Consider the following 69,943-nt stretch of genomic DNA (forward strand, 5'->3'; position numbering starts at 1 on the left):
AATTTATGCAAACAAAATTTTAGTATCTTTTCCCTGAGATTCAGCATATTTTATGAAAAATAACCTATCCTGATGTACAAAAAGTCCTAAAATCAAAAGGCGGTTTATGATTTCTATCATGATAAAGAAATAATTGCATTCTTTTTCAACACAAACAAAAGTTAAAGTATCTTTATCCTGATGTTATTCACATCTGATATAAAATAATTATCTAAATGCATTTATAATGACTGATTGCCAACGACATTGTATTATTTATGATATGAAAGAAGAAATATTTGCATTTAAAGCAATGCGAACATAATGACGAATTGTTCATCAGATCGCGAAAAAGCGGATTTGAAAAAGAAAGATATACGGTGGTGGTACTAAGTTACAAAAATGAATGATAAATCTTTTTTTTTATAAGCATTATGGTGCATTGTATTTGATTTAGATGCTATGCATTCGCTTGTGAACTGTTTCACTGAAATGATTTATTATCATTTCGGTAATCCGTAACTTGTAACGCACAGACAAGATTATAATTATCCTTTAGATTGGTATCTACAAACAACTGTTTCTTATTCATTATAATGATAGTACGTTTAACAAATTTCACATTTGGAGGTCTCACTTTTCGAGTTGAGAGACCTTTTAATTTTGTGCGGGTTATTGTTTATTTTCGTCTGCCATGTTTATTATTTTCCGGGTATTTGTGTTTCACAATATGTCGATAAGATATTCGGTATTTCATATCGATCATGTTATACGCTTTTGAAACTTACAGCGTTTAACCGTACACTTTTCTATATAGGACTTACCTCCCCGAACACATTTTTCTTGTGATCCTTTATCTTTTGCAACCGTTTAAGAAAACGATAAAACGATGCTTCCAAATAGTTGTCACATCTGCAGGATTATCATTTTTATTTCATTAAAAAACAACAAAACCGTAAATTTTGTATATGTTACTATAAGGTAAACTTTTTTAAAGACCGGAAAACACAAAACAAATATTGTGTGAAATCAAATTACTAGTCCATTTGTATCCTGCCTTATTTGCTGAGTAAAATGTCTTTAGCCATAAATTAAGAGACAGGTATTGAAATCAATTTTAGTCAAACATATGAAATAAACATGAGTGTTAATATGTATTTGTCTATTGGATACCATATAGTTATCCGTATATGTTGAGAGCTACATGTATTGTGAACTTTGTCTATAATTGTTTTTCTGATTTCGATTTGTTTGTATTTGTTTTGTTTTTGTTTTGTTTTATATAAGATGACCAAAAGGTAGATTTGTAAGTTGATATTAAAATATTTAAAGGCAAAGTTATGGTTATCTTAAATATTAGCTTTTTTATTGGAGTTTTGATTGACGACAGACTGAAAATTCGTTCTTTTGACTTATTTGTGCTTTATAATTCACATATAATAGTATTAAAATCAGTAGAAATTACAAAAAAAGGGTAACTAGCAACATTTTGTTAAGGTAAAAATGCTGATTACTAATGTGAACAAGATAAATAAAATGAAGGGAACAAAGTCAATTGATAAATTTTCTTTTAAGTAAAGATATACGTATATTTCTAGATATATTTATTGCTGTTGCGATATTTTGTGAAAACTAAATAAATCAGTGATAATCTCTGAAAAAAATAATAATTTTGTAAATAATGTAGATGACGTTTAATTTGATCGCAGAATGAAATGTAACCAAAAGAACGATGACCTATTGTTATTTGAGTCAGGTGATGAACATGTATCTTCAACCAATTCAAATGGAATAAGGTTCACCGAAAACACTTTATCTTCAAAAATGCAGAATTGAGCATCGAACATACCCCACCATAAATCTTTAGGTATATTGACTTTGATATGACTCATGTGTCGGTGTCTTTCTCTCTCTAATAGTCCATCAAAATATTCATTGAAGAAAAATGATTGAACACTTAGAACAATTCGTAACTTTTTTTTTCAATGAATAATGCTAAGTGTGTTTCATTATCAATTAAATCCTATGGTGACTAAATGTTAGGGATAAGGGTTATGGTTATGTGAAATATATAATTTGGAATGCTGATTTTTAATTTGGATACTTTATCATGTTTATACCAGTAATATCTCAATTTGTTAAAAATCCATTATGTTAGTTTTGTCTTTTAAGTTGATGCTTTTAATTCCGTTTATGAAACAACTATGGTCGCTCACACTAAAACAACAGAGAAGAAGGAAGAATAAGTACACCATGAACTTAATAAATTTCCATTTTGTATGTGCTTAATATATATTCCCCTTATCGGTTAATTTTTGCACTATATGCACCTTTCTGCCCTTTGTTATGTATTCTCAAATTCTCTTCTTGCCATGCTCGTCCGAATGTAAAGTATTTGTTTACTTAATTCCTTCGTATAAATAAGACAGAACTCTAATATAGTTTTGGTTGCAATCAGTTGTTTTTTTTCTCTCTTGCAAACAATGTTTAATAACATAATAATCTAATATAATTTGATTTAATAACAATATTCAAATAGACAATTGCATACAAGAAAATTGTCCAGCACAACATTATTTATAAATGTACACAAACTCTATATGATCCATATTCCTATATATGACAATAAACGGTAAACTGTACGTTGTAGTTAATGGGAGCACCTTTCATGAACTGACAGCTCAAAAAATTCTTTATATAATATAACACCGTAAATGCATCTTTAGAATACAAAGAAAAACATGTTTAAAGATGCAATATGATTTGAGATAAATTATTCATATATCGCAATATATGACGATAACTTTTATTATCCTACCATTGTCATCATCGATCATGAACGTTTGTCATTGATGACGATCGTTATGAACGAGGTTTCATTGTTCCTTTGTGATATTGTGATTGTTTAGTGTAGGCTTAACAATAATGTTTTGTATCCGTACTCTTCTTATATATAAGATGATGCAATCATCAAGACATCTTTCAAATTATTTTTTGATCAGATCCAAATTCGTCTCTTATTTTCCTGTTGAAAATTCGTTGCAAACAGCCATGCCCTAGAGGCGCATATAGTTGAGTAATCTTTTATGCTTTTACCTGTATCTTTAGTTATAGTGTTTTTCATTTAAATCGAAGTATTTGTTTAAGGATAAATTTGCTACATGAAATACCTTCAATATTTCTTTTTTAGGTTTTCTTGACGGTATTATATCTGACATTTTATGAGTCAATATGATATTGCTAGTATTTCTTATTGATTTCATGATCTGTGCTTGTAATAAAAAAACATCAAAGACAGCAGGATTATCATTTTGAATTTCAAAAACTTGAGTAAAAATTTGTTACATCGAATGAGACAATTGTTGTTGGTTAATTTTCTTGTGAGGGCTCGTTGAATAAGCAGTATCTACTTTCAGATACATTTGTATGGCCAACTCGATACTTGTCTATTTATAGTCAGTATGCAGGTAAAAAAAGTAAAAACATTTATTTGCAATACATAAAAATCTAAAGTTGTGGAGGATTGCCAATTAGACAATTATTCATCAGAGATAACATAAGGTTGATGTAAGCAAACATATCGTGCGGCCTGTAATAACGAACAAAGCCCATACCGTAAAGTAAGCTATTCACATAAATGTAGACTCATCAAGTTGGGCGTAATTAACATCTGAGTAAGGTTCTATTGGTTTATTATAGTAATCTCAAATAAACACCCTGTTACATAAAAAACACGCAATAAGACACAATACATACGTTCAAAGAACGATAACTTTAATTATAATCTCCATATTAATAAAATAAAATATAAATTATCCAAGTAGTTAACTTCAGTTCGAAATTAACCATATTTAATAAAGCATGTTTTACTACAAATCATAAGCATCTATACCAAAGACTATTTTCGGTAACTGTTCAATATGCAATTCTACATATATCAATAACACCTTGTGTCAACGATCATTATTTAAAGTAATCAATTATGATACACAATTCTATTCGGAGATATTCGTAAACTAAACAATAACACATTACAAACACAGACAAGACACACATTAATTAAAACACATAAGTACAAATAGACAACACGTTAATAAATAAACATGTAAACACAGAACACAGCTTATCGTGTATATAATACAAGGGCTGAGCAGTGTTCCTCTATAAAGTTACTGTATACTCTTATACTTCACATACTGGAATCTGAATACAAAGAAATATGACTTCATAAGTCTTAATGTCAAAACTAGAAAATAATATAGTTAAACTCAATGTAAGACAATATTCTATGCTGAAATCTAATAACAGCCAAATATGAAAAATAATATAATAACTGTAATATTCTTTCTGTCTTGCAAATACCAACTTAAAGTAAAAATATGAACTCTTTCATACTCATGGGAATCAAAGTGGACTTTCATACACATTTTCATAACACATTCATATATTTTATACCAAGATAAAAATATAGAAATACATGCTATCAAAATACTAATGTAAAGAATATAACTGACCTGAATATAAAGAATGGTTTCCAGAATAAGAAGAATAAATATCTATAAATCACAATGAAGTGTCAGTGTTCTATATCTCTGTGTAGAATTTGAAAAGAGTGCCTCAATATCAAAGGAGTTCACAGAGTAACCAATCAGAATAAAGAAAAAGAAAACCCAGGATGTAAATACCCCAGTGAATAGAAAATCAAAGTACTGTCATACTGTATACTCTGTCAGAGTCAGTCAACAAGTCAATGCATGAACAAATATATACAAATACTATTTATTAACATAAATGATAAAATCAAGTTGTACTACAAACTCCCCTGCATTGGGAAATGACGTCCCTGTCATTGCAGTCAAGTTTAACAAACTACAATATATAATACACATGTGAAGTTCTGACTCTCAGTACTACTTACTAACAATTCATGAAATTAACTATCAAACATATAAAAGATAAAACACAGATCTCAATCACTGAATGGAATAATCTCACTGAATTTCTAAGATGATTTCAAAATAATGTCTATTAAGCTTTCCCAGCTTCTTTTTCTAATCCAGATAGAGTTCCATCCTTAATTGCAGAAGCCATAAATTCTGCTTTTGCTTTCCGATCACAAATCACTGCACTTTTTACAACAAAATCTCCAGACCTTAGCCACTTTGGTTCTCTCCTAGCACGACGCGACCTTCTAGGTGGAGGTATCGGAGTAAGAACCAAATCATCTAATGTATCACTATCATTATCAGATTGAACGGTTTCATCTGCGTTCAATAATTCATGACTATATTCATCAATTCCAGAAGCGCTTCCTAGTTCAGAATCATCTCTGATTTCCTGAATATCAGATTGGGCGTCCCCAACTGATTCTGTTGTATCCTGTTCAATTTCCACTTCCTGTAATACAACAGTATCCTCAGTACTTGTTGGAGCACTATCTGTTGTCATAACAGGTACAAAATAATATTCATCCTCTGATGAAGATTCACTAGCTAAGTCTGAAGTGTCTGCAACTATAACTGATTTCGGTTTCGGTGGTGATTTCATCGGTTTTAATCTAGGTTTCGGTTTCGGTGGAGTTTTAACGGTTTTGTCTGAAATATGGCCAATAGGTAGAAGTAGATTTCTATGGAGTGTTCTTAATCTTCCTTCTCCATTTTCCTTTTTAACATTGAAAACAGGTATTTCTAAATTCGGTTGCGATAAAATCATATACGGTTCATCTTCCCACTTATCAGCAATTTTATGTTTTCCGTCGAATGCAACTTTCCTAACTAAAACCTTATCTCCTTTTTCAATCGCTGCACCTCTTGCTTTGAGATCAAAACCTTCCTTTTGTTTCGCCTGAGCTTTCCTTGAGTGTGCAATTGTCTTATACTAAATATATTCAAGTAAAGTATCGCTGACTATTTATCGATGTATCTATAGTTGATATTAGATGACACGCAAATATCTGAAAATTCAATATAGGGCTTGGGCAATATCTATTTTATTCTATATTAAAATACTAAAAATACTAGTATCAAAATATTCTCAAACTAATGTCAATGTATACGTATATCTACAGTACCATCATAAATAGTAACTCAAGTAATCTTATCTATCAAAACGAATACTAGTCTAAGTCGAATGTAAATTGTCAAACTCAGTACGATATGTCTCAAGCACGTAATATGACACTAGTCTCAAATCACTAAAATGACAACTAAGTAAAAGGATGGGTCAATAGAATGCCAACTAGCAAAGTCTAGATGTGTGAAGTAACACTATAAAATAGTAAATTCAAATACCAAAGTGTGTAACGGGCACAAGCAAGTATAAGTATATGAAGTAGTAGATAAGGGTTCAAACACTCACAGTAACATTCTCGGACACAAACGCAGATTCAAATCATAAAAAAAAAAATAATGTATACCCTAACTACACTAATTGCAAATAATAATGTGTTACGTAGCATAACTCAAATCAATGTCAAATGCTATGATATACCCACTAATATCTAATACTTACATAGTACACAAGTACACATGTACCCAATACCAAGTATCTATAAAAGTCAAGGTTATACTAATGACCTACTTTCAAATTCACAAAAATGTTATACCAACTATTCTATACACACACTTGATCAAGTAAATAAACCTTATAAATGTAACCGGTTTAATGTAAATGTGCACAATAATCAACTGCGATGTATGTACATTTCAACATAAATATAAATTGTACATCCAGTGAAGTTGAAGTACAATATCAACACAAAATTTCCTAAGTACAAACACACACAAATACACAAAGAATCAACACATAAATAGTTTACTGCTAGCTAGCTTATCTCAGAAATTCAAATGTTAATGCAAGATGACTATGTCAAAATGGAATAAACACAAGAAGTTCAAAATATAATGACACAATACCCAATGTTCAATAACAAAAACCAAAATAAATTTTCTGGATTTGTTTTCTAAGTTTTTCAACACGTGTATTTCATAAATAAATCATATAATTTTAATGACAATACTTCAATTCATTACCCAAGTGTATATTCTCACCATATAAATAAGCTTCGCTACATAATAATCACTGTATCAGGTTAAAATATTTGAAAATTTAATCTTCATTCACAAAAACCACACTGTTTTTCTGTTGATGTCATTATCTAGGATGTTCCGGTTTCACAATTCACACATGCACAAGTATCTCCACTGAGGGGGTCTGTATGGGTACACTAGATCAAACGATTACCATTACCAAAATCACGTTGGGCGCCATTTGTAGACTCATCAAGTTGAGCGTAAATAACATCTGAGTAAGGTTCTATTGGTTTATTATAGTAATCTCAAATAAACACCCTGTAACATATAAAACACACAATTAGACACAATGCATACGTTCAAAGAACAATAACTCTAATTATAATCTCCGTATTAATAAAATAAAATATAAATTATCCAAGTAGTTAACTTCAGTTCCAAATATACCATATTTAATAAAGTATGTTTTACTACAAATCATAAGCATCTATTCCAAAGTCTATTTTCGGTAACTGTTCAATATGCAATTCTACAGATATCAATAACACCTTGTGTCAACGATCATTATCTAAAGTAATCAATTCTGATACACTATTCTATTCGGAGATATTCGTAAACTAAACAATAACACATTACAAACACAGACAAGACACACATTAATTAAAACACATAAGTACAAATAGACAACACGTAAATAAATAAACACGTAAACACAGAACACAGCTTACCGTGTATATAATACAAGGGCTGAGCAGTGCTCCTCTATAAAGTTACTGTATACTCTTATACTTCACATACTGGAATCTGAATATGAAAAAAATATGACTTCATAAGTCTTAATGTCAAAACTAGTAAATAATATAGTTAAACTCAAGGCAAGACAATATTCTATGCTGAAATCTAATAACAGCCAAATATGAAAAATAATATAATAACTGTAATATTCTATCTGTCTTGCATGGGAATCAAAGTGGACTTTCATACACATTTTCATAACACATTCATATCATTTATACCAAGATAAAAATATAGAAATACATGCTATCAAAATACTAATGTAAAGAATATAACTGACCTGAATATAAAGAATAGTTTCCAGAATAAGAAGAATAAATATCTATAAATCACAATGAAGTGTCAGTGTTCTATATCTTTGTGTAGAGTTTGAAAAGAGTGCCTCAATATCAAAGGAGTTCACAGAGTAACCAATCAGAATAAAGAAAAAGAAAACCCAGGATGTAAATACCCCAGTGAATAGAAAATCAAAGTACTGTAATACTGTATACTCTGTCAGAGTCAGTCAACAAGTCAATGCATGAACAAATATATACAAATACTATTTATTAACATAAATGATAAAATCAAGCTGTACTACATAAAAACTATAAACAACCCCGAAATGACAAAAAATAAAACAATTCCAACAAAAAAAGAACCTAAAAAACACACACAAAAAAAAAACCAAAAAAAAACCCCCAGAAATACAAAAAAAAAAAAACAAAAAAAAAAAAAACAAATACATGTACTGTCTGATGTATGTTCAAACAATAAACGAAATGATTCTTTTATTTTTTTTCTTTCAACATCATTATTTGTGTTAAAGTTTTCTCGTCATCTGAATGTTAAACCTATATTACAGGTGCATTAGTAGGTGGAGGATTAAGTTTGGTTGTTGCAATTGCGTTGATGCTAGTTTTAGTCGTATGCAAAATAAGGTAATACATTGTAATTACTATTTAATATTCTTTGTACATGTGATAAATAAATGTCCAAGCTATATAAATCAAAATTGGATGAGATTTATAGAAAAGTGATAGATTTGCAATTGAAGTTTTTTTTCGGAATACTATGGATTTTCGGTCACTGCAATAAATTACATATGCTGTATTTGGCAAAATCTTTCAAAAAGTTTGCTCCTTAATTTTGAACATTATTTGGCCTTTCAATTTCTTTGCTTCGAGCGTCACTGGTGGATCTTTATTAGACGAAACGGCCGTGTGGCGAACACAATGTTAAGCCTGGTATCTATGATGAATTTTTGGATAAAATAAATCCAAGTCATACAGTATGAAGAAAACTATTGTCCAAAAAACCAAATGCTAGGCAACAAGCAATAGGCAAAATAAAACTATTTACATTAAGTTGTCATGTATAGGCACTGATTGGTATCGTCAACGATAACGTTACGAAATGCTTGTTAGTTTGGTATATTAACCACGCAATGTTTCGCACATACGTTTACGTGATAAGTTTAAGAGGAAGTAAACAGGCAACTTATTTCTCAGTGACTTCTCTCTTTTTCATTTTGTTACACACTAGAGCATTTAACTATTCACCAGGCAATATAGTGACACAAAAGTACACACTATATGGTAATTCGGAAAACTTGTTTCTTTAATACTGTTAAAAGTAATTCTGTCAAATATAAAACCGTTAATAGTTATAGATTAAAAGAAAATATGGGGTCTACACACAAGTGCAAAACCCCAAAAAAACCAAATTCCTTCTTATTAACATAGAAGACATATAAAATACAAATTCATATGATAAATTTGTGTTTAAATAATAGCTCAGTTATGGTTATCTTTATTCATGCATAACCATAATCTTAATACTAACTGACGACAAATCTCTATAGCGTGTTTGTGTATAAAACGTTCATAAGAGTACAAAAACTAAAAAAAAAAAAAAAAACGTTGTTCCCATATCTTAGTGTGTACTTTGAAATCTTGATTACCTTATATATCCAATGAATCTTTTTACTATTTACTAGAAAAACTTCAAGATGAAATCAAATGTTTGCTCGTACTTCATGTTTTGCCATGTTTGTGTTTAATTTTTTTGGACTTATGATTTTGGATTGCCACCTTTGTATCTTCTAAACCTGTATTCCCTAAAATGAATCGTCGTCAATGACATTTAGCATGTTTAGTGTTAGAGATAAGGGTAAAATTCTATTTACATTTATAAATGAATTTATAATCTTCAGTTAATTGAAGATTATAAATTCATTTATACATGTAATAGTCTATTTATGTAATCGCAGAGATAAAAAAAAGACACCTGTACGATCAGTGCTAGATATATTGTGTAACAAACTACGGTTATTCATTTATCTATATCTATTTTTATTTTCACATAGGACTATATTTTCGTTTAAGGGCATATTTTCACTTAAACCGAACACAATAGTCTAGCAAACCTTCAGGATAATTACATGACAAGGCACCTTTTATCTCTGCGATTACATAAATAGACCAAGTAAATTGCTGGTTATGAAAGTCATGCACGTGTAATAATCAAATATGATAAACCTACAAATAAAAAGTTTAAAGTTATATTGATGAAAAACGCTCGAGTAAACAAATATAATCGTCATCTAATCACATGTATCTCAGGAAGTGTTAACAACTTTTTACTGAAGATAATACCCAACAACAAATACACACGTAACTACAAAAAAACTTGAACGATAACATTTTTAACTTCCTGATCGTTGTAACTTTCACATACACTGACAATCAAAAATGATATTGAGATTAAAAAGTTCATGGATATTTATTAATCTTTGGCTAATGCATATAAAAGGTAAGGTCTGTTGAAAATTAGAAATGAACAATTATATTTCTTTGTCCTTTTTAAATATAGATAAGCGTCTAGCGGAAAAACTAGTACAAATACATTATCTTGTACAAGATATTATAAGGAAGTGTCTTATCTACGTTGTTTCGTTAATATAAACAAATACATTACCAACTTGGAAAACTATGTGTGAATCATTTGCAATAAAAAAAAGTTTAAAACTTTTTTTTCATATTTAAGAATTAATTGTTGTGGCTTGTTACAGATGAATCCCCCATAAAGGCAAATTTAAAACTCTTTAACCTTGTAATGTCATATCTGGCGGTAGAACATTTTTTATATGAGTAAGATTTCATTATTTGATAACTCAATAATAACCTGCATATGTAGTAAGTGAACTGAATCAAAGATATTTTATCTATTGCTAGTAGAATAATTTGACGCTTACATTTAGAAACAACTATATTTATTTCTTTACTCCTAGCCAAAGAGCATGCATTATGATTACTTGACTAGACCGTCCTTCTTTGGGTAGCTTCCGCTTGACAGTAAATGTTTATATCTTTTAACAAATGGGATATCCCAGTCTAATATGTACGGTGATGTTATTATAGGTCGTTAATAAAGATGCAATATATAAATTGTGTTCGTATGATTTTAAGTTGAACTGTTCTTATATCTTTGATATTATCTGTAGTGGATCTGTAGTGGAATAAAAATTGATTGTTTTTTTTAATTAAGATTGACTCAAATTGATATTTATTCCTTCATACTTAACACTTAGTATGGTCTAACATACTGTCGACACATATATTTTGGCACCGTGAAGGTGCACCGACTGATACACTAGTATAGTGAGGGCATGAAGTTTTTGTTAGAAGGCTTTTGAACTGCTGACAAGATATATTATTAATACGTCTTGTTTAAGTTTACTGTTTACTTAAATGTAGAGTTATTCGAAATACTAAGGGTATACTACTCATAGGCATACATTGCCATAGTTGTATTTGACACCACTTCTTGGGGATGTTCGTTTTCAACGCTATTTATCTTTGTATTTGATTAAGCCTTTCAAAGATTTAATTTGAGCACTACTGATGAGCCTTTTGAAAACAAACCGCGCGACTGGCGTACCAAATGATAATGGTATCTTTGACGGTTTTATTCAGTTATTCATTTTTACACTTTGTTTATATGTTATGCTGATACTGAACTTCCTAGGGTGGTGTTGGTGAAGGATTGAGGGCTCACAAAAATTTAAAGATCCTTCACATTGCGTACTTGCCTGGTAAAATCAATGTTGTTATAGTCGATTGCTGTCTAGTTTTCCTTGATTGTTATAGCATAAATCAAGCAATTGTTTTTTTTCGTCTGAAATATTTAACATTTTGTTATACCGTTGCCTTTATAGCCTACCACATATTTTTGTTTTACTTATTGCTGATGGGTTTTTTGTTAACTGTCATTTTATATAGTTTTGTCGTTGATTGTTTTTATTACAGTTTTCTAAATGACAAGAACACGACAACTTCCTTTTGTATTGCCTTTTGCAATTATATACTGTTTTCAGTAACAGCTTTTTCCTCCAATTGTGATATTATCATGTTAAGGGATTATTTTTTTGTTGCAAAACACATGTTTGGCTAAAACGTATCTTAGAAAAACTTAATCTTCAAATACGGTATAGGTATTGATGTTATGGTTATGGTTACTTAACTTAACTTGTATATAATTGGTTAAACGTTTTTCCTGACCTATGGTTTATTGTGACGGTGGTTTGTAATTCTCATTGATGTTTGTTGTTGATTGTTGAATTGCTTTCTTATAATCGTATATCCCGAATCATATGTCATTCTTTTGTAAGAAGGTTAAGTGTAACACTTCTTCTTTTCGTTTTAAACTTGCCTTTCAATATTTTAAGAACAAATATTTTAAACAAGAGCTTGAGCAAGACAACCTACACTTCTATATTTTCATAATTATGTCTGTTCTAAGATAGTTTCACACGAGTATATCCTACCCAAAAAAACATTTTGTGATACGTACTTGTTCATGTGCACATTCCTGTAGGCTTATGTGCTAAAAGATATAACTATAATAGTCTATAAGGTATAAAACCACTAATTCATAGCCCCATTGATTTCTATGTTAAATTCTGCAATTTCAAGCATTAATGGCTACTTTGTCTTAAGCTCAAATAAAATGGCAGTCATGTCATGTCAAAACTATACCTTATCCTGACTTGTGATGAAAAATTCAACATACCTTTAATTGCATATTAGAGCGTACTGGTTCCCGGAAGTTTGATAGTACAAAAACCGGTACTTCTGATCTGAACAACAAGGCAAATGTGCCCTCCTATTATAATTTCATATACTTCTTTGTTATTCAAAAGAAACTTTCAACAAGGGTTCTACAGCGATCCCAAGTCCACAAGCGATCATCTAATACCACAACTATCCAAATATTTCACCTATTGACAAAGATACAGCTATGCGTAGGAACTATTTTGTTTAGAATATGTACTACTTTCTTGTATGTTCTTTCCGACCGGGCCTGAATTAGTGGTTCTATACCATAAGTTATTTAAACATGTTTTAATTTGAACTTTATCATTCAATTTCGTAAAAAAGTATGTTATGCACTTGAGCTGCAAAGATATCCAGATGGAGTAACAGCGATAGATGCAAATGATAAGTGTGGCGCATCTGGTCTAGAAAATGATCCTTTAGTTTTGACGAGGATGTCACAATTGCATGGCCATGAATTTTGGACAGGGCTTGGTAAATTTACTCAGTTTACTCGTTGGATAGAAACTCTGGGTAAGCTACCGTAATGATTTTTTTAATTACAAATTCAAAGTATTAAGACATGGTAAGCTGGATATATTTGCTGCATGGACTGCTTTATATGTATATTTGTGTTGATACTTTTGACGAATCAAAATGACAATAGTCTACTTAAATTGTTTTGATGAAACATATGAAGAATAGTTTTATTATCCAGTGGTATCCGGAAGACAGTTGAGGATTATCTAAATTAATCAATGATATTGTTCGTTATCAGTTAATTAATGGATAACGATCTAATTTTTTCTTTTCTTTTTATTTTTAGTATTAACATGTATTTTGATTTTGCTATATTAAAACATAATTTACCAATTTGGCCAGCATTCATTTTACTTCTATGTAGCATTGCAGAAGGGTATGCTGTTTTTGTGTTATGTCGGTCGTTTTTACATTAAAAAAAATGTTGGATATGTAATGAACGATTATTTCGTTAGGGGTTTACTAACATGTATTGATAAATTGTATTTGACTTCAAAGTAGCTTTCAGCTGCTGCTTTGGTACTGTATTTTATGTCCTTTGTATTGATGTAGTGGTTAGGTTTTTCATTGGCAATCAAATCGCATTACTTTTTCTAAACGTTAAACGAATTCCATCTCCTACTGATATCAACTCATTCGTAATATTAAAAACTATTCTAAAATTTAAAAATTCGCTATTTTAAAAACATATTCACATTACCGTTTTAAAACTTAATTGTCATATTCGTTTGATAGTGTCACAATTTATCTAAAAAGTTTAAATTTTGCTGTTAATAAAAAAAAACAATCTTGAATTCCTTGTGTATGGACGTAATATGTTACGCTGGCTTTATAACCAATATCATTTCATAATTAATATGGTAAATAACTCCCAACTTCTAACCTCATTTCCACACGACACGATACTACAACATATTCAAGTCAATTTTATTGTCCTTAAGCGAAATATGCCACTCATCCATAGTCAGCCGTCAAAACAATTAAACAATTATCACTCAATGACACTTTTAACATGAATAACAATAAGGGAGTTTAACAGAACCTTTTCAGCGTACATGCATTCATCAACAGACATTGATGATGATACTCACCATTTACAAAAGACGAAGTGTGGTTTTAATGATTTCTTTATACCTGAAAATAAACATTCCTCAACACAGAATGTTGATGAACTCTTAAAAATATTTATATAGTCTGAGATGCATGCTTTCTCTCTTTATTTTTATTGGCTTTCAACTAGCTGTTAGTAACTGCGATTACCCTCGGATCTGTTCTTAGTGTCTTTATGTTGTGTGGCTGTACCCGTCCACGTCCACTCTGTTTTTTTCTTAGATGTATTTATATTTGTATCCATCTGATAAGTTAAGCATTTTTCAACTTATTTTTATAGTTTGTTCTTATGTTGTACTGGTACACGACTGTCCGGGGTTAATTGGAAGGTTGGCGCCTTCAAACGAGTTTAACCCCGCCATATTGTGTATGTGGCTGTCTAAGTCAGGAAGCTGTAATTCGGTGGTTGTCCTTTGTTGCTGTGTAGCATGTGTGTTTTTCGTTCATTATTTTGTGCATAAATTGGGCCGTTAGTTTTTTCGTTTCAATTGTTTTACATATGTCATTTCGAGGCATTTTATGGCTATTTATGCTGTATGGGCTTTGCTTATTATCGACAGCAGTACGGTGATCTATAGTTGTTAATTTCTGTGTCATTTGGTCTCTTGTGGATAGTTGGCAATCATATCACATCTTCTTATTTTTATATATAATCATTCAGGACTACTTTTATTCGTCATGTACTTTCAAAGAATGAATACTACATTCAACTAGAATACACCTGCAGGTCCATGTTTAGTATTCGTATTGTCTTATGATAAAGTCGGGCTGATTATAATGTCCACATTTTTCTCTGCCTTCAAAATCTTTCCATTTAAACCCATCCTAGTTCTCTTACTATACTAAAACCGGAAACTACATGTGACACATAATATTGGTTTCGATGTCGGATGATATCCGGAACTTATTAAGTATTGGAATTATTATTTTGTGGAAAATAAAAGGGATTACAATGGTGTAATTTTTAATCTCCATTGTCCTATATAAGTAAATTATAAAGTTGAATTCTTAGTATCCATTGAATAATTTTTGTGTTATTAATTTCAACTTTTCTTTGATTCAATATGATGACACATGTTATATAATAAATGACATGATAAACGGTATACGATAGATCAAACTTTTGATACTTTTGAGAAATAGGAAATTGACAATGGGGAAACTGATATCATCACGTCTACATGATATATCCTAGTGTAAAGTCCTCCATTAGTGTCAATATCAAGAAAAAGATCAACAAATAAGCTTTTAATTTAATTGATATAATGAATGTCAAATTTGTTACTATATCCTGAATGCAATTACTCTATGAAATATGGGTTATTGAGTGACAGGACATCATCAATACATCTAAAAATGAATTTGAAGAACTTGAAAATTTGCTCTTTTGTCTTGGAGAAGGCATTTGAGTACAAATAAATTCAGTCAGTAGGGGTGCACATTATGTACATATTTGTGGTACGCACATATTGTTATGAATACATTATGTACGTACAACAAATGTACTTATAATCTGACACATACATTGTAAGTATTAAGTGTATTAATCACCCGATATGAATTATATTCAAACTCTGCAACAAAATGTATGTGATGATTTTTATTATAAAATTTGAAATGGATTACGACAAAAAAATTAGTCAAATAACAAGGGAACTTTTACCATTAATATTTTAGGTTGTTTTCCGTTGACCAAGGAACCAAGTACTAAAATAATCGTAACATCAGTCGGATTGTGTCAACGAGAATGTTCAACAAATGGATATTTCAGTTATAATGTAAATATCATAAATCAATATGTTTGTATCATCTGGTAAAATTATCTGTTCATCATTTAATATAATTAAGTAAATTGTGTTTTGAAAATATGTATAAGACGATTATGGGAGCGAAATCAAGCGACTAATTGTTTGGAAGTAATTGCAAGCTCAGATTTTTTGTCAGCAAAATGTATTACAAAAATATAGCAACCACCGGTCCTTAGGGACTTCAAAACCATATGTCAAAAACATGACACAACAAATGAAATGAAAAGGACACAAGGCATACAATTATTTGTTGTTGTTATTTGATTTCAATTTTGTCATTCGATGAACAGTATATTTACAGAAATCAGTGATATGTGTGTTACCACGTAAACGTTCAGAAGCAATTGCATTAATATAATGGGTGTTAAAAGTCATCATACATGTATATACCAGACTTATCCTTGAGTATTCAATTCGTGCTTGACTTAAGCTTATCTGTGACGTTTCAATCAAAACAGTCTCAAGGTCAAATCAATCACGCAAAAGGAGACAATTTGAAAAGATTATTCTTAACTGTGGTTAAAAAATTTTGGTATTTTTAATAGTCTGAATGTTATCAATCGGGACCTAGGCAAATAAGCAGACTGTCTTCAATAATTTTCTCATGGCTTATAGATACAAGCTTTACTCATGCAGATATAAGAATGTAAATCATTCTGCGTTATTAAATGTAAATTCACATTGTTGATTTACCTCTTAGAAAGAAGACAGTGCATGTTCCTGCTTAAACAACAACGACGTACAATTCACCAATGCTACAAACCTTTCTTCGTGCCTACAAAAACCTACTAAAGCAGCATTAGTATATCAGGGTAAGTAACCTTTACTGCTGGCTTATTTTTCAAAAGTAAAATAAACAAAACCAGTGTTTACATCTAGTAAGTTATCATTCAACCATCATATGAATCCTGTTTTCAAGGCCGTCAGTATTCTTCAAAATTGAATCTTACACACGTGTAAGAAATAGCAATCTGGGAAGTTAGTATTTGTTTCTTCTGTAATACTGAGTATCCTATGTCGTCTTTTTGATTTCAACTCAATGTCCGTCTAGATCTTCAATCATCTCAATCACTCTGAATAAATTGATTACTGTATTGCTTTGCGAAATCAAAAACAAAGATGACAACGGTGTTTGCTTATGTTAAAAAGTAAAAATGCTTGCATCATACATCATTGTATTATCCTAAATATTTCTGTATGATTCTTCCGTAAAGTTAAAATGTTTTATTTAACGTGTAATACTGTGTATTTCAATATTTCTATTTAGTTTATAATGGTACAACAATAACATCTGGAACCAATAATGGACTTTGTACGACATTGACATGCACTCCTCCCAATGTTGTACATGTAAAAGCAACCAGCTGTAAAGGCGATAACTCGATTAAAGGTTTATGTGGTAAGTTTTATGTGTATCCCTCTCATCTCTTACGATTACTAAGGAATTCTGTGTACTCATATAACAGTATTCAATATCAATGTATTACAATCATTGTATCAATATTACTGATTTTACGTTTTAAGGTTATCAATGATAATACTAGTACATAATTTGAATTCTTTTCAAACAAGTGTCGTGACAAAGACGTATGTATCATAAATGTTCAGTTTAACATTTCAATAGTTGATAGTATATAATGACATTGTTTCTGACATACTTGGTGTTCTGTTTCTGATATAACTAAAGTTCCAAGAACCTAATAAATAGTTTTGACTGTTCTTTGTATGTTTGTATTGATGTGAACAGTATTCGAATTGTCAATTTCATCGTTTGAATGACACAAAAGAGATGATATTCAAAAAATGATTACTAAGATACTTGCATTGCAATGAAAAGGTCACAGCTACATCTCATTTTGATAAAGAAGCTCATCATGATAGAAACTAAAAAAAAAAACTCCGTTTCCATGGAAGTCCACATCGTGCACTTTTATTGCATTTGATCAATTCGGATTTTTCAATAAGATCACAATTGTTAACCTACATCAACGTTTCCCGGTCGAAATTTAAAAATGTTATACTCAACATACATATTAAGGTTGTTACATAATTATTTAAAGTGTTGAACACATTTTAGACGCATTCTTTGCTAAGTGTTTGTTAAAAACATTGTTTCGTAAAGAAAAAAAAAACAATTTTTGAAGAAAAAGATGTATTCAATGACATGATTATTGCACGAACAAAGTGTTTTTGTAACTAACATGTCGAGTATAACCTCGAAGATATATACTAATGTATGGAAGGCTAACCTAATAGATTCCAAAAGGTAACACAAAGGAAAGATATGGTATATGGTTAAGGTCAAATTTATTATTCGGTGTTTTAACCGGTTTTTAAACTTAAATAATATAAATTAAGAAAATTGAATAACTATCATATAGATGGACTATATATAGAACAAATAATTTTAGTACTTGAGTTTTTTTAAATGTTATATTAATATAGATGACTTTTTTACTGAACCTAATTCGCATATTTCTGTTTGTGAACTTGTATATTCATTCTTAAATAGAATTCCAATTTTAACATTATTTGAATTCAGAAGATGGAATGCAGTCAACTTCGAAATTCTGGGGTCTCCAACAGACTAACACTTTTGAAAACTGTTGGACTAAGGACAAGCTATTATTGCATTCTAATGCCTGTCAACAATTTGCACAAAATCTAACCTCACCTGCTTGGACAAATGTTTTCAGAGAAGAAATAGAAGTGGAACGAACATTAGGTATTTTATGTCCAATCTAAACTGAAATGTATGATAATACAGTCATCTGATTAAGATCGTCGTAAAGTGACTGCTATGTACATGATATGGCGCCAAAACAAATAACTATATTCCCACGGGATTTCTCATTTTTAAGCATTTGTGACAATAACCGAATAATATCGTGATCTGCTTTGTCCATTGGAGATTTTGGACAAATATCCTGCCTTTTGTTGGCAAAACAACAAATCAGCTAACTTGATGTGGTTTGCTTGTTCTACGTTTACGTCTTACATCAAATTGTTTTTGTTGTTGCATATGTCTTTGCTTTCCATTATTATAATCTAATTTTTAACCTTACTGGTTGTGAACCTTCTTAAGTTTATCTCATAAGTAGTTAGTAGTCTAGATATATTGTAATGGCCGCCTTGGCGCTTTTCCGGGTTCGGTTGGCGGCAAGACCAGTCATTATACAGACTTGAGAATTGGTATTTGATACTTTTTTGCAAAATACGCAGAATATTTGTCTAAATAGGATGATATATGTTCCTGTGAACTGTTTTCTCATTAACTAACAAGTTATTAAATCAAATGTTAAAATATATGCTACAAGTATATCATGATAGTAGATTGGTTAAAAATTAATTGTGTGTTTTTTTGTGTACATATTTTCAAGGAATATATATTTGTCTTGCTTGCACATCACCATTCTCCTTTTAACTTAAAATGATATGTATAAATGAAATGTATTTTTTCGTTGTAGTTGACACGACATCTGTACCTAAATTTTGCCAATCTGCAAACATTTCTGATAATAAAGGGGAAAAGATGTTAAATATACATTGGCAGAATTGCTCTATAAAACTAGAATGGTTTGTTTGCAAAAATGGTAAATATGTTGTTATATCCTTCTATATAAATTTATTTGATGATTCTTTTTTTTTGTTGTTATATGCAGATGCCTTTTTCTATTTGCTGAGGCATATTAAAAGAACCAGATAAAACGTCCATAATACACAACCTAAAAATCAAAATTTCACATTACATATATACAGATATGTTCCAATCGTCGTTCCCCAAATGTAACCTACCGAATTAGACTTATCTCAGGGATTGTACTAAAATGATCAACACGACAGGTGCTGTTGAAAAACACACGAACTTTAAGGAGACGTTGTGTGGACGTTGATAGGGATAGTTAGGAGTTACTCATTACCTCAATGTGACTACCGTAATACAACTTTTGTTTCGTTTTCTTTACAATATAATGATGTCGTGACTGCTGGAAAATGTCTACAAAATTAAAAGACACATGTTCGAGACACAGTTGTGCTCTAACAAAGCTTTTTGCTGAGAACTAAAAATGTGCAATCTCACGACAAATTGACAGAGATGATTTTGGCTATTTTGGAAAAGGTATTTATCAGCCGACAAAAATGTCTAAACAAAAACAAAACCATACGTACTAGCGTTTTACTCCCATTAACAAACAGTTAATTTAACCCTTAAGTGGAGAGTTTTTATTCAATAAAAACCAAACAGCATCATTTAATCCGCAGCATATGTACGCTCGTATAACAGCATTTAATATCTTCACAAGTTGCCCAAGTTATAACTTTCGAAATTAGAAGGCAACATTTACGCTTTTGAACAGAGGTATACTACTGTTGCATGTTATTAACTGGCAATTATTGGAATCGTACAACACAGCTATTCATAGCATTACCTACAAAACAGACGTCCAACTACTTCAAATCACTGCTTAAAAACGAGGCTTTGACTACGTTTCGGGATTTGCACATACACATTTGAAATACAGTAAAGCTATAGATGCATCAAATGGTCAGCGATTTGGGAAAAAATAGAGAAAAACATACACAGGTGCATGAGGACAACACAGTACATTCATGCCGCAGATTTTATGACAAGTCAGAAATGCTCATTGAGGACTAGGATCAATAGGTCAGAGTCAGGAATCGTATTGTGCATTACTTATACTTATTATTCTAAACAAACATACATGCACGAAAGTAATTGATCAAACAACCCGCCTTGAAATTCTTAAGCAGAAGAAATAAATCGTGTTTTAATTGTCTTAGCAACCACCGAGTATTGGGCGTATAAACAGTGCGGACAAAAACGCCATACCAGTATTTGTCCCGTAAGTAAGAATCAGTTTTCGTATTCGGGTACTTCGAATTATGATTCTTATGATAACAAATCTACCTCATCAGATCAGCAAAGTGTAGCTAAAACCGCATCAGTAATGACTGTACTACAGATTCATAAGTTCTACTCAAATCTCAAAAGCCACAATGTCTTCGAAAGCTCAAGCGAGTATGGACGCACACATACTTTTCGATGAAGGGGCTCAGCGCTCGTTTAGGTTGAGGGTGTAGCGAGGCCACTAGAGGTAAAACCCTAAGAGGCAAAAGTAATATCCATTTCGGGGTTTGGAGGAGGTATTGAGTCAATACTCCATTTGAAAAACGCTCAAATATTTGAAAACTCGGATAACGAAAACCGCATAAATTAATGTGCTTGGTGTTCTTGAAATAGTTTCACCAAAACGGACACATATTACCGAGACAACTAACTTACCATATTTGAGCGGATTGAGATTTTAAGACATGAAGGTTTCTCTGTAAATTTGTTGATAAGCGGACAGTTAATGGGATTTTATTAAGGATAAGACAAATTAAATAAAACAAAAGTCAAACTGCGTTCAAGTCAGAAATAGGTCTTGTGCTATCAGTTAATATCAGTGCTATCAGGCACAGAGATTAGACGAAGGAACGTAGTCTTTGATGAGCAACTTATTTCACAACAATAAGGGTAATCCGACTTACATAATTTCTGGAGAATCGTGTTCTTGGCTATAAGAGGAGAACAAAGACACAACAGAAACACTAAAATGCACCACACACAGAAACGAGCTATAAGACAACAATAGCCATTTTCCTGATTTGGTACGGGACATTTTAAGAAAAAAATGGTGGGTTGAACCTGGTTTTGTGGCTAGCCAAACCACCCGCGTTAATGGCAATGATAAATATCACACTAAAATGACAACATTATATGATAGGACTACAATACAAATAAATGGAAGAACATACAGGACAGAGAAACACACAACTAAACAATACAATAGAACATTACGACAATAGTTATCAAAGGTGCCAGGCTTAAAGATGAAGAGCATTGATGACACAAAGCCATGACCAGGGATGTGTATTTGAACAGCATTTCAAAGCTATGGAAAAGTAAATACAAACTAACATTAATCTTCGATCTGTTTTGTAATTTTTAAATATATGTCTGAAGCAATAGTTTTAAAAGAAATGCATATTCGTATAGAATGTAGAACGGGTGTCGTTGCCATGTTGGATTTTAAAATAGCAGAACTCAAATAAGTCTAGATCTTTGATAAAAAGGTTAAAACAATCTAGAGAGGAATTTTATTCATTTGTAGATAAACTTGCCGTGATGTTTGATGTTTTTGCTCCGTGTAGAAAGCTTCACTGTGATTACGAGATGAAGAACAGAAATTACAGCGCTGTGCTTCTCCTCTTTGTGTATTTATTACTGTGCATGTATTGATTTTGTGTTATGGTTGTATACCCCATATCCTTTGGTTTTTGTTTTTCTATTTTCATACAGAATAAAGAAATGATGTGTTTTTGTGTTTTATCTTATTATTTCCACTTACTTTTAACATTTTTTGTGCTATTATTTTATTTTCATTTTTGTAATGAGAGGATAGATACGTCAGATAACCTATATATAAAGTGTATTGTCAAGTAAGTTTATACATTCTTTATTTCCTTCAGATACCTCTACAGTTGAAAACACATACCACATGGAAGTAGCAACAGATGCAAATTACGGTAAATGATTTGTTATATGTTTTCTCGATTTGCATATTTAGGCGCCCTACCCCGTTTAACACATTTTTAAATAGTTATTTCTTGCTTGTCAATGGGATTGTTATCATTCATTCAAACGAATCTGTCGACTTCCTGAAACTGTCTGTTTAACGAATTATAATTTAGATCTTCACATATGATTTTGCAATTTCTAAATTGATAGAAGATGTAAAGACTTTAAATAAATATCAATAGCATTGTAAAGTGATAATTTGTTGTGTTATGTCAAACATTGATATTTACTGCTTATCCGTCCAGTTATCCTGATTTCATTTCGCCTCATTGTTAAAGACAGAACATGAACATATAGTTTGGCAATTACTGAGTTGTCGAATTGGCAATCTTTAAGTTATTGTGCTTTTTAAACTCACTTTTCAACTTGAAAAATTTATCCCCGTGTACAATTTTCTTGTCATCGCAACTTCTCAGGAACTGTAAAAGATATTGTATATCCTTTTTCCCTAAAACACTAGTTACTTCCTCAACATGATCTACTAAATTCGAACTAAGGAGATTTGGCAACATGTTATAAAAATTCCGTTTTTGTGCTCGGCATAAATGATGTGTTGATACTACTCATTCAAAGACAGTTAACGAGACATAGGGTCTTTTGATTTAAAATCATTGATCCCTATAAAAAAAATGATCCAGGTCAGAGCTCAAGGCCATGTTTAAATTTTGACATTGTTTTCTTTCATCGCTACTGCTCAAATGCAGTTATAGAAATCGACGAAAAAGTTACCAAATTGTAAGTCGCGACTTGTCGTAACTGAAAAAAAGTTCGATCCATATGCTACCGTAACACCTATTGAAATATATACATTTTAAAAAAAAATAATCGATAAAAGTGTTGTTTAATTCCACCAGATTAAATATCTATTAAACATTGCTCGTATTCTTTGATCAAACGTCAATTAACTGAAATTAAAAAAATCAATAGTTAGCGTGTTAGTCTGTCGATACACATGTGGTCTGTTCAAAGTCCTAACTTGGAAAGGAATAAATAAACTAAGTGTCCGCCAGTATAGTTAAACCTTGTGACGAGAATTGCGCAAGCCCTGAAATATAATTAAACAAAATCAAGTTCAAGTAAAGTAAATAGAGCAAATTAAAGGACCAAATTAAACAAACTGCATACACAACAAATCAATAAAACATAAATTCCTTGGTTTCATAGACAAAAAAGGAAAACTTGTAAAGGAGGATTCAATGATGCTATTATACGGTAGGGTGTTTCAAGCCTTGCACGTTTCAAGCAAGACACAACATTATTTTAAATACAAGATAAACTTGTTGCAAGGAGCAGAAACGAGACATACGCCCTCCCTCTTTCTTCTTCGCTTGTTCTTAGATATCATATTCTATGCATTTAGTCAAAACACTGCCCCCACTACTGCGTGTCTAGTTTGGTGAGAAGGGAGGGGATGTGTTAATCTGTTTCTTTAGGTACAATGTGTGTTAAATATGTGCAATTTGACGTCTTACATACATTTAATTCAGCAAGGTAGCATCAAAGAAATAATTCAACTAATAAATGAAAGAACCAATAATTAATCAATCAATCAATCGATAACGCAATCAATCATTTCTACTAACAAAACCAATCATCGATTATTGAATGTGAAACTTGTGAAACCTGATAATATGCCAGTATGCAAAATTTTTATCAACAAATCAACCCTTCATTCGAACAAGACATCAAGACACATACACACCTATTAACTATCAAAACAAACCAACCAACCAATTGATATGCATCTAAAGTAAGTTGTTTGGTTGTTTGTACATCCAACAAAACCAACGACCCCAAAAAATAAGTTATGAAAATGCGGAAAGACCTCAAAATTACAAAAAACAATTGATTTTTAATTGTAATTTTTATCTGTCTTTTCATTGGATTTTTTATCGAATTCTCCGCCTAAATGTTATTTCTCTGCATTGCAGTTTTGTTATGTAGGGGTAAAAAATAGAACCATTTAAATAAAATTTGTAGTTTTAAGTTGTCTAATTCATTTTTGAATTAAAGCTTTGATTTAAAGTTTGGCCTGACTCCTTTTTTTGTTTTTTTTTTCTTCAGTTCTTTAAAGATGTATGAATGTTTCAAACTTCCAATAATTCTCGATTTGCCCATTATTACATTTAAAAAGGCTACCATATATTTGTTGTAACTCTAATATGATTCATAAACAAAGGCTCCGTTTGATCTTAAATATATATTCTCTTTCACAATTCTTTTTTTCTGTAGTTCTCTTTCATGCTAACAGACGATTTTTATTAAATAATAATTTGCATTTAGCATTTCCAAATAGTTTCTTAAATGTAACATTGAAATAAAAAGTGTATTTCGCAATTAAATCAGAATTATGTGTTTCTGTACTTTATTTTTACTATTTTTGATCCAGGGGCCATTGTAGGTGGATCTGTCGGAGCTGTCATTGTTTTACTGATAGGTGTTACTGTTATTCTGTGCAAAGTGAGGTAAAATCTATACGATATAAATACAAATAGATACAAGGTTAACCTCAAAGTGAAAGCAATTTCTGATACAAATCTATGCAATGAAATAAACAGAAGTTTAATAATTTCTATGACTTAGTATCTAACTGATATGCACCTGACACTTTGAGGGTTCACCTGAGGTAAAAAGGGGCTTATTCCTCATATTTTTTACTTAAAAATTAAACAAATGTATATATATGCGAGAAAGATTCTTAGATCATGAAGGGAAGCAATTGATATCCTTAAATTGACATAGTTGGTACATATTCGATTTTGTTCGGTCTGGCAATCTATAATTGCAAATAGAAATCTATAATTGAAAACACATGCAAGTAAGATAAGTTAAAAACTGTTATATGTCACGCTCTTTGTAAAGAAACTTTAGTTCAATTTAATGTTTGAATGTTTGTTCTGTTTCAAATTACACGGATTAAATATTGTTTTGTAGACGAATTGGAATTTTTAAAAGTAATGATTCAGCGAATATGGCAACAATAGTTTTTACGAAATCAGTGCGTGATGACAAAACCAATCTTGGACTACAGACGCAACAGCAAGTCCATGAAAGTTATGGTTTGGTAAATCAAGTTCCTGAGAAAAACAACAAAACAAACGATTTATATACACATGTGCAGAAGGGAAAACGTACGGAGGATACTTATACAGAGAGTTCAAATGGAGAGTATGATCATTTACATAACTTTGGTGAACGAAAACCAAAAGCTGGTGAAAATACCTACGATATCAATGCAGGAGTTCGAAACTGTAATGATCCCACCTATGACACTGCTACAAGTTCTACTAGAGTAGATATGGATAATACGTACGATCATTCTTTTTCAAAAATGAAAGCTTATTCAGAATATGACGTTTCAGATTCATGTATGCAAATCGATAGAACAAACTATAACGTATAAGGTCAGGCTTGTTAACTATATTTGGACCTTAGCTACACCCCTGAAAACCTGATAATATTATTTTGTTCTTATATTCATTAATACGTTCAAAAATATTCTCAATCGAATAAATAGATGACAACGGAAAATTTCTATTTCTCATATATACAATGTGTTTCTGTTTCCTCGTGTGTGACCTCACCAAATGCCACTTATCAACATACATGTTTTTTCCAATGACAAAAGTGAATCAAATAGATATAAGAAGATGTGGTATGAGTGCCAATGAGACAACTCTCCATCCAAGTCAAAATTTATAAAAGTAAACCATTATAGGTCAAACTACGGTCTTCAACATGGAGCCTTGGCTGTTTCCCATTCTGGATTACTTGAGTCTAATTTTAGATTCTCAATTAAATTTCTGTTGCTTTTGAGTTCAGTGTTGTATTTCTCAATACTTTATTATTATGTGTCTTGTCTGTCTATGTTTAATCGGTGTAGGTCATTACCATTTAAACTAATTTCTAAATCTTTTCAAACATTATCATACTGTCTTCCTTTATGTTTAGCCATTAGTCTGGATGTTTGGCGATTTTGGTTAAGGTCTAAAGGTTAGACAAGAGTCACCATACAATGATGTGAAGCCTTGTTGCCGAAAAATCCTAATCATATTTAAGCATTATTTCAATACGGATGAACTGATAACCCTTCCACATCAGTCTGTGTAGTTGTTAGTGATGTCCTGGGATATATTTCTTTTGCCTTTGCGTAGATTATATACCTTCGACACATTGTTCTTTTTAATTCTCCCTTCGAGTTGTTAAGGTGTAACTCTTTAGATAATTCCCTTTCGGCTGCTTTAACACCAAGGAATAATGTCCGAAGTATAAAACAACTAACACCATTTTATGGCTATTGTTAGTTTACTTATTACGTGCAGCTACACAGAAAACAATTATTAACCATATCGGTGGTATTGATAAAGCGATTAAAATTCAGTTGCAGCCAGTGACTTTACAAGTTTGAATTGCTTCCTTGTGAATCTAAAGAATGTCTTTTTTGTGATGTAACGCGTACTGTTACGGAGTGCTATATGTAACTTTAAATCTGGTTCATATACACTACCTCAATGACATCCGTTTTTTGTGACTAATATCAACACATCGTAGCAACCTCTCGGCTACAAATGGGTTGCAATTTAAATATCTATTTTATATATATAAATGAACATATGATACATATCGGTACAACGGGCACAGAGGGCTTTTAACTTTATATGTTCATAAAAGAAAATCGTATAATAAAAATTGGTAGCCGCGCGGTTAATATCAATAAGTTATAGCATCAACTTAGAGGTAAAGACTTGTCGGTTAAGGTTCGAATCCTAGTTTTCTCTTTGTCATCCCTTTTTGTTAGTTTTTCCGTTTTTCTTATTTTTTATGTTACTGTCGATTTTTTTGTAATAAAAGCGGGTTTTCCCGTTTATTTTAAGATTATTATTGCTATTTCAGGTAAATGAAAAGAAAATTATTACATTTAATTTGTCCATTTTTGTTTTATAAATGTAGTATGATTTCATCCGTTTTACTATCATTACAAATGTGTTTTTTTCTCGCAAATCCCCATGCGAGTAAATCATGATGTGCCTTTAATAAGGTTTCTTGCTAGAAATTTCGCTAACATTCTTATTATATATACTAAGAAATAAGTTTGAACATGTCTTATTTTGTAAATTACGGATAATATTGAGATGCATAATAACTCAAAGACAGACGTATTATGTTATATTTGTATTTATCTAACCAATTAATTGTGAGCTTTATTTATCAATTCATCGTTGAAAATGATAACAGGGTTATTTAAACTCACTTGCAATACCTTCTACTTAAGAACAGTATTTCGTTGTGAAAAAACACCATCACATTTTTTTAAAAGAGAGGGGAAAGATACCAAAAGGACATTCAAACTAATAAGTCGAACATAAACTGACAACCCCATGGCTAAAAAACAAAAGACAAACAGACAAATAATAGTACACAAAACAAAACATAGAAAATTGAAGACTGAGCAACAAGAACTTACTTTTAAGTTACAGACAAAATGGATAAGCGTTGATTCATGAAAAACAAACCATTTGCCATTGGGGCTCATTGGGGATTTTTCATGAATCGACGCTTTTCCATTGTATCTATAATACTTTATTGATAACAAGCAAATGTTCTGATAAGTAATACATTTACTGCAAGAAATAAGTCGAAAACTGAACATGCCTTAAAAATTTATAATTCGGTCTTTTAAAAGCTCCATAAATCAAAATAGGTTAACTAATGAAAATTCTACAAAACACTACTTAGAAAACCTAAGATCGAGTAACACGGACACCTTCAAATTCCGTTGGTTGTCGCAGGTGCTCCGAAGGATAAATAACATCTATAATTTCTTTCATAAGGAAATAAATTACAAATACCTTGGCCGATATGAATGACTATTATGTTCAGGGTTAATTCTCTAATTTAACTGTTTAAATCAATAAGGTCTAGACATTTGTAACACAAAAGGGCCGAATAATTACCCCAAACTTATCACCTACAGTAACATGTTTTATACAGTTAAAGTTATTCTGACAGTGTACTCGTGGTAAAACTTATATCATTCAAGCACTTTCTATTGTGCCTGTTCAGTTTTTCTGTCGTTCTGTTGTTTTCCTCTTATAGTTGATGTGTTTCCCTTGGTTTTGTTTTGTGACCCAGATTTGTTTTCACTTAATCGATTTAGTACTATTGAGCAGTGGTATACTACTATTGCCTTTATCTCAAGGCGGGAATTTCGACATTATTTGTGTTATGTTAAATCTCAGTATTTTTTGTTATTTTAAAACTTAAGTGTTAATGACAGATTTTGATTGTGCCTGTTGAACATGGTGAATGTATTCACAACTTTTATTGAGACGATTTGTTTACCAACCTGTCGACAGCTCTAAGTACTATGTGTGTCGATTCGATTCAAATAAGCCGACATTGGACTGTACGAAAAAAAAACCAGTTGAATTTATAAATATGACAATATCAATGATAATTCATGTGAAGGCAATGTTTCCTCCATATTCATGGCTCTAATCCCGTTTCCATATTTGGCAATACGTATTGTCCTTTTTGATTAAATTGGGTCTTCTCTATTTCTAATCGGTTTTGAATTTGATATTATGGACTCGGGCAACCCCGAAGAGACATTAATTGCTGAAATGTGCATCTGAATTAGTAACATTAGTTCTATCTAAAATACTTGAACTTACATTAAAAAACGGATGTTACGAATATGTAAACTAGCTAAAATATAAATCTGTTCATCTTTAAAATGTGTAAACTTTGTCATTCGTTATGCTACAATGTACAATAAAAAAGCATGATATTTATGGGCTTGCTTTTACTATAATAAAATCCTTGATAGAGCGTTAATGCTTACAAGACAGCTATTGTTACTAGTGTCATAATGGTAAAGTTGAAGTTTTTCCTCCAAAACTTTAACGGGCGCCGTCATCATTTGATTGACATTTACAAATTATCTGTGTCGTAGATGACCACTGATAGATTCCACTTGTCTTGACCATAATCATTCCTCGTTTACTTGATTGTGATGTTATCCATGCAACCTATCATCGTAATTTTACATCCAATGAGTAACATTATAGATGTCACTATTGTAGCAGGAATTATATACCCTTAAGGATGACCAGCGTTCATTCCCAGTTTCCATTAGGTTTGAGATGCTCAGTCGTTACCTTTTTATATTTTTATATTTTTTATTTGATGTGCATTACAGGTTAAAGATACCGAAAAATTATGTTAGGGAAACAGTAAATCGAAATCAAGATAAATCTTTACACGGAGGGACAACAAAGATTGATTTATTCAGCTAGTCATATTTTTAATGATTGCCATCGTCCAACTCGTTTTTATGTTTCGAGTTTATAAAGTTATGAATTGTTTTATAAGTCAGGTTACAAATGTTATTTTGCACAGTTTACCGTAGACGATCTTGCTTATTATGTTTAGACTCTTTTAACTATTGTGCCTCACATCGAAAAACATACACAATTTTAACCACGGATGTGTTTCAGTTGCTGTAGCCACAATTCAGACATGATTTCCTCTAGTGTGACCAATTAATCATCACCGAATTTGTACTTGCCATGAAAACACGACGGATGGAACATGAGGAACAAGATCTGCTCGCTCCTTCCACCTGAGGTCATCATCACCTGTTGGTTAAGTTCATGTTGTTCAATCTTTATTTTTCTATGTCTATGTTTTGTAGACATTTGTCTTATCTTTTCCTCTGTTAATACCATGGTGTTATCGGTTTTATCAACTCATATTTTTTGGGTTTTATCCCTTTGGTATATTTGTCTCCTGTTAATGGACTTTGCCAACAAACACATTTCTTGTGTAAACGATTAAATACTTCACACAAGTTAAGAATGTTTAATGCGTTTATTAATTTCGTTTTTTTTTAAATACAGCATTAAATTCAGTAACTATTGCGTGCATTACTTTTTATTGAGACTTTATATTTTGGTCTCGAGGATCTCTGAAGATAAACATTTATTGTCCAAATGCACATAAAGGTCATAATAGATGTAACATAGACTACGTGAAAAAGTATGCACAAACGCTGGCTTAATGATGTGTACTCTATACTTTTATATTTGGTTTATTTATTCTTACATTACTTCATCAGCGTTGATGTTCTCTCTTTTGTTCATATCCTTTGACATGTGACCATGAATGAAATTCTTATTCCGAAAATTCATACAGTAATTTCTGCCAAGTTATCTAAATTTTATCTCGATGGGTCCCGTGTTGAATCATCATTCATGTTTATTGCTTCTGTATTTTCTTTGACAAAATCGGTCATTTGGTGGCAATATCTGCTTGTGAATATGGTGTTATTAAAATGCAAAGACATTATACAAGAAAAACTTAATCTATGATTCCCCAAGATATTTGTAAAACCCAACAATCCGTCGTCATTTCGTAGTCTATCACATGTAATACCTGTCACAAGAATGCTATTTATAACAAGATGTTGTCTAGTTATCGACTGCATGGATAGTGCAGTAAGTAGAACACGAAATCTTTATCGTTTTGTCATGTAGCAAAATGCTTCATAGAAAGTTTGCATTGTCGTCGTTTTTTTTTTTATTTGGCCACAACCTATTGTCTATCGTTTTTGCACATAGTATTTCCCATTTGGTATATTTAAGCATATATGCGAATATAAGTTCATATGTGGGCACATGTAAAAAGAAGATCATTGTTGTTTCTTAAGACAGTAATTCAGGTCATATTTGATTTGAAAAAGGGTATATAAGAACAGCAAACGAGATGGCGTTGATAACTAAAAACCGTCGATGGAACTGTAACCATGGGCAACATATTAATCTAATTTGTGTAAGTAAAATAGGCATAAATAAGATAATAGATACTATCGTGGAGTACAATACTTATTGAAGTTCATACAGTGTAAAGGCGTAGGTATATTATACAATTTATTATGAAAAATGTTAAAATGATACTGAGAATATTTTTGTTTTTGAGAAAAAAAATGTTAATCAAGTATCATTGATATCTAGAGAAGTTTAATTTCAGAAACAATACAAACTATTTTGTTCTGGTAGTTTCATTATTTCTTCTAAACGCTTGAACATGTATGACGGCACTTTCGATTCGTTTTTTACTTGTTTTTCCTCACAGGCGCATACATTCTTTTATACTTTTCCTGCGTTCAATTCTATTTTATTACCTTTATGTGCCTTCTGTGAATTTAAATAAGCATGCACCGTAAGGATATTTTGACCGTGTTCAGTAATGGTGAGGAAAAAATACGAACAGTGATAATCATTCAATAATTAAATTAGCCATTATATAAAGTTGCATCAGTTATTAATTTTCGAAAACTTCGTGCATAATCAAATTATCTGGTGTCTCAACATTTAAAAGTTATAATGTACTCTTATCGACTTTGGTCATTTGGTAATGTTTTGGAATGTTATAACGTCGTTTATTTTTCTAAATTTAACTTCATCACGGTGTGTTTGGATTGTTATGAAGGTCACAAATTTGTGTTGTTTAACTCAGTAAACAAAAGGTGAATATGAAAACGCCCCGGAAGAACGACGTCACAGAGTTGCCCGGCTTCAATGGTGTCGCACACATGTAATATTGAACCGTTCAACATGATTGAATGTTTTTTTTTCTGATGAATCAAATTTTTTTTTTAAATTTTGTGATGGAAGGGCGCATGTTTACCGTCGCTGTGGAGAATGGTTCTCTGATCATGGTGGTAGTCAGATGGAATCAGTTATACTGGATGCACATGATTGAAAGTCGGTGCTAATAATCTCAACGCTATTCGTTAGACAAGCTATAACAGCCAGTAGTTCTGTCGTTCCCTCGTAGGATTTCAATCATGTTCGTTGTCATGTTGCTCAGTTGACATGAATTTTCTAAATTTCACTACATCCGGGTTCTTTCAGGGCCAGCCATGTCGACCGACTTCAACCCTATTGAGTACTTGTGCGATGAACTTGACATTCGTATTTACAGCCGCAAAAATCCACTGGCAACACTTCATCAGCTCAGCAGGGTACTTGTTGCCGAATGAACAAATATCTCCAAGCCTTAATCATGAACATCATTGGTTCTATGCGCCGTATGTGATAATCTGCCATCAATGCTAGAAGTAGACATACCTTATATTGATTACCAAACTCTGTATCTCTATTAAATTATGATGTTTTTAAACAGACACAATAGGCATTTGATGAATGTTGTTGACATTTTTGATTCTTCAAAGAGGTTGGATTTTGAAATATTTATTCAGCGTTATTAAACAATGTTGTTATCTTATTATTTATAGGACATGAAGCATGTCCTATGAAAAAGAAGATAATTAAGGTTAATAAGAATGTCAAAATCTATATCACTAAGTCCATAGCGATCCAAGGATGTCACTTTAAAGTCAATATCTGTTGTGCTTTTTAATAGCGTGTAACAAGTAGTTTTGCATAGTACGTATCGATTACCGAATATCTGCTGAAATATCAATTTACCAAGCTCTACAAATGTTTTGTCCTGTAAAATTGTGAGATAACACTACAAAAGTCAAAAGTCTGAAAAAAATAGTTTTTGTCTCGATTTGCATGAACTTTTACTCGACATTTTGTTTTTGTATGAAATTTTTGTAAAAATTCTCGACAAAGTCTAAATTTGTCTGAAATAAGGATCTTGATTCTCGACATTGGTCTCGACTATCTGTATTAATACTTGATTATTCTCGACATATGACTTGACAGTATTAACAGTGTCTGAAAATTCTCGACACTTTCTCGACAGTCTGAAAAGTGTCTTGATTTGTCACGACCTATTCTCGACTGTCTTGGATTTGTCTGGATAAGTCTCGACATATTCTTGACATTCTTAATGATGTCTGAATATGTCTCGACACATTCTTTACATTCTTAATGATGTATGAATATGTCTCGACACATTCTTGATGGTCTTAATGATGTCTTAATATTGTCTCGACACATTCTCAACAGTTTAAAATTCATCTGAATTGTGTATCGACGCATTCTTGACAGTCTAAACACTTTCTTGAGCTGTTTTATATTCATTTCTATTGTGGCTTAACTAAATCTAGAAGAATTAAAATACAATAACACAATGTAAATTATAAAAACATCAATTTGGTACAATTATTGTTTATAAACCATATAAACAATGATAAACATTGAATATTATGCATGTAAAATGAAATATGTCTACAGTATGATTAATTTCAATTATTAAGCACTTATTTATTATATTTATAAATTAACATTTGTAATTATTTACAAACCCACATTTAAATTTGTTTATATTTAAAACATCCTCACATTTGTATTTGTAACATTTTTATACCAATATTTGTTTTTATCAAAATATTTACATATTAACATTTTTAAAAATGTTTAATTGCCAAAATTTTGTTTTAGTAGTAATAAGTGTAACTTGAAATAACAGTAAATTCTAGAAAGAGCAATAAAGCAAAATATATATTCTGTACAATAGTCGTGATTTGTAAAGCTCAGAACTGTGTTTTTTTTCAAATACAGAAAAAAGTAGGATTCGAAATGCGGCGTTTTACGTTTCCGCATTTGGCACTACGTTTCCGCATTTGTATAGTACTCTTTTACGCATTGTTTTTACATTGATAATACTGACCTAAAACAAATAAGGACATGAAATTGAGTGTCCAAAAAATAAATCAAACATATGCAAATGAATATAAAAGATATAACCAAATACGGAATTCAACACATATGGGGTGACTTTCAACATGGTGACTTTTGAAAAGTACTCACAATGTTAAATCTGATTAATAATCTAACTGTTGAAGGAATCAATAACATACAAATTAAGAAAAAATACTATAATAAATTAAAGTCTTATATATCATTATTACCATTTTTTTACAGGTGAAATACAGGTAAAAATGCGGAAAGGTGGTATCTATTTATTTTGGAAAAGTAATGCACGAAAATGTGGAAACATGAAACTGGACTTTTGCTTAAAATGCGGAAACGTAATACTCCCTTCGTAATGAATATCTCATAGAAAATAGCAAACTTGACTTCCATTTAAAAAAAATCTCTTAACGCTTCTGTAAAACCTTATATCCACTTATTGTTTCTCTTTCATGTCTTTTGAACAATTCTATCTATATACAGCCAGAAAATACATAACGAAGGAATTTCTGTACCTTTCCAAGTATATAAAAAGAACGATTTCTCTACTTCATATAAAATATATACATGTATAAATGCATATCTAAACTTTTAAAAACCATATTTTATTGTCTTCTTAAGCAAATACAACTGGATTGCTTATTTTATCAAAGCTAAATATATGTGTGTCAATTTTTCTGTCATCAGTGACCAAGAATAGTCCAGATTGTTCCGGAATAGGAAACATCTCCAATTTTACCCACATGATAGCTTTATCTTGATGGTTGTGAAGGAAAATTTTATAAATTGTTCGAAAGCGAAGGTTTGTCCTATGCAAAACACTAACGCAATAGTCATGTGAGCGTGATGCCGTTGTCTGATGCTCTGTTGTTGAAAAGAAAATTTGTCGTTTTAACTCCACATCCTGTCTATGACTGAACTTAAGATATGTGACCACTGGGTCTATGTCAAATAACTCATAACTTTGGTTATATATACTATTATAATTGTCTCGTAGAATCGATAGTCCGTCACTTTGCAACATGAATCTTTTTGTAGATGATGTAGATATATCTTGATGGTGAATGGAATTAACTTTTTCTGCCATGCGACACAAACTTGTTTGTCTGCTGCAATTTAAAATTTCACCGCTCAAAATGTTGTGGGAGCTCCAATCATATATCTGAAATAAAAATTAAGGAAATTAATGTATGCATACTAGATTAAGTGAGTGATATGTGATAAGTTGTATCTAAATAAGTCTGTAGGCCTGAACTCTTGAAAGCCAAATATGAAAATTATAAACAGATATTGTTAAATGCTGAAAACCATCACATGATATAGCTTGCTCATTTGAACCTCAACTCAAAATTTAAGAAATCCCTCATATGCAGTATCTCAAGAAAAATGTGACAAACATTTACTACTTGGCTATTATATGTTAAAATACGTAAATAAAATGCTTCGCTGGGCGCAGCTTGATATGACCGCAGAGGTCAAACCCTGAACAGTTGGGGCAAGTATGGACACAACATTCAAGCTTGATACAGCACTGAATTTGGATTGTGATTAAATATTTGACACATCATAGGCTTCTGACACAGAATGAATGTGGTCTAAGAACTTAAAAAAATTTAATTTACCTATTCAAATCATATCATAATTATTTGCTTTTATATATAAATCAGAAATACCCAATTTAAAATGGAAAATTTTAAAGAAAAAAAAAAGGAAAAAAATGAAACCCCCCCCCTTATTTTTTGAACCCCTGTATGATTCATCACCCCCAAACTCAATTCCAGCCTCCCCTTTGTGGTATGGTACCTTGCAGAACAATTTCAGAGAGATGTATACACTTGAACACAAGTTATTGTCTGGAAACTAGAAAAATGCTTGTTTTTTGGCCCCAAATTCCTAAACGTTTAGGGCAATTACCCCCAAACTCAAACCCAGCTTTCCCTTTGTGATTTTGAACCTTGTAGTACAATTTCATAAAGATCCATACACTTACATACAAATTATTGTCCTGAAACTAGAAAAATGCTTGTTTTTTGTCCCTTTTTGCCCCTCATTCCTTAAATTTTGAGGCAATTACCCTCAAAATCAATCCCAGCCTTCCTTTTGTGGTATGGTACCTTGCAGTACTATTTCATAGAGATCCATACACTTCAACACAAGTTATTGTCTGACAACTAGAAAAATGCTTATTTTTGGCCCCTTTTTGGCCCCTTATTCCTAAACGTTTTGGGCAATTACCCCAAAACTCAATTCCAGCTTTCCCTATGTGATATGGAACCTTGTAGTACAATTTCAGAAAGATCCATACACTTACACACAAGTTATGTTCATGAAACTAGAAAAAAAGCTTGTTTTTTGCCCCTTTTTTGGCCCCTAATTCCTAAAATGTTGAGGCAATTACCCTCAAAATCAATCCCAGCATTCCCTTTGTGATATGAAACCTTGTGGTACAATGTCAGAGAGATTCATACACGAACACACAAGTTATGTCTGGAAGTTACAAAAAATGCTTATTTTTGGATACTTTTTGGCCCCTAAATACCTTAACTGTTGGTACCATAACCCCCAAAATTAATCCCAACCTTCCTTCTGTGGTATTAAACCTTATGGTAAAATTTCATAGAGATCCATTCACTTAAACTAAAGTAAACTAAAGTTAGAGTGCGAAAACCAATGTGTCTTCGGACGACGACGCCAACGTCTTACCAATGTACGACCGCAAAATTTATAAAAAGTAAATATTTCAAGATTTTTGTCTAATATATTCAAACAATTGTCAACAAATTATTTGCGACTTTTTGTCCTACCAAATTTGTGACTTTAATTAACCCAATACACATTCAACTTTTATCAAAGAAGTTTAAAATATTTTTTTTATATCATTAATGACATTTGACACAAAGCAATTCTTACATGTATTGCATAGTTTGATTTAAAATGTTATTCACTGTGAAGGAGCATGGACATTATAATAATAATATTATCATTTCTTTTTATAAAATTGATTAATCCACATAATTGTTTTTCATTTCAGTTAGATCATATAGACTATATTAGGTTACCCCTCCTCCCCTTTTAACTCTGCTTTTCCACGAAAAAAAAAAACATAAAATAATACTACTGAAATTATGTCATGCCTTCATACAATGACATAACTGATTTAGATTGATTACTTATAATATGTAATCAAAAAGATCATCTGATAGAAAAAAAGAAAAAAAGTAGACCATGTATTACAAAAATGCCAACTCCCAAAAAGAAACTGGAAAATGCATGGTAATTATATAAATATGACATTTGGTGAAATTATTTACTGTTAGATACTATGATGTAAAAAAAAAAAGATCAAGATATATGTTCGGAGTATATAGTATTTTTTTTTTTTTTTTGTAAATTTATATAACTATGAGTTTTGCCTGTGATAAAATCTAATAAATTACAATGTTTAAATTCACAGCACCTTTCTAATGATGTTTATTAAACTCACAGAGTTTCCAAATGTATTTAACAACAGGTGATATAGTCATGGACCAGTTGTTAATTACCTGATTGGAGGGATTACAACTACTGATTACTCAACTGTTTGATCTTTATGACTTTACAGTAAAACAGGATGTTACTTACTATATATAGGTGTTAAAATCTAACTGTTTTAATTACCATGATCAAAAGGTGATACAGATTTACAGTATTAATCAACATTTAATTGTTTAAAAAGAAAAAATGGCAACTAGATATTATTTAACTTTCCCTAAACATTTCCCCCTTTTTATTTCTTTTTTATCTCAATTTTCTGAAATAACAAATACATAATTTTTCAATTTTACCCGGGACCAACAAATTTTACTGATTTCTATTGGATTAAGTAATTTTATTATTATTTAATTAATGACTGCTGACAAGCATCTTTACTAATAAATAGGAGTGGTAAATGGACAGAAAGTCACAGGACAAAAAGTCACAAATTTGATAGGACAAAAAGTCACAAATAATTTGTTTATAATTGTTTAGATATATAAGAGAAGTTTTTGAAATAATTTCTTTTTATCACATATATTTATTTTACAGTTAAGAAAATTGTTAATAAAACTTGATAAATGAAGATTTACAAAATTTTACTCATGCAAAGGATATATTTCTTGGCACCACGAGGCCATTTAAGTACATAGCCACTTTGACACATTGTTTTTTTTAACAATTATTTGATTTTTTTAAATACATTTTGTTTACAAAGTTGCTTTATATGTAAAAGTTCAAGAAAAATACAAAAATATTTTTAAAAGATAAATGTTTTCTTATTCAAAGAAAAATAATATAAAAAGTGAATTGTGACTTTTTGTCCTGTGACGTTTTGTCTGTGACTTTCTGTCCTACATTCATATGAGTTACCCTCTTTAAAATTGTATTAATTATATGTGTTGAAGGTTTTGATTACGAATTAAAGTAATGCAAAATTATGGATTATGTAGCACCTTTTATTTTCTTGAAATCTTGGGTTCACACCAAAGGCTGAAAATGAGCTTGGTCAATTCAGGCTTTTACACACACACACACACATATATATATATAGCATGAGTTCGAATCCCGGCGAGGGAAAAAATAAAAAATTTGTAAAAGCAAATTTACTGATCTAACATTGTTGGGCTGATGTTTAGACGAATTATATATATATATATATATATATAGAAGTCTATAAAAAGGACCAACCAGCAAATTTACTATGTACCGGATCGTCTAGAATAGACGATACTGTGCAGATAAGGAAAAAATTATATAAGTCTAGAGATTTGCACAACGATACTAATATAAGATGGTATTATACGAAGATGTTGTTAATAAATCGTGTTGACAAATATTTCGGCTTAACAAATAGCCTTCTTCGGTGTCAATTATTTTAACAATACTGATAATATGTATAAAAATAGCTCAATAATACAGGTAAGTTTTGGTCTATTGATTTAATCCAAAATCCTGAACATCATAATATAAAACAAAACTCAATACTCAAATATACGTGACTGTGTATATTTACAACCCAAAATGAGTGAAAAATAAAACTTAATATTTTTTATTGATGCCGTTTGGATGATGTACATTTAGTTCCTTTATCCAAAAGCTTTCCCGAACCTGTCGCTGGGCATCACTCCAGTGAATGTTCTGTTCAATCACTAGGATCTTCATGCGGTTAAAGTCATCAAGTGTGTGACCAGACTGTCTGAAATGCTGAGAAACTGGGAGAAGTGGCTTCTTAGAGATATCACTCCTATGGCCATTGAGGCGTTTGTGGAAAGGCTGCTTTGACTCACCAACATATTGGAGGCCACAAACCGAACATTCTAGAATGTAAATAACATTCATACTTTTGCAGTTAACATTGCAAAATATCTTATAGTTATTTTCGGTTGCCTTACTGTGAAAAGTTGATGAGTGATGCATCTGTAGGCAGCATTTGCAGCGTTTTTCATCACACGAACGACATTCTCCAGAAGTACTTCTATTATCAGACACTTCAGCCCGCACTAGCAGGTTACGCAGACTATTGGGTTGCCTAAAAGCTATCATGGGAGGCTCGGGAAAAATCTTGGATAGTTTGGAATTCTTTTCAACTGTTTTCCAATGCTCACGAATGACACCGAAGCTGTTTTTGAGAGATGGGTGGTAAGTAAGAACACATGGAGTCCTTTTATTTTTCTTTTTATATTTGTATTCTAACAGTTTACTCCTTGGAATAGTTTCCGCTTTCTGAAAGCCTTTTTGGATAGTTTTGTGTTTGTAGCCCCTTCTCTTCAAGCGGGTTTCGAGTTGACGTAGTTGTTTTTTAGTTGTTTCTGAGTTGGAACATATTCGCTTGACTCTGAGTGCCTGACTGTACGGGATGCTCTTAGTACAATGAGCAGGATGGCAACTTTTAGGGGACAGATATTGGTGAGTGTCAGTAGGCTTAGAATATAGATCAGTGGATATGATGCCATCTGTGAGCGAGCTGGAGGTATCGAGGAAGGTGATTTTGGATTTAGATTTCTCATGAGTAAATTTGATACTTGGGTGTATGTTGTTGGCATGAGTGATGAATGTATCTAAATCCTCGTCACTTTTATTCCATTTCATATCCACATCATCTATAAATCTAAACCAGGAAAGCGGTTTTTCGATGGAAGATTCAAGGAGTTGTTTTTCTAATTTGCCCATAAATATGTTGGCATATGATGGAGCCATTTTGGTGCCCATAGCAGTTCCATTAACTTGCAGATAATGGTCTCCATCAAAAGTGAAGTTGTTGTTTTTGAGTACCAGCGTGAGCATTTTGACCAGGCATTCAGTAGGTGGATATTTCACTGGTCGGGAATTCCAAACTTCTTTACATGCATCAATGCCATCTGCATGTGGAATATTCGTGTAGAGGGAGGTGACGTCCATAGAGACAAGTGTCGTGTCGGAGGGGAGTGGATTTAAGGCCTGCAATTTTCTAAGATAATCGGTAGTATCTTTGATGTGAGATGGTAAGTCCTCAACATGTTGACGAAGATGGAAGTCAACGAATTCCGATATTTTTTCCGTCGGATGACCGTTCGCTGAAACTATAGGTCTTCCTGGGTTGTTGGCCTTATGAATTTTAGGTAAAAGATAAAATCTGCCCGGTTTTGGATTTTCTGGTTTCAAATATTCTAGAGTCTTTTCATCGATGAAACCATCGTTGTGCATTTCTACCAAACTATCAGTTATTTCTCTGCTAAAAGATGTTGTAGGATCAGAGTCTAGTTTTTGGTAGAACCTTGCATCGCCAAGTTGTCGTTCAGCCTCTTGAATATAGGCAGATTTATCCATGACAACCACTGCACTGCCTTTGTCTGCAGGTTTAATGACGATATTGTCGTTAGATCGTAAGTTTTTCAGTGCAGTTCGTTCTTCATTGGTAAGATTGTCAAAAGGTTTATTGTTATTTCTAGTATTTCTAATAATGTCCGACTTAAAATTGTCAATAAATGATTCCAAGGTGGCATTTTTGCTCGGTTTAGGGATCCAAGTACTCTTTTTTATAAATTTGTAGTTGTTTTCGTCTTCTGAAATTTCTGAGTCGCTATCCGAGCCTCTGTTGTTGTTCTCCTTCGACGCGAAATATTCCTTAATGCGTAGACTTCTGGCAAAATTGTCAAGGTCTTCCGACAATTTAGTTTCATTGACAGGGGCAGGTAAAGGACAGAAATTTAAGCCTCTCGAGAGAAGAGATGTTTCAGCTTCCGTTAACTGGTGTTTGGAAAGATTGACCACAATGTTGGAGGGCGAATCAGTCTCTAGTGACCTACGTTTAAAGCGCCTTACTCGTTTTCTCTTTTTTTCAGATGGTAAAGAAGGATTGATATGATCGATGCCATCCCTACGGAATTTTCTTTTCTGCCTTTCACTCAAATTTTGAGATTGTATGGTTGTTATGTCTTTAAGGCGAGCACTGATAGCATCACAATTGTCAGATGTGAGATCTTTTTTGCAGCTATTTGAAAGGGTGTTAAATTCGCCAGTAAGAGTTTTCAGATATTCTTCGCAGTGTTGTTTGAGGAGGACCATTAACCGCTTGGAACAATGGTAGAGGGTTTGATCCCATTTGCGAAGTAATGTGTTGGATAAATTGCCAGGTGTTTGTGGCATGAGCTTGATTTGTAGTCCGTTAGGAATACTTTCATTATACACATAATGGGTTAAATTAGATAAGTGGTGTTCAGTTCTAATTTGTTTTTGTTTAATAGCTCTGAGCTGTTTAAAATAATCATTGATGTTCATGATATAAGAGCTGAAAACTTAAATTCACTGGGATTATGTGAATAACATAATACAGGTCATTCAGAGGAAAATAATATAGAAGTCTATAAAAAGGACCAACCAGCAAATTTACTATGTACCGGATCGTCTAGAATAGACGATACTGTGCAGATAAGGAAAAAATTATATAAGTCTAGAGATTTGCACAACGATACTAATATAAGATGGTATTATACGAAGATGTTGTTAATAAATCGTGTTGACAAATATTTCGGCTTAACAAATAGCCTTCTTCGGTGTCAATTATTTTAACAATACTGATAATATGTATAAAAATAGCTCAATAATACAGGTAAGTTTTGGTCTATTGATTTAATCCAAAATCCTGAACATCATAATATAAAACAAAACTCAATACTCAAATATACGTGACTGTGTATATTTACAACCTAAAATGAGTGAAAAATAAAACTTAATATTTTTTATTGATGCCGTTTGGATGATGTACATTTAGTTCCTTTATCCAAAAGCTTTCCCGAACCTGTCGCTGGGCATCACTCCAGTGAATGTTCTGTTCAATCACTAGGATCTTCATGCGGTTAAAGTCATCAAGTGTGTGACCAGACTGTCTGAAATGCTGAGAAACTGGGAGAAGTGGCTTCTTAGAGATATCACTCCTATGGCCATTGAGGCGTTTGTGGAAAGGCTGCTTTGACTCACCAACATATTGGAGGCCACAAACCGAACATTCTAGAATGTAAATAACATTCATACTTTTGCAGTTAACATTGCAAAATATCTTATAGTTATTTTCGGTTGCCTTACTGTGAAAAGTTGATGAGTGATGCATCTGTAGGCAGCATTTGCAGCGTTTTTCATCACACGAACGACATTCTCCAGAAGTACTTCTATTATCAGACACTTCAGCCCGCACTAGCAGGTTACGCAGACTATTGGGTTGCCTAAAAGCTATCATGGGAGGCTCGGGAAAAATCTTGGATAGTTTGGAATTCTTTTCAACTGTTTTCCAATGCTCACGAATGACACCGAAGCTGTTTTTGAGAGATGGGTGGTAAGTAAGAACACATGGAGTCCTTTTATTTTTCTTTTTATATTTGTATTCTAACAGTTTACTCCTTGGAATAGTTTCCGCTTTCTGAAAGCCTTTTTGGATAGTTTTGTGTTTGTAGCCCCTTCTCTTCAAGCGGGTTTCGAGTTGACGTAGTTGTTTTTTAGTTGTTTCTGAGTTGGAACATATTCGCTTGACTCTGAGTGCCTGACTGTACGGGATGCTCTTAGTACAATGAGCAGGATGGCAACTTTTAGGGGACAGATATTGGTGAGTGTCAGTAGGCTTAGAATATAGATCAGTGGATATGATGCCATCTGTGAGCGAGCTGGAGGTATCGAGGAAGGTGATTTTGGATTTAGATTTCTCATGAGTAAATTTGATACTTGGGTGTATGTTGTTGGCATGAGTGATGAATGTATCTAAATCCTCGTCACTTTTATTCCATTTCATATCCACATCATCTATAAATCTAAACCAGGAAAGCGGTTTTTCGATGGAAGATTCAAGGAGTTGTTTTTCTAATTTGCCCATAAATATGTTGGCATATGATGGAGCCATTTTGGTGCCCATAGCAGTTCCATTAACTTGCAGATAATGGTCTCCATCAAAAGTGAAGTTGTTGTTTTTGAGTACCAGCGTGAGCATTTTGACCAGGCATTCAGTAGGTGGATATTTCACTGGTCGGGAATTCCAAACTTCTTTACATGCATCAATGCCATCTGCATGTGGAATATTCGTGTAGAGGGAGGTGACGTCCATAGAGACAAGTGTCGTGTCGGAGGGGAGTGGATTTAAGGCCTGCAATTTTCTAAGATAATCGGTAGTATCTTTGATGTGAGATGGTAAGTCCTCAAAATGTTGACGAAGATGGAAGTCAACGAATTCCGATATTTTTTCCGTCGGATGACCGTTCGCTGAAACTATAGGTCTTCCTGGGTTGTTGGCCTTATGAATTTTAGGTAAAAGATAAAATCTGCCCGGTTTTGGATTTTCTGGTTTCAAATATTCTAGAGTCTTTTCATCGATGAAACCATCGTTGTGCATTTCTACCAAACTATCAGTTATTTCTCTGCTAAAAGATGTTGTAGGATCAGAGTCTAGTTTTTGGTAGAACCTTGCATCGCCAAGTTGTCGTTCAGCCTCTTGAATATAGGCAGATTTATCCATGACAACCACTGCACTGCCTTTGTCTGCAGGTTTAATGACGATATTGTCGTTAGATCGTAAGTTTTTCAGTGCAGTTCGTTCTTCATTGGTAAGATTGTCAAAAGGTTTATTGTTATTTCTAGTATTTCTAATAATGTCCGACTTAAAATTGTCAATAAATGATTCCAAGGTGGCATTTTTGCTCGGTTTAGGGATCCAAGTACTCTTTTTTATAAATTTGTAGTTGTTTTCGTCTTCTGAAATTTCTGAGTCGCTATCCGAGCCTCTGTTGTTGTTCTCCTTCGACGCGAAATATTCCTTAATGCGTAGACTTCTGGCAAAATTGTCAAGGTCTTCCGACAATTTAGTTTCATTGACAGGGGCAGGTAAAGGACAGAAATTTAAGCCTCTCGAGAGAAGAGATGTTTCAGCTTCCGTTAACTGGTGTTTGGAAAGATTGACCACAATGTTGGAGGGCGAATCAGTCTCTAGTGACCTACGTTTAAAGCGCCTTACTCGTTTTCTCTTTTTTTCAGATGGTAAAGAAGGATTGATATGATCGATGCCATCCCTACGGAATTTTCTTTTCTGCCTTTCACTCAAATTTTGAGATTGTATGGTTGTTATGTCTTTAAGGCGAGCACTGATAGCATCACAATTGTCAGATGTGAGATCTTTTTTGCAGCTATTTGAAAGGGTGTTAAATTCGCCAGTAAGAGTTTTCAGATATTCTTCGCAGTGTTGTTTGAGGAGGACCATTAACCGCTTGGAACAATGGTAGAGGGTTTGATCCCATTTGCGAAGTAATGTGTTGGATAAATTGCCAGGTGTTTGTGGCATGAGCTTGATTTGTAGTCCGTTAGGAATACTTTCATTATACACATAATGGGTTAAATTAGATAAGTGGTGTTCAGTTCTAATTTGTTTTTGTTTAATAGCTCTGAGCTGTTTAAAATAATCATTGATGTTCATGATATAAGAGCTGAAAACTTAAATTCACTGGGATTATGTGAATAACATAATACAGGTCATTCAGAGGAAAATAATATAGAAGTCTATAAAAAGGACCAACCAGCAAATTTACTATGTACCGGATCGTCTAGAATAGACGATACTGTGCAGATAAGGAAAAAATTATATAAGTCTAGAGATTTGCACAACGATACTAATATAAGATGGTATTATACGAAGATGTTGTTAATAAATCGTGTTGACAAATATTTCGGCTTAACAAATAGCCTTCTTCGGTGTCAATTATTTTAACAATACTGATAATATGTATAAAAATAGCTCAATAATACAGGTAAGTTTTGGTCTATTGATTTAATCCAAAATCCTGAACATCATAATATAAAACAAAACTCAATACTCAAATATACGTGACTGTGTATATTTACAACCTAAAATGAGTGAAAAATAAAACTTAATATTTTTTATTGATGCCGTTTGGATGATGTACATTTAGTTCCTTTATGCAAAAGCTTTCCCGAACCTGTCGCTGGGCATCACTCCAGTGAATGTTCTGTTCAATCACTAGGATCTTCATGCGGTTAAAGTCATCAAGTGTGTGACCAGACTGTCTGAAATGCTGAGAAACTGGGAGAAGTGGCTTCTTAGAGATATCACTCCTATGGCCATTGAGGCGTTTGTGGAAAGGCTGCTTTGACTCACCAACATATTGGAGGCCACAAACCGAACATTCTAGAATGTAAATAACATTCATACTTTTGCAGTTAACATTGCAAAATATCTTATAGTTATTTTCGGTTGCCTTACTGTGAAAAGTTGATGAGTGATGCATCTGTAGGCAGCATTTGCAGCGTTTTTCATCACACGAACGACATTCTCCAGAAGTACTTCTATTATCAGACACTTCAGCCCGCACTAGCAGGTTACGCAGACTATTGGGTTGCCTAAAAGCTATCATGGGAGGCTCGGGAAAAATCTTGGATAGTTTGGAATTCTTTTCAACTGTTTTCCAATGCTCACGAATGACACCGAAGCTGTTTTTGAGAGATGGGTGGTAAGTAAGAACACATGGAGTCCTTTTATTTTTCTTTTTATATTTGTATTCTAACAGTTTACTCCTTGGAATAGTTTCCGCTTTCTGAAAGCCTTTTTGGATAGTTTTGTGTTTGTAGCCCCTTCTCTTCAAGCGGGTTTCGAGTTGACGTAGTTGTTTTTTAGTTGTTTCTGAGTTGGAACATATTCGCTTGACTCTGAGTGCCTGACTGTACGGGATGCTCTTAGTACAATGAGCAGGATGGCAACTTTTAGGGGACAGATATTGGTGAGTGTCAGTAGGCTTAGAATATAGATCAGTGGATATGATGCCATCTGTGAGCGAGCTGGAGGTATCGAGGAAGGTGATTTTGGATTTAGATTTTTCATGAGTAAATTTGATACTTGGGTGTATGTTGTTGGCATGAGTGATGAATGTATCTAAATCCTCGTCACTTTTATTCCATTTCATATCCACATCATCTATAAATCTAAACCAGGAAAGCGGTTTTTCGATGGAAGATTCAAGGAGTTGTTTTTCTAATTTGCCCATAAATATGTTGGCATATGATGGAGCCATTTTGGTGCCCATAACTGCTATGGGCACCAAAATGGCTCCATCAAATGCCAACATATTTATGGGCAAATTAGAAAAACAACTCCTTGAATCTTCCATCGAAAAACCGCTTTCCTGGTTTAGATTTATAGATGATGTGGATATGAAATGGAATAAAAGTGACGAGGATTTAGATACATTCATCACTCATGCCAACAACATACACCCAAGTATCAAATTTACTCATGAGAAATCTAAATCCAAAATCACCTTCCTCGATACCTCCAGCTCGCTCACAGATGGCATCATATCCACTGATCTATATTCTAAGCCTACTGACACTCACCAATATCTGTCCCCTAAAAGTTGCCATCCTGCTCATTGTACTAAGAGCATCCCGTACAGTCAGGCACTCAGAGTCAAGCGAATATGTTCCAACTCAGAAACAACTAAAAAACAACTACGTCAACTCGAAACCCGCTTGAAGAGAAGGGGCTACAAACACAAAACTATCCAAAAAGGCTTTCAGAAAGCGGAAACTATTCCAAGGAGTAAACTGTTAGAATACAAATATAAAAAGAAAAATAAAAGGACTCCATGTGTTCTTACTTACCACCCATCTCTCAAAAACAGCTTCGGTGTCATTCGTGAGCATTGGAAAACAGTTGAAAAGAATTCCAAACTATCCAAGATTTTTCCCGAGCCTCCCATGATAGCTTTTAGGCAACCCAATAGTCTGCGTAACCTGCTAGTGTGGGCTGAAGTGTCTGATAATAGAAGTACTTCTGGAGAATGTCGTTCGTGTGATGAAAAACGCTGCAAATGCTGCCTACAGATGCATCACTCATCAACTTTTCACAGTAAGGCAACCGAAAATAACTATAAGATATTTTGCAATGTTAACTGCAAAAGTATGAATGTTATTTACATTCTAGAATGTTCGGTTTGTGGCCTCCAATATGTTGGTGAGTCAAAGCAGCCTTTCCACAAACGCCTCAATGGCCATAGGAGTGATATCTCTAAGAAGCCACTTCTCCCAGTTTCTCAGCATTTCAGACAGTCTGGTCACACACTTGATGACTTTAACCGCATGAAGATCCTAGTGATTGAACAGAACATTCACTGGAGTGATGCCCAGCGACAGGTTCGGGAAAGCTTTTGGATAAAGGAACTAAATGTACATCATCCAAACGGCATCAATAAAAAATATTAAGTTTTATTTTTCACTCATTTTGGGTTGTAAATATACACAGTCACGTATATTTGAGTATTGAGTTTTGTTTTATATTATGATGTTCAGGATTTTGGATTAAATCAATAGACCAAAACTTACCTGTATTATTGAGCTATTTTTATACATATTATCAGTATTGTTAAAATAATTGACACCGAAGAAGGCTATTTGTTAAGCCGAAATATTTGTCAACACGATTTATTAACAACATCTTCGTATAATACCATCTTATATTAGTATCGTTGTGCAAATCTCTAGACTTATATATATATATATATATATATATATAAACAAGTCTAAATTGAAAACAACGTTCAAACCTATGATTGCGTTGGATTAAAACCCCAATTCTTATACGTGTGCATGCAAAACAAATATATATATATATATATATATGCACAAATGCACAACGAAGCTTTTGAAAATAGGAATTTGTTTCATTTTGCTCATTTCTATGCTTAGATATTCTCTATTCTTTATATACATGTATATGTTTCCCATTAGTCTCTGTTATTATATATGTTTCTATTTATCCTTTATTACATTTGTATTTATATATGTTTCTATTAATTCTCAATTCTTTTTATATATATTTCTCTATTTATTCTCCATTCTTTATTCTTTATTCATGTTTCATTATTCTTTATTCTTTATATATGTTTATATCTATTCTCTATTCTGTATATATATATATATGTTTCCCATTATTCTCTATTCTTTGTACATGTATACTTTTCTATTCTTTCTCTATTCTTTATATATATGTTTCCCCTCATACTCTATTCTTTATATTTTTTACCTAAATTTCTCTATTTTATTATAATTGTTTGCCTTTTGAAATACACTTTTTGTCCATTATTCTCTATACTGTACATTCTTATAACCCACCCAGATCCTCATACAATAACAAAATTTATAACAAACAGATGTGTAAATCCTTCATGCAGTGTGGCAATTAACCATACAGCATAGTTACCATAGTAAAGAATCTATAATATATTCTTAGTTAGGCCAGATCACAAAATTAATTTGAAAGTGCATTTTTTATTAATGCAAATAAAGAAAATTGACCTTCACATCCTAAATGAAATTTATACGGAGTGGTGTACTGCGTTTGGGACAAATTATATCTAAATTAGAGAATACTTCATCAGTTCTAACTCAAAATATAGAAGTTTTATGCTGAGGGGGTTACAATCAGTATGACGGTTTCAGATTTATACTACATTGTAATTTTGTAACTTTTTCAACTGTTAAAAATGTTATTTCATTTCCCTATACATGTATGCTAGTATTACTTGCTTGACATTAACCATAATGAAATAAATTTGGAGGGGTGTATGAAAAATATTGGCATGTAACCTGGAAATATTAGTATAATAGTCTGAGATGTAATATATACACTGTCCACTGTGGACTGTACTATGTCAGTAAATTGTACATATAGAATGTTATAAATCTAAACACTAAAAATTATTTTGAAAGATATCTCATATATTACATGTGTATGTATAAGGTTACTTAGAAGTCATTGGAAGTTGGATTTGTAAAAGTCCATGCATTAACTTTATACATGTTTGGTATATATACTAGTTTCATTGGGGGGACATAGGCCTATAGAGCCTATGAAGAAACACGGTGACAACGCCAACGGTGCATAAACAAAATTGACAAGGGCAGAATGGGAAATGCAAACCATGCGTCTCATACATTTTTGCCATGGCTATAAACACAAGTAAAAAAGTCATGTACATACAAGAAAAGAACAAAAATTGTGAAAAAGTTCTTTAATCTTACCCTGACCCTTTCTCTTTTCTGTAGAGCTACAGATGTTCTTAGTTTCTTCTTAGGTTCAGCAATAAATCCCTCATTGAGCACGTCTGCAGGTCTTTTGGGGTAAATACTTGGCACTGAATTTGGCAAAAGTCTCTTGCTTGTGGATATACCAAATAACTCCTTGAATTTGATTTGGTCAACTTCGTAACAGTCGTCTGAGAAGTGAGCACTACATATAGCAGAGTTTTTAGATGGCTCTGAAAAATCAACACGAGTCAGTTTTACAAAACGTATCCACAAGACACATTGTCGTTCTACCTTAGGAAAAAGGTGTACGAAATGTCCAGTTTTGATGGAATTACTGCACCCTGCAACTGCACAATGCTTTCCCATGGTTTAATATATGGGAATATAACAAATTAATAAACGTCAATACATATTCTAAATGCAATGTCAGTTGATAATTGTCATCTTTACGATAGTACTTTCACTTTGCGAACTGACCTGTTTACATATCTGTATCTATGTATATGACCCACTGTGCGTCACTTCCGTTGGATATAAGTAGTGAGTTGTAGTGGCGTGTTTTACTAAATCGTTTATGTGTTCAAATGTCAAACTGACAGTAATTTGCAAATATCTCGATAATAACAAAACGGAATTTTATCCGTTTTTTTGCATTCTTAAACGTTAAATATGAACTTTAGAATAAGACAAACATGATTTTAGCGTTTTAGTTCCTCTTTAAAAGGCAGATATGTTTTGAATGTTGAATTGTCACTTTACTGTTTAATTGTCATCTTAAGGATAAAATTAAATTTCTTTTTGTTGAGAATTGGGGTTTTCCCTGTGTTATTGCGATAGTATTCAGAAGTTAAAAATGGGTTAGTGAGAGTAGTTGTATAATGGGTTCTTGTTTTGGGGTAAATATATATATGGGTAATATATGCAACGAAATACTTTAGCAGTTCAAAAGGTGGGGTTCAGTTATATTATATAATTTTTAGGTTTCATTTCACAGAAAGTGGTGCAGTAATTAAGACAGTCAGTTCACATAATAATGTATGATTACAATATCAAATATGACTTCAGTCCATTTACATGTATTGGATATTTTGTATTTTGTTTTGTTTGAATATTGTTGTTTTGATATATATGTTGGTTTATAATCATGTTATTCAAATTGCTAGCTAGAAAAGAGAAAAGTTACTGCGAGCAACTATATATATATATATTTAAACCTATACCTAGAGTTTTGTTTATTATACCGAGGCTTTTAGTAAAGAAATGTTTTAAATTTGGACAAGCAGGGCAAGGGAGATTTTAAAAAGTTTTATTAAATCATGTTAAATGTATTTTGACTAGTGTAAAACAATCCAAACAGGAAAACCAAGGGTCTAATCTATATAAAAAATGAGAAACAACAGCAACAAACAACAACCACTGAACAAGAGGTTTTCCACTAAGACATGTGAAAACAAATGCACCTAGCACAAAAATCTCTATTAGAATTAAAGGGCTTGTCTCAAATTAAAAGCACATAAATGAAATATAAAATTGTTGACATTCATATCGACATTTGTTTTATATAAGTATGAATTTTTAGACCAAATTTAAACAAAACGGATTGCAATTACAACGTTATACAATCACGAAATATTATGGTATTTTTTAAAATCTGTTAAAAATAAAAGAGGCTGACGATACCAAAGGAACAATCAAAGTGGAAATAAACTGACACCACCATGGCAAATAACGAAAAAGACTAAACGACAAACTACAGTATACATGAACAAAACACAACATAGAAAACTAAAACCGGAGCAACACGAAATCAACCAAAACCGAAGGAGATTTCAGGTGTTCCGTAAGGTTAGAAGAAACTACAACATATCTGAAACAGTAGTATAACTCTTGTTACTTACGTTGACAATTTATATGAAGTAAGTATGCATCATGCGATAGCTGATTGGTAACTGATTCTTAATTAACTCTCACTAATTTCGTAAACCATCAGTCATGTAAATTTTCTAACCCTAAAACTTTACCGAATGAGGATTTTTTAATAAACTTTTTTTTTCAAGACAAAGGATAGACAATATAAAAACACAGACATTGAAAAATTTAAAGGCATAAAGAACACCACTTAAATCTAGAGCAACACGAACTCCTTTGCAACAGATCTAGGGGTTATATCATATGCTCTATAAGCAGAACATGCTTCCGTGTGGCATTCGTCCATATGTTGCACTCGTAAGAACAAATATGCTGATAAGTCTAAGTTTGTAAAACACATGTGAGGCAAAGAGGACAAAATTGTTGTCACGATAATAAGAACCTATCTGTCGTCATCTGTGAAACAGATATTCCATAACGGTCAACAAACTCGTAGTGGCTTCCGTAAATGTTTCGAATGAATGCCCTCAGCTTAACTACTTGGAACTTTCGGTTTAATAGCTTCCTTGTAAGCAGACATTCTTCATCAAAGATCTTGATTAATATGTTAAGCATCACATTCGAAAATTGCAAAAAAAGTAACGAGGAGACGCATGTTTTCAAATCATTCATCAAAATAAAACAGTGTTTAATTCTTTTACATTACAGCAAGTGTTATGACAGAAGTACTTTAACTATTCAATTCTTATGTGTGGCATTATAAAGATGGAAAATGGAAAATGAAAGTTTATTTTGATGAATTATTTAAAAACATGCGTACCCTCGTTACTTATTTTGCAATTTCCAAATGTGATGCTTAAAAGTAGAGCTTCCAAAAGTGTGTTTATCAGTAAATTACAATTTGAACTTGTTTATATGACAACTTGCATAATCACATACAAATTTGAATTGAATCCCTTCGCATAGTAATAATCTAAAATCAACAAATTGAATCATGTTGTTCAATAGCTTCGGTGAAAGCAGCACACTTCCATCACGTTAATAATAGTACGAAACGCAAGCTCTGATATATCGTATCATTTGGAAGATGCGTTCTTCACACACAGCCGCTGCTGGAATGTTGCTATTTAGAAATGGAAAGTTAACAATTTGAAAGCTGAAATTATCCCCTTTGTTGTAAAAGATGAATAAAGAAGCTGACCGACAAAAAGAGGAACACATTTGGCCCAATCGGTATGTCGATTGTTTCCTGTTAAACCAAGTCCACCAAGTACCAGATAGGGATCAATGAAAACATCAAATATCTTGATGATGTCAGTTAAGTGGATTGTTTGGTTTGAATCAGAGTAAAACTTATGCTATTTGACAAATGTATTCCTTCCTAAAACGACATTTTAATCTACGTTGGCCATTCTTTTCAATGAAACAAATACGGAATATTTCTTTCAAGTTTTCTTTAAGGTTATAGTAAGGAATACTAGTACAAATGAAAGATAATGTTTGTATACTCTTGCAAAATGAAAGAGACTTGGATTTTGAGTACTTCAACTTTAACAGATCTTTGAAACGTTTTAGTATCAATATATGATTCACACTTTCACTATGGCATGTATAGCTGGAGTAAGTAGTTTAACATTAACACTTTTATTGTTAATTACATTTATTTAATGTTAATAGTATGGAGAGAGGTTTATATGAGCACTGTGAAGACCCAGCAATGTAGGGCTACATGTGTAATTTTGGTATCCTGTTCGATGCATGAAGACCAAATTCTTCATATTTGGTTGAAATTCCAAAGGAACTTAGAACAGACCTAATATTGTTCAAGATTTCCTTTGTTATGTGCAATGGTTATTAGTATATATTGAGTTTAAATTACTTGTCCTCAGCTTATTCCGTTGTCAACAGTTTATCTTATGCAATTTATACACAGAAATGATGTTTTTCGTGGCCTTTATCTGTTATCAAAGTTATTCCTGGTAATTTGAAATATTTTTGACACAGACCTATGCAGGACAATATAAAGACATTCCACCCTTCTCTGTGAAAATGTTGACTAGGAAATTATAATACCTGAATCAAGACATTGGAGCAAAAATATATAAAAAAATGCAGGAATCGTTTGAGTATATATATATGAAAAGACACTTATTTTGATCTATGACGAACATGTTATTTACTTTTGAAACCTGAAGGTCATTTCATTTTCTTTTTAATGTTTCATACTTTTACCACTTATATTCATCTTGTTTTGTGCGTTAATCGACTTTTTTTAGAGGATAAAACAGGAGTACCAGTTCGGTGTTTCTCGGCAATATATTTGAATCCGGCCTAAAAGATCTACAGATTAAACAAGAAAACTGTACCTCAAGACTGAATTGGATTGTCTGCAAAAACAGTAATAATCAATTTTTCAAACATGTTAAAGTCAGAGATATACACTCAAAATTGAATGTGATAACAGTAGGCTGATGCACTGTTTAAACATTATATTTCATATTTCCAATAAGCATATTCAAGCTATCTGGTAAAGTATCCGTAACCTTTTATGATTAGGTAGTGCAACGCCCAACGTCTCAATTATAAGGTGAAATACTAGTCATTAATCTAAATATAAATGCAAATAATCATTGTCCAGTAAAACACATAAATGAATTGTGTGGCAAAAACATGCCATTTGGTGAGTAATTTATTATATTAACTTTATAAAAGGTTGATTATGTGTTTTTCTTGTTTTATTACAATTCAACCACATAAAATCGTTATCTGGAAACAGACTATTTTTAACAACTCTATACGAATTATTCAGTGTATATGATTTTTTCCCTTTTCTTTGGTAATTGTATTTTTTTTCTAAAAATAGATTGAGTAGCTGTATAAAATATATATCCCCCATTGCTATTAATTTATTGGCTATTCACCTTTAAACAAAGATAATATTTGGTTATTTGATAGTGTTTATACAATTGTAAAAATATCACGAACAGCACATCGTAATGTACTTGTAGCACGGAAAAATTGACATCCGTAGGTGATAGTACGATTTCTTAAACGTCGTGAATCAACAAGTTTGTATAGTTTTTTTTAAATAATCCGACACGTGAATGTGATACCTTTTGAAAATGATACTATTCGAAAATTAAACTGTGCGTTAACAACGTTGTTTTTTTAAAAATTTCAATAGAAGCATGGACTTAATGTAGTTTTTATGAAATTTTACATCATTTCATCACATAGAATTAAGAATTTATTAAATTTGAAGGGAGTATGGGGATACAAGGTTACTTTAAAAATAATGACAACAAAATATTACTGGTTTGTTATTTTATACATCTTTGAAAGAATTAGTAATTACAATTATTTAAGCAACATTTGTAATAGTTTTGCGTTACAAATTATAAATAACTTCAAGTCTTAATTTTAAGTTTCTATCTATTTATATCTGTTTACCTCAAGATTTTCAAGGAAATGATATTTTAATAGTCCCAAGAGACCCATCTTTCAATATAAATGAATGTATGAAAACCTACGTAAGGCCAATGCAGGTCTTAAAATTTGGAGTCGACGTTTACCGTTCGCTTCATTTTGTATCAAACACACCAAAAAGCTTAACTATACTACGCCGGAATACTTTTCAATGCAATTACATTTTGAGAAAGTCCACACTTAAATCTTGTATCGGTTTTGTTATTTAACATCAGCGCAGAATTTAAATCCCTTTCCTTTCACGCCCAATATAATACCTGACGAAAAATGCGCACCAGTTATGTCCAATACTGTATCAGAAGTACCCCCTAACGCAAGATGCAATAGTTGGATATGCTGAATATCAGTATTATTGTACTACAGTTTATGAAGGACAGTTATTGTTTTAATACAAGCTCTTTTGCTAATAGCAGACGCAGTTTAAAGTAATTTTCAAATGTTATGGAAATAAAAACATTCAAGAAATTATACAACACAAACTAATTCACTTAAGTAATATAATTTTAGATCCAACATCTGGACAACTGCTCGTTTCAAGTCATAATACAATAAAGGACAATACAGAAAAGGAACACATATCACCTTCAAAGGTATTAACTGGTATGTTGATTAGTAGATTATGGTAAAATGTTAACTGTAGAAATGTTATTATAATATACATAGATTTTTTCCCATCGGGTGGGAGATACCGGAAGTGATGGTGGATTTTATCTTTAATTGTTTGCCATTTGTGTTTGTTGAAAATATACAGAAAGGAGTTAGTTCACTTACTCATAATTTTGGCCCTCAAAATCTGTAATTTTTAAACTGTAGATAAACTACATGTTGTGAATTTTTGATGAAAACATTAGTTTAAATGTCCAATTGTTTCAGTTAAAATATATTTTTTACCAAAAAACTAAAAAGATATTTATTCTTATTCAAGGCTCGTAGATCTATAATATAGGAGGCAGATAAACAGTGTTTCGTATTATGCTTTCAAAAATAACATACTTGGCAATAAATTTATATTAGATTTACTCAAACATTAAATGATATTTCTTTTCAGGGCCGTTTATTGTTGTTAGTGGCTCTACTCTTTTTAATAAAAAAAGAATAGCAAGTTTTTCTTGTTTTTCTCTGAAAACAAAAATCAGGAAAGAGAAATCTACGTTTTTTTCATTATGACCTTATCATTAACTAATGTCTTTATTTCAAAGAAAATATATCGAGTATAAGCCCTTTTGAAAGCCAACCAAAAAATTCTTGTATTGTTAAATTCTATTTTTATTTTAAGCAGTTAAATTTGTTTTTTCTGATTTCATTATTCTTTTGATTAATTTTTCAGATGCTATTGCTGGTGGCTGCGTTTCAGCGATCACTATTCTGCTTTTTGTCACATCAGTAGTGGTATGCAGACTAAGGTATCAATTCATTTTCTTTCAAAATGTGTAACAAATCTGCTGAAATTTCTCATATGAAAGGTTGTGTGTAGCAATTTCAAATAATACATTGAAAACAAGGAAAATAATATATAAAATTGATTACAAGTCGCTTAACTGTAGGTGTTTTTTTTCTTCTTCCGACTTATTCGCTGCTTGGATCGGAACACAACATTTCAATTGTCTCCTTAAACTGCATTTGAATGAATCAGTTGCATTCAACTCCTAGTCATATGTTGATATAACTTTGCACTTTCAGCTGAATTTTGAAACTATGATACGAAATCATAAAAAATACGGAATGATGTTAAAATGAACATGCATTTAGTATTTGACCATTCCCTATCTGTATTTCTGTTTTAAACCATATTCATTTTGAATCGGTACTTTTCTTTTAACATATATATCCTATGATACAACACACCAATAGATGAAATCCAAATCGTTGTTGAAGTTATTCTTTAACCAACGCAGATCGTAAACAAATTGCTCGGTAATTAAACGGAAAAATAAGTACATTTGTATTTTAATATAGGATTACTTCTCTTTTTAAAATGCATCAAAGATAATAGTGGTTCTTTTCATTGAAATATCTTACAACTACAATTGTTGTTAGCAATACTGAAATGTTCGTGACGTACTTTTTTTTCTCGTAAGATATTTGTGATAATAGTTAAAAGCCGATAATTTAATAGACCACTTTCGAGTTTGGTGCATTTCCGTTAAAAAGCTTGGTTTTAGTGAACACCATTCGTTCGTTTAGGGGAATCGTGAATAAGTATATAAGAAACATACATTATTTCTAGTTTATCCTGCGTAATGACGATCATGAAGGCACGCATAATTGACGAACTTGTCTGGTGAAGGACATAACTCGAAAGTGGTCTATTGTTTGAGTTAGAAAATTGCTTGACTATCAATGAAGACTTTCATCATTTTCTCTTTTCTTCCTTACTATTTGTTTTGAAAAAAATCGTATATGCGACTATTTGTAATATCTACTAGAAACAACTGATATGTAATCTTTTAGTACGAACATGTCCATATTTTTGTTTTTTTTTAATTAGTGAAAATAAGAATGTAACAAATAAAGTTGGTTTTAAAAATAAATAACCGGTAACTTGATGAAAACATGGGTGTATACATGAAGTTTTTTCCTAAAATTCAAAAATAATACAGTGTAATAAGCATTCGATATCAAACAGTTGATCTTTAAAAATGTAATTACAAATTACTTTACAATACATTTATACGAAAATGATCAAATTATGTTGATTGTTCTGAGGATTATTTAGCGTATTCACTTCATTGAGAGAAATCAGAAAGATAGAAAGAAAGAATGTTTGCTATTACATGCACATAGATAACAAGATATATCCAACTTTTTAATTCAATTAGTATTTTCATATACATTTAACCGACAGAAGCACATACATGTTTATTTGAAAAAAAGCTTTGCTTTACCAAACAGAATTTGTGTTTATTTTTGAACGAATTGGCCCATTTAATGGTAAAAATGATTTGACAAAAAAACCATGTAACAATGAGACAAAGAACGACCAAGAGATAAAACTAAAACAACAAATTAACCATACTTATGGAATTGTGAATGACGAGATAGGGAATCTTACTATGGACACAAACAAACAAGGACATACAAATATTTGCTATGTACAAGTGAACAAAAATCGTAATGTTGAGGACACATATATAGAGTCTGTCGATGGAGAGTATGATCATTTCAATCTAACTGACAGAAGGCGAGAAGAAACCAATCAGAATACCTATGACAGCAACGTAGGAATTCGAAGCTGTGAGCATCAGACATATGATACAACGTCAAGGTCCAGGAAATCAGATTCAGAAAATGTCTATGACCATTCTTTTTCAAATATGATACCGGAATAAGACTATGATCGATCTGTATCCGTCATGACAGAAACCAGCATGTATGACAAGGCTTATTGAAAACTAAATTTAAACTACGCCTTCAAAATGTTAGTACTGCATAGTGGAATATCTTTGTTTTGTTCATTATTGACATTAAATCTCATATATATCTCATCGCATTAAATCAATCTTAATGAATATTAAAACCAGGAACAAGAGACACATTGCGATTTACTAACCTGCAAAATCATTTCAAATCAAAAAAAAAAATCATCAACGATTCCAGGCTTATAATTTTGTACGCCAGTTACAAGTTTCGTCTACATTAGACTCATTGGTGACGCTCGTATCAAAACAGCTAAAAGGCTAAATAAGATACGAGGTTAAAGAGCATTAAGGGCCAAAAATTCCGAGTGGAATTAACATATACAATTAAGGTAATCTATTCCTGGGAAAGAAAATCCTTAGTATTTCATACAATTCAAAGTTTTGTAAAACGTTAAATTTAGAAATATGACAATATCAATGATAGATCATGTCACAGAAACGTTTCCTCCATAATCATGTTGATTATGGCTCTAATCCCGTTTCTCTACTTGGCAATTTGTATGGTCCTTTTCGTTTAGATTAGCTCTTTAACATTTCTAACAGGTTTCTTTTTTTGATAATGTGGCCTCGTGCATACCCGTAGAGACATCAACTGTTGAAATGCGCATTTTGGATAGTAAAATAAGTTCCGTGTACAATACTTGAACATACAAAAGAACGGCTGTTGTTGATATGTTAACGTGTAATAGGTGACCACTGGTAGATTCCATATGTATTGAATATAATCCATCCCCTTTTCGTCTATGGTGACGTTATTTTTTTCATGTGTAACCTATTATCGTATGTTTACTTCTAATGAGTAACACGTTAGATGCCACTTCTGTAGCAGGAATTGTTTACCCTTCATGGGCTCCAGCGTTCATTCCCAGTTTCCGTTAGGTTTGTGTGCTCAATCGTTACCTATTTGTATCTGTATGGATTTTACCTGGCCTAGCTTGTTTTAAGTGCAGTACAGGATAAGGATATCGACAAAATGATTTAAAGGAATACATGGAATAGCAAATCGAAATCTTTTATCTGCACAAGGATGGGCAAAACAAGGTAAATATATCCAACTGGGTATATATTCTATGATTTCAATCGTCCAATGCATAATGCTAATCGCATATTCAGAACAATTGTGTCATATAACAAAACTTATCAATTTGACTGAAGCATTTGTGAAGGGTGTGGATAGAATATGTGCTCTGAAATAGCTTTTTTACGAACAACTCTGCTATTGAAGTGACGTTTACGATACATTTGGTTTGTAAATTTCAAGTTAATAAAGTAATGAATTTTGATATAAGTCAAAATTTTCTTGTATAGTTTAACCTAGACGGTCTTGCTTGTTATGCTTACGCTCTTTTAGCTACTTTGCCTCACATTGAAAAATATGTAAACCATGGATATGTTTAAATTGCTGTAGCCACAATCCAGATAGGTTTTCCTCTATAGTGACGAATCTATTATCACCGAATTAGTACTTGCAATGACAGCACGGCGGATGGAATATGTAAAAGAAGATCTGCTAACTCCTGCCACCTGTTATCATCATTTACGTTTGGTTGAGTTTATGTTGTTCAATTCTTGAGTTTTCTATGCAGTGTCTTGTAGACATGTGTCTAGTCTTTTAACGGCAGGGTATTTTCAATTTTCAACTTATAATTTTTGAATTTATCCCTTTGGTAATCTGTCTCTTCTTAATAGAGTTTTCCAACAAGCACATGTTTTGAATAAAAGGGTTAAATATTTCGCATTATTCAAATATCTTTAATGCGTGTATGCATTTCGTAACCTTAATATAGTTGTAAATTCAGAAATTATTGCGTGCGTTTATTTTTGCGATTGTTCACTAACACGTGATTACTCATTGTTATTCTACAAAATGCTACATACAAATAATGCAATCAAAATTTATTCTGCAAGGTATTAACTTTGTGAAATATATATCTTTCTCGTACAAATCCCTGACTTCTTGTCCATGTTTAGCTATACTTTAGGTCTTTTGTGGTTTAATCAGCTCTTCATCTTTTATTTTTGGTTTCATCGGTTGCAGTAAAATTGACACTGTTAATGTTATTACTTCCACTGGGTCGATTCATTAACTAGTCGACTGTTACCAGTGTTTTGAAAATACGAATGTTTTTTGATTGATATTTGCCGTTTTCAATTTTAAATTCATTTTCAAAAAAGAAATACGTATCCCTCGTGCAGTTCTATGTTTATTTGGCTATATTTTTTGGTCTTTTACCGTTTTATCCCGTTTACAAAGTTTGCATTACTTTTTGGATTTTTAAACATTTTCGAGTCGAGCTTCACGGAAGATAAACATTAAGTGTTGAAAAATCGAATCTTTACAGGATGTAAGATCATTATAGTTTTAACAAATGGGCAAAATTATTAAAAAGTATAAACCAAATTGTGACGTGCAAAAACGCTGGCTAAATGATGTATACTATACTTTTACATTTGGTGTATTTATTTTTTACATAACTTATCAGTGTTGATGTTCTCTCTTTTGCTCAATACTGATCTTCTTTGATTTTTGACCAAAAATGAAGTTTTTATGCCGAAACTTTATACAATAATTCCTGCCAAGTTATTTAAATTTTATCTCGATGTGTCCCGTGTTGTGTCTTCAATTTTGTTTATAGTTCCTGTGTTTTGCTGTGACATTATTGGTCATTTGATTGCCATATTTGATTGTGAATATGTTGTTTATAAAATGCAATGACATTATACAACGCACACTTGATCTATGATCCCCCCAAATTGGGGGGAAAGATGTCAAGAAGAATGTTAGCAGTTTTGATGTTACCAAATGTTACGCCCCGTTCATGGTCAAATTAAGACAAATATGTAACTCTGATATTAATTCAACTTTCATATTGTAAACATATATTTGTAAAACCTAACAATTTGTCATCCTTTCGTAGTTTATCACATGTAACACTAGTCACACCAATGCAATTTATCACAAGACGTGTCTAGTCATCAATTAAACGAAAAGTAGGACATGAAAGTTAAATCGTTTGTCAGGAATTATTGTAGCAAAATACTTTATAGAAAATTTGCATTGTCGTTGCTTTGTTTTTTTTTTTATTTTTTGCCATACGCTATTGTCTGTCGTTTTCCAACATAGTAGTTCTTAATTTGTATATTTCAGCCTATATGTGCATACATTTTCATATATGGACACACGTGAAAAAAACATCAGTATTTACTCTTAAGACAGTAACTTAAGCCCATATTTAAGTTGAATTAAAGAATTATATAAGTAAACCAAACGAGATGCCACTGATAACTCACGTTCACAAACTCTGATATTAATTTTGAGAAGACACTTCGAAAAAATAGTTCAAGTATCATCGATATCCAGAGTAGTTTAGTTTTCTATACGGTACAAACTGTCCTGTTGAGGCAGTGTTATTATTTCTTGTGAACGCTTGGCCAAATATAAAATTATGAAAGTCATTGATATAAATTAGGAGTAATTCGCTTATCAAATCAATTAACATTATAGTTACATTTTCATTTTTCACAAGCACAGATATTCTTTCACACGTTTTCTGCGTTCAATTTTATTTTGTTACTTTCTGAGCATTCTGTGAATGTAAAGAGACATGTGTCGTAAGGATATTTTGACAGTGTTCGGTGATGGTGAGCAAAACATACGAAGGTGATAATCATATAATAATAAAATTTGACATTATATATTAAAAACTAATTTAACAAAAGAAAAAGAAAAAAATATTACCAATAGGCAACACCTGAAACGTTATGACAGGTTAATTATCCTGTTTACTGGATCACCAGAATTAACAGATCATTGTAACTTCAATTCATCTACCTTCAGTTCTAGTATCAAATTATTACAATTGATAAGCTTTGTTTTTAGATTAATTGTTTCTCATTTTTATTAGAATTATGTTGTATAGTACTGTTGTAAGCATTTTACATGCACTTGTGACTTCAGAATTGTTTGAGAGATGTCAAGAAGGTTAAAATGTTTTAAGAAAAACTCATTAGATATCCCGAAAAACTAGATAAGTCATCAAAGGTACAGGTGTTTCCATCCCATGGACCGGTTTTACTTTATCACCGATGCTTAAATGAATGATTGCAAAATTATTTTCACTGCTATGTTGATGGTATTTTGTGCCAGACATTGACATTCCTTCAACCACTTTATTACTGTTTTTTACAAGTTGAGTGAAAAATAACTAGCTGTGGTATCTAACTCTGATAGTAAAAAGAAATGTATACCATCCCAAAACATCTGCAATAAATGTTCCTGAATGGGGATTGTATCTTTTTCCTTCGCTTGTATAGACACTGTCAAATACAGTTATATGTCCTTTAGGAACATTGGAAAAAGTTTGTTTTGTACTGTAAATGCTCGAAAGGCTGAATTATAGAAATATAAAAGCTTAGTACAATACATTGTTTGTTTTTATCATTTAGTTATATAATCATAAAGGAATTAAATAGGATCTAGTTTCGACATTTAGCTTACATGATCCCACTACACATTCTCCGAACAATATTGGGTCATTATTTCTATAGCGAGACTGTTGATCGTAAAATTTTCTATTTTTAAACGGCCAATACATATAAAAATAAGGAGATGTAGTATGATTGCACATGAGATAACTATCCACCAAAGTTCAAATGAAGTTGATGTAATCAATTATAGGCAACCGTACGGCTTTCAACAATGAGAAAATCTCTATACGTATAGTCGGCTATAAAGAGCGCCGACATGAAATATTCAACAATTCAATTGACAAAAAAAAACAAACGGCCTTTTCTATAATAAAGTGATTTACGAAAATAAATATGACAGACATGATCCAACGACAACCACTGAACTACAGAAACGGGGAATGAGTCAAAGAGACAACACAACTAAAGAGCAATAAACAGCCCAAGGCCAAAAATAGATTTTTAACACAGCGAAAAAAATCCTGCTACAAGAGGCAGACTTCAGCTGACCCCTTAACAAAAACGTGTACTAGTTCAGCGCAATTGGACGTCATACTAAACTCCGAAACATATAAATGAACCAAAATTAAAAAAATATACAAGACTAACAAAGGCCAGAGGCTCCTGACTTGGGACAAGCGATAAATGCATCGAGATTAAATATGTTTTGTGAGATCTCAACCCTCCCCTATACCTCTAGCGAATGTAGAATAAACAAACATATAGAAATACGCACCGTAAAACTCAGTTCAAAAGAAGTCCGAGTCCGATGTTTGAATAAGTAACAGAAAAAACTAAGCAACATGACAATGATGCATACATTAACAAAGGACTACGAACAGCTACTGACATGCCAGCTCCAGACTTCAATTTAACTGATTGAAAGATTATTTCTCCATTATATGAAAATCAAGCACAATTCCTCCCGTTAGGGGTATAGTATCATACCATCATAAAATATATGAGAAGAACATAACCCGTATCATGGCAATAACTGTTTTTAGAATAAATGTGTTTATTTCCGATGCAAAGACCCTATGAGTGAATCAACATTAATTACCACGTCAGGAATATGGCAGTTGTTATCAAATAGTCCGTCTCTATGTATGTTGACGTTTGTTTTTGTTGCAGTTCACTGTTTCTGTTGTTCCATTGTTTTCCTCTTATATTTATTGTGTTTCCCCCGGTTTAAGTTTGTAATCCGGATTTGTTTCCGCTTAATCGATTTATGACTTTTGAACAGCGGTCTACTACTGTTGCCTTTATTTATTTCAAAAGAAATGCCATCCTTAATAATCTGACAACATTAGCGTAACTATATCCCTTCTGAATAAGTCTGTTTAAAGGTTTGATTAGCTTTTGAGGTAAATGACGATATGTTTGTGCTTTGTATAGAATATTACCATTAAAGATTGGATGTGAAATACCTGAACGTATAAGAAGTCTGCACGTTAAAATCAAATACGTTGTTAAATACAAGAGCGAATCGAACAAGTTGAGATATATAAACATCATAAGATGGCGATAGGGGAACGGCACCATCTAAAAATGGATAATTAACAATAGGAAATGAAAAATCATCTCTTTTATCGTAACTTTTGGTATCAAGCTCCCCGTTAAAGGGCAGTGTTCATTGTTAGTATTAGCTTCAGTTCAGCAGGATACATCTCTTTAGTGTACATACATTATTGAGAGCCAATATATAAAAGTGTTATTAAATTTTTGTATCAGATGTTGTTTTGATAGTCTCACAAATTGTAACTCGTAACAATACAGAAACAGGTACGCATCAAGTGGTGCACAGTTATTCCCCATTGGAATTCCGATAATTTGACGTTATACGGACAAAAATGTTATCTAGTAAAAAATCAAGTGCAGTTATCGTATGAAAGCAGATCCAATTGACATAGTTCTTTTGTTTGTTGTTACTAAAAAAATGACCTAAAAGAGTTTGAACATATCCATTTGCATTATGACTTTTTAAATGCCCATTTTATTCAGTGTATGATTTTTTTCTTAATGAGATTATGAGGAAAAGTGGTATCTATGGTAGAAAAATCAAAACTTTGAACAGATGCAAAATCACCAATATGAGCATGCAATTTATCAAGTACTTCCATCGAAATTTTGACACTCCAAAAGTAATTATTTTCCACTATTTTCAAATGCCTTATTTATTACCAGGTGTTTTATTGTACCAAGTGAACTAGTAAGTAGAATAGACAGTTTCGTAGTGGAACAATGGCTTGAAGACGAAATAAATCTACATTTGTAAGGTGTTTTGTGCAGCTTCGGAAGCCAGTACATAGTTGGAACTTTCATGTTATTCGGTTATGCTTTTAAAGAGGTAGCTAAAATTTAATGTTTGTTACAGATGTCATTTTCCGAAAATGGAGTCAGGTGGAATGTTTTGGAATTCGTGATTTCCTTTTGCAGAACCGCAATGTAAAATTTACGTCAAACAATAATGATATTATTGGCAGCCTTTTCAGCAGGGAAAAAACAAATTCCTTGGCGAGTTCTATAGACAGTACTGCTCCGAAAGGAAGATGTTTGGTGATGTTCCGGGTCCCTGCAATTAGTCCTGGCATATCTGAGCAGCTTAGAGAAACGATTTAACGACTATTTTAAATTAGATTGCTAGGTGTCTTTAATTCTCATGAAACTCGCTTAATCATTATACAGGATTCGCATGTGCAACTGCCCTAATTTTTCCAATACACCATGCTCATCTTGCGTTACACATGCCTATATAAACTGGTCATGTGTGATCAGCATCAACGATAAGAGTTAAAATTTAATTATCGAATATTTTAAATTTTAAATTTGATTATGTGTCAATGTCTCAATAACGCAAATTTTTGAAAAAAAATCATATATGAAGAAAAAAAAAATGGTTGTTGCATTTTATTTTTTTTGGACAGTATAGTCTACCGATATTCAAATCTCGTAAATCGTTAAAAAAGATTAAAAAAAAAAAAACACGTTTACATTAAAAAACTGAGAAAATGCACGAGACCGGGTTCGTCGACAAAGCAGGAGCCTTCTCCTAGTATGCATGTTTCAGCCTCCATGCGATTCCACATTCAGTTAAACTGCTCAATCGTGAATAGGAAACAATCTTTTCAGATACAGTTCAGACAATAACATGAAAACATGTCTTTAAGAAGTCCTTGGATTTAAGGCACTGACACATCGTCTCGACCAACCAACTCGTGGTGGTGGTGACTTCAAAACTTGTTGGTTCGATTTCAGTAGTACATCTGTTTGAGCAGCTTTTTGTATAAGGAGCATTACCCAGCTTATGACGTCCGTATAGTGTGAACACATACGAGGGTAATGCATTTACTGATATATGTTAACGCAAAACGATGGATCAGAGGGAATGTTACTGCTTAGAAATGAGAAGTTGACAATTAAAAAATTGAAATCATCACGTTTGTCATAGATTTTACTCTGAAATCGTCCATCTGTAACAATATCGATGAAAATATCAACCTATCAAGCGTACCTTCTACCTTCAGGAGTATCCTTGATCTCAGGATCTGGGATATATAAATGGTAAACATTGATTGAAATGTCTATTATTTAATGACAGGACATCTTCGATATTGAAATAAAAGATCTATTCAAGATGGCTTTTTATTTTTGTCTTTGAGATTCTGAATGTATTCTGCTTCATGTGAGCACAAAAACAGGTAAACCAGTTGTTGTGCACAGTACGTATCCATTAGAATATCAACTATCTGCTTAAATATCAATTCACCAAACTCTAAAAATGTGTTGTTCGTCAAAACGTCAGACATTTTGATGATATCATTTGGCAAAGTTTGTTGTTGTGTTCCTGTCTTATCAACTTGTAATCTAAATACTCTTTAAGTGGTGTAAGCATTTCATGAGATGTAAATTGCCTGGTCCCTTTACATCCACAAGTAAATTAGGATTAGTCTGAAACATCTATTTTGAACTGAACAGCTCATCAAAGACTGAACAATCAACTATGAAGCCATTTTCATTTTTTTCAGTCAATTTTCAGACCTATCCATGGCGGTTAAATCAGCACTGCTCAGACCATTTGCTTGCAGTCAGTTGAGATCTGTTTAGGCAATGATCAGACTGTTCAGTAGCTGTAATTTAACATGTTTAAAGGAATAGACAAACAATATTTTGGATTGTATGAAAAGCTATTAACCAGTGCTGAATTGATTGCAAGTTAAGCGAACTGTCTTAACAGTACTGAATTAACTACAATCAAGTAATCTGAATATTGACGGAAAGACTGAACATAAAGTAAAAATTTATTGTTCAGTCTTTTCATTTGAGGTAAAGGTCAAAATGACCATTTCCCACTAAAACTCGTTTACTAGTGATCATAATTGTAATCAATTCAAAGCAAAAAGATGGTACTTTTAATATTTTGTTACTGTGTATAAAATGTTGACGCATTTGAAACACTGAGGTTCTTCTACACCAAGGTGAAGATAGCTTTGGCCTAAATAAGCACAACTTTTTAATTTCTAATTTGTAATTTTTTAATGCTCTTCACTTTTGTATTTGATTTGGCTTAACTAAATCAAGCGAACCTTCTACTTTCAGGAGTATCCTTGATCTCAAGATCTGGGATATATAATAAATTTATTTCATCGATATTGATACAGATGGACGATTTCAGAGTAAAATCTATGACAAACGTGATGATTTCAATTTTTTAATTGTCAACTTCTCATTTCTAAGCAGTAACATTCCCTCTGATCCATTGTTTTGCGTTAACATATATCAGTAAATAATATGTGGTCTACATTTATGATATGTGAGAAATATTGAGGTAAAAATATAATACAGTTCATCCTGAGTTATCAAATATACTGATTAAAAACAGTGGCTCAATTTCAGTCAAATAATATAGAAATGGTTGTTCCATGAAAACGATTGTAGAAATATCAGTGAATTGTCATAGAGTTAATGCAATCTAATTCTGAATTAATTTCACATCAGGGCCATATAAAAAAGACTCATTTTTTTCTTAGTGTATCACTGGTCCATGTTTGCATGCTAGCTACACTATGTCAACCAAAATATAGATGCCTAACTATAGCCCAAAACTGCGATTATGTTTGAGTGTGTCAAAAAAGGATGACAAAAAATACCGAACTCCAAGGTAAATCAAAAAAGGTTAAGTCAAAGCAATTAATCACGACAAGGACATTCTTAACCAAAACAAAAAGAGATTATAATGTCTTTCATATATAACTATATATATATATATATCATATATATAATACTGTGAATTTTAGAAAAAAAGGTACCTCTTTATCTTGGTTTAAAACATTCTCCGATTCAAAATATAACAGGAACATGTAAATTTTCTAAATTGTATCGCTTAGTAGCATTTGATTTTATTAAAATATGTAAATCAAATAGTTGAATCAAAATGTTGTATCAGGGTTTTTTTGCTTGAATTCAAAATATTAGTCGTGAAAAGAGAATAAAGCATTCACAATCTCAGGCTAATGAAAGGGGTCAGAGACCCGTGTGATCATATTACATTGTAGCTTTTGATTGCCATTATTGCGATTATAAATAAAAAACCGCACAGCTATGATGAATTAAAATTTAGAAATAGTTTATTATATTAGTTAAGCTGGCTTGCACTCAACACACGTACTCCCATAGTCCTCAACTTCAGCATCCACCCTTAACCTGAAGTTTTGTTCAAGTGAAAGGAACTCAATATGTTGGGCTTTAAGCTTACAACTTTTTAAGCTCCACAGTGACCATTACCAAGATTTCCAAGAGCCAGCAATTCTTTTTATTTCACAACGTACTCAACGAATGAAATGCCAGTTAAACTGTTTTATATATTCCAATATCCTCTACGGTTCATTTGGCTTTATCGGTTTACATATGCTTTGACATTTAAGTTCTGAAAATAACTTTATGCCCTAACTTGACATCGGTAAACTAGCTTCCTATTATTCAAGAGTGAAATGTCAACCAGCCGAGGCATCAATCTAGTGATTGCAAAGACCGTCATCAAATATAAGACAGTTTTTACTTGAGAGCACCAGACGCACATGATGAGCGTTGGCACGCGAGTATTACCATCTAGAAGGCTCAATCAAATACAAAGGTGTCGAGCATTTTAAACCATACATTCAATTATGGTGTACCACATCTTGCTACATTATTAATTCCGGGACTAGAACCATTTTTTTTGTCTCTTATTTATAGTTAGTAAAAACACACAAGAGATATCACACGTTTCTTTTTAAAATTATCTATATAAGAATGTAGCTAACATGGTGTTCGTGTAATGCATTTAACAGTTGTAACCTATGTGACCAATGTTTATCAATATAACTATGTTTCTGTTTGTTTTATCAAGTATTTTTTCGACTAACACTGAAATATTAACGTAAAGGTTATTGAGAAGAAATGGTATATCTGAAAATATTGTTGCTACTAACAGTTTTGGTAGGACCAACCGG

General features: G+C 32.1%; 1 protein-coding gene and 2 long non-coding RNA genes across 3 annotated transcripts; 1 reads left to right on the forward strand and 2 right to left on the reverse strand.

Annotated features, from left to right (window-relative positions):
- Positions 1 to 4,105: 4,105 nt before the first annotated feature.
- On the reverse strand, positions 4,106 to 7,122 carry LOC127699918 (uncharacterized). Its single transcript, XR_007981294.1, has 2 exons — positions 7,029 to 7,122; positions 4,106 to 4,182 (listed from the first exon to the last, which is right to left on the reverse strand). It is a non-coding gene; the product is annotated as an uncharacterized LOC127699918 (long non-coding RNA).
- A 164-nt stretch (positions 7,123 to 7,286) lies between these two features.
- On the reverse strand, positions 7,287 to 7,813 carry LOC127699924 (uncharacterized). The gene is made up of 2 exons (XR_007981301.1): positions 7,739 to 7,813; positions 7,287 to 7,328 (listed from the first exon to the last, which is right to left on the reverse strand). It is a non-coding gene; the product is annotated as an uncharacterized LOC127699924 (long non-coding RNA).
- An 8,403-nt stretch (positions 7,814 to 16,216) lies between these two features.
- On the forward strand, positions 16,217 to 25,450 carry LOC127699932 (uncharacterized). Its single transcript, XM_052203310.1, has 7 exons — positions 16,217 to 16,308; positions 17,039 to 17,150; positions 17,606 to 17,737; positions 18,881 to 19,063; positions 19,806 to 19,931; positions 22,873 to 22,929; positions 25,371 to 25,450. The coding sequence occupies exons 4-7, from the start codon at positions 18,889 to 18,891 to the stop codon at positions 25,448 to 25,450; spliced, it is 438 nt and encodes a 145-aa protein (XP_052059270.1). The 5' UTR covers positions 16,217 to 16,308; positions 17,039 to 17,150; positions 17,606 to 17,737; positions 18,881 to 18,888.
- The last annotated feature ends 44,493 nt before the right edge of the window (positions 25,451 to 69,943 follow it).

This window comes from Mytilus californianus, unplaced genomic scaffold (genome assembly GCF_021869535.1).
Source record: "Mytilus californianus isolate M0D057914Y unplaced genomic scaffold, xbMytCali1.0.p SCAF_44, whole genome shotgun sequence".
In the NCBI taxonomy this organism is placed as follows: Eukaryota; Metazoa; Mollusca; class Bivalvia; order Mytilida; family Mytilidae; genus Mytilus; species Mytilus californianus.

What these genes read in the sequence shown, in the direction of transcription:
- LOC127699932 (XM_052203310.1), top strand. Translation starts at nt 18,889, where the DNA reads ATGCAGTCAACTTCGAAATTCTGGGGTCTCCAACAGACTAACACTTTT. An exon ending in AGAAGTGGAACGAACATTAG is followed by an intron (nt 19,064 to 19,805) that starts GTATTTTATGTC and finishes TTTTCGTTGTAG; the next exon opens with TTGACACGACATCTGTACCT. An exon ending in ATGGTTTGTTTGCAAAAATG is followed by an intron (nt 19,932 to 22,872) that starts GTAAATATGTTG and finishes TATTTCCTTCAG; the next exon opens with ATACCTCTACAGTTGAAAAC.